Consider the following 72,089-nt stretch of genomic DNA (forward strand, 5'->3'; position numbering starts at 1 on the left):
TGGAGAACATTGGGAGTACAGTGAGAGGACAGGGTAACAGTGAGAGTGCTGTAAGAGACAGTGAGGAGAACGTTGGGAGTACAGTGAGAGGGCAGGGTAACAGTGACAGTGATGTAAGAGACAGTGAGGAGAACGTTGGGAGTACAGTGAGAGGGCAGGGTTACAGTGACAGTGCTGTAAGAGACAGTGTGGAGAACATTGGGAGTACAGTTAGAGGGCAGGGTAAGAGTGACAGTGCTGTAAGAGACAGTGTGGAGAACATTGGGAGTACAGTGAGAGGACAGGGTAACAGTGAGAGTGCTGTAAGAGACAGTGAGGAGAACGTTGGGAGTACAGTGAGAGGGCAGGGTAACAGTGACAGTGATGTAAGAGACAGTGAGGAGAACGTTGGGAGTACAGTGAGAGGGCAGGGTTACAGTGACAGTGCTGTAAGAGACAGTGTGGAGAACGTTGGGAGTACAGTGAGAGGGCAGGGTAACAGTGACAGTGCTGTAAGAGACAGTGTGGAGAACATTGGGAGTACAGTGAGAGGGCAGGGTAACAGTGACAGTGCTGTAAGAGACAGTGTGGAGAACATTGGGAGTACAGTGAGAGGACAGGGTAACAGTGAGAGTGCTGTAAGAGACAGTGAGGAGAACGTTGGGAGTACAGTGAGAGGGCAGGGTAACAGTGACAGTATTGTAAGAGACAGTGAGGAGAACATTGGGAGTACAGTGAGAGGGCAGGGTAACAGTGACAGTGCTGTAAGAGACAGTGTGGAGAACGTTGGGAGTACAGTGAGAGGGCAGGGTAACAGTGACAGTGCTGTAAGAGACAGTGTGGAGAACGTTGGGAGTACAGTGAGAGGACAGGGTAACAGTGACAGTGCTGTAAGAGACAGTGTGGAGAACGTTGGGAGTACAGTGAGAGGACAGGGTAACAGTGACAGTGCTGTAATAGACAGTGTGGAGAACGTTGGGAGTACAGTGAGAGGGCAGGGTAACAGAGACAGTGCTGTAATAGACAGTGTGGAGAACGTTGGGAGTACAGTGAGAGGGCAGGGTAACAGTGACAGTGCTGTAAGAGACAGTGTGGAGAACGTTGGGAGTACAGTGAGAGGGCAGGGTAACAGTGACAGTGCTGTAATAGACAGTGATGAGAACGTTGGGAGTGCAGTGAAAGGGCAGGGTAACAGTGACAGTGCTGTAATAGACAGTGTGGAGAACGTTGGGAGTACAGTGAGAGGGCAGGGTAACAGTGACAGTGCTGTAATAGACAGTGTGGAGAACGTTGGGAGTACAGTGAGAGGGCAGGGTAACAGTGACAGTGCTGTAATAGACAGTGTGGAGAACATTGGGAGTACAGTGAGAGGGCAGGGTAACAGTGACAGTGCTGTAATAGACAGTGTGGAGAACGTTGGGAGTACAGTGAGAGGGCAGGGTAACAGTGACAGTGCTGTAATAGACAGTGATGAGAACGTTGGGAGTACAGTGAGAGGGCAGGGTAACAGTGACAGTGCTGTAAGAGACAGTGTGGAGAACGTTGGGAGTACAGTTAGAGGGCAGGGTAAGAGTGACAGTGCTGTAAGAGACAGTGTGGAGAAAATTGGGAGTACAGTGAGAGGACAGGGTAACAGTGACAGTGCTGTAATAGACAGTGTGGAGAACATTGGGAGTACAGTGAGAGGGCCGGGTAACAGTGACAGTGCTGTAATAGACAGTGTGGAGTACAGTTAGAGGGCAGGGTAAGAGTGACAGTGCTGTAAGAGACAGTGTGGAGAACATTGGGAGTACAGTGAGAGGACAGGGTAACAGTGAGAGTGCTGTAATAGACAGTGTGGAGAACGTTGGGAGTACAGTGAGAGGGCAGGGTAAGAGTGACAGTGCTGTAAGAGACAGTGTGGAGAATGTAGGGAGTACAGTGAGAGGGCAGGGTAACAGTGACAGTGCTGTAAGAGACAGTATGGAGAACATTGGGAGTACAGTGAGAGGGCAGGGTAACAGTGACAGTGCTGTAATAGACAGTGTGGAGAATATTGGGAGTACAGTGAGAGGGCAGGGTAACAGTGACAGTGCTGTAAGAGACAGTGTGGAGAACGTTGGGAGTACAGTGAGAGGGCAGGGTAACAGAGAGTGCTGTAAGAGACAGTGTGGAGAACGTTGGGAGTACAGTGAGAGGGCAGGGTAACAGTGACAGTGCTGTAAGAGACAGTGTGGAGAATGTAGGGAGTACAGTGAGAGGGCAGGGTAACAGTGACAGTGCTGTAAGAGACAGTGTGGAGAACATTGGGAGTACAGTGAGAGGGCAGGGTAACAGTGACAGTGCTGTAAGAGACAGTGTGGAGAATGTAGGGAGTACAGTGAGAGGGCAGGGTAACAGTGACAGTGCTGTAAGAGACAGTGTGGAGAACATTGGGAGTACAGTGAGAGGGCAGGGTAACAGTGACAGTGCTGTAAGAGACAGTGTGGAGAACATTGGGAGTACAGTGAGAGGGCAGGGTAACAGTGACAGTGCTGTAAGAGACAGTGTGGAGAACATTGGGAGTACAGTGAGAGGGCAGGGTAACAGTGACAGTGCTGTAAGAGACAGTGTGGAGAACATTGGGAGTATAGTGAGAGGGCAGGGTAACAGTGACAGTGCTGTAAGAGACAGTGTGGAGAATGTTGGGAGTACAGTGAGAGGGCAGGGTAACAGTGACAGTGCTGTAAGAGACAGTGTGGAGAACGTTGGGAGTACAGTGAGAGGGCCGGGTAACAGTGACAGTGCTGTAAGAGACAGTGTGGAGAACATTGGGAGTACAGTGAGAGGGCAGGGTAACAGTGACAGTGCTGTAAGAGACAGTGTGGAGAACGTTGGGAGTACAGTGAGAGGGCCGGGTAACAGTGACAGTGCTGTAAGAGACAGTGTGGAGAACATTGGGAGTACAGTGAGAGGGCAGGGTAACAGTGACAGTGCTGTAATAGACAGTGTGCAGAACGTTGGGAGTACCGTGAGAGGGCAGGGTAACAGTGACAGTGCTGTAATAGACAGTGTGGAGAACGTTGGGAGTACCGTGAGAGGGCAGGGTAACAGTGACAGTGCTGTAATAGACAGTGATGAGAACGTTGGGAGTACAGTGAGAGGGCAGGGTAACAGTGACAGTGCTGTAATAGACAGTGATGAGAACGTTGGGAGTACAGTGAGAGGGCAGGGTAACAGTGACAGTGCTGTAATAGACAGTGATGAGAACGTTGGGAGTACAGTGAGAGGGCAGGGTAACAGTGACAGTGCTGTAATAGACAGTGATGAGAACGTTGGGAGTACAGTGAGAGGGCAGGGTAACAGTGACAGTGCTGTAATAGACAGTGATGAGAACGTTGGGAGTACAGTGAGAGGGCAGGGTAACAGTGACAGTGCTGTAAGAGACAGTGTGGAGAATGTAGGGAGTACAGTGAGAGGGCAGGGTAACAGTGACAGTGCTGTAATAGACAGTGTGGAGAACGTTGGGAGTACAGTTAGAGGGCAGGGTAACAGTGACAGTGCTGTAATAGACAGTGTGGAGAACATTGGGAGTACAGTGAGATGACAGGGTAACAGTGAGAGTGCTGTAATAGACAGTGTGGAGAACATTGGGAGTACAGTGAGATGACAGGGTAACAGTGAGAGTGCTGTAATAGACAGTGTGGAGAACGTTGGGAGTACAGTAAGAGGGCAGGGTAACGGTGACAGTGCTGTAAGAGACAGAGCGGAGAACGTTGGGAGTACAGTGAGATGACAGGGTAACAGTGAGAGTGCTGTAATAGACAGTGTGGAGAACATTGGGAGTACAGTGAGATGACAGGGTAACAGTGAGAGTGCTGTAATAGACAGTGTGGAGAACTTGGGAGTACAGTGAGAGGGCAGGGTAACGGTGACAGTGCTGTAAGAGACAGAGCGGAGAACATTGGGAGTACAGTGAGAGGGCAGGGTAACAGTGACAGTGCTGTAATAGACAGTGTGGAGAACATTGGGAGTACAGTTAGAGGGCAGGGTAACAGTGACAGTGCTGTAATAGACAGTGTGGAGAACATTGGGAGTACAGTGAGATGACAGGGTAACAGTGAGAGTGCTGTAATAGACAGTGTGGAGAACGTTGGGAGTACAGTAAGAGGGCCGGGTAACAGTGACAGTGCTGTAATAGACAGTGATGAGAACGTTGGGAGTACAGTGAGATGGCAGGGTAACAGTGACAGTGATGTAATAGACAGTGATGAGAACGTTGGGAGTACAGTGAGAGGGCAGGGTAACAGTGACAGTGATTTAATAGACAGTGTGGAGAACATTGGGAGTACAGTTAGAGGGCAGGGTAACAGTGACAGTGCTGTAAGAGACAGTGTGGAGAACATTGGGAGTACAGTGAGATGACAGGGTAACAGTGAGAGTGCTGTAATAGACAGTGTGGAGAACGTTGGGAGTACAGTGAGAGGGCCGGGTAACAGTGACAGTGCTGTAATAGACAGTGATGAGAACGTTGGGAGTACAGTGAGAGGGCAGGGTAACAGTGACAGTGCTGTAATAGACAGTGTGGAGAACATTGGGAGTACAGTTAGAGGGCAGGGTAAGAGTGACAGTGCTGTAAGAGACAGTGTGGAGAACATTGGGAGTACAGTGAGATGACAGGGTAACAGTGAGAGTGCTGTAATAGACAGTGTGGAGAATGTAGGGAGTACAGTTAGAGGGCAGGGTTACAGTGACAGTGATGTAAGAGACAGTGAGGAGAACGTTGGGAGTACAGTGAGAGGGCAGGGTAACAGTGACAGTGCTGTAAGAGACAGTGTGGAGAACGTTGGGAGTACAGTGAGAGGGCAGGGTAACAGTGACAGTGCTGTAAGAGACAGTGTGGAGAACGTTGGGAGTTCAGTGAGAGGGCCGGATATCAGTGAGAGTGCTGTAACAGACAGTGTGGAGAACATTGGGAGTACAGTGAGAGGGCCGGATATCAGTGAGAGTGCTGTAACAGACAGTGTGTAGAACATTGGGAGTACAGTGAGAGGGCAGGGTAACAGTGACAGTGCTGTAAGAGACAGTGTGGAGAACATTGGGAGTACAGTGAGAGGGCAGGGTAACAGTGAGAGTGCTGTAATAGACAGAGCGGAGAACATTGGGAGTACAGTGAGAGGGCAGGGTAACAGTGAGAGTGCTGTAATAGACAGAGCGGAGAACATTGGGAGTACAGTGAGAGGGCCGGGTAACAGTGACAGTGCTGTAATAGACAGAGCGGAGAACATTGGGAGTACAGTGAGAGGGCCGGGTAACAGTGAGAGTGCTGTAATAGACAGAGCGGAGAACTTTGGGAGTACAGTGAGAAGGCAGGGTAACAGTGACAGTGCTGTAAGAGACAGTGAGGAGAACATTGGGAGTACAGTGAGAGGGCAGGGTAACAGTGACAGTGCTGTAAGAGACAGTGTGGAGAACGTTGGGTGTACAGTGAGAGGGCAGGGTAACAGTGACAGTGCTGTAAGAGACAGTGTGGAGAACATTGGGAGTATAGTGAGAGGACAGGGTAAGAGTGAGAGTGCTGTAATAGACAGTGAGGAGAACGTTGGGAGTACAGTGAGAGGGCAGGGTAACAGTGACAGTGCTGTAAGAGACAGTGTGTAGAACATTGGGAGTATAGTGAGAGGACAGGGTAACAGTGAGAGTGCTGTAATAGACAGAGCGGAGAACATTGGGAGTACAGTGAGAGGGCAGGGTAACAGTGAGAGTGCTGTAATAGACAGAGCGGAGAACATTGGGAGTACAGTGAGAGGGCCGGGTAACAGTGACAGTGCTGTAATAGACAGAGCGGAGAACATTGGGAGTACAGTGAGAGGGCCGGGTAACAGTGAGAGTGCTGTAATAGACAGAGCGGAGAACTTTGGGAGTACAGTGAGAGGGCAGGGTAACAGTGACAGTGCTGTAAGAGACAGTGTGTAGAACATTGGGAGTATAGTGAGAGGACAGGGTAACAGTGAGAGTGCTGTAATAGACAGAGCGGAGAACTTTGGGAGTACAGTGAGAGGGCAGGGTAACGGTGACAGTGCTGTAAGAGACAGAGCGGAGAACATTGGGAGTACAGTGAGAGGGCAGGGTAACAGTGACAGTGCTGTAAGACAGTGTGGAGAACATTGGGAGTACAGTGAGAGGGCAGGGTAACAGTGACAGTGTTGTAAGAGACAGTGTGGAGAACATTGGGAGTACAGTGAGAGGGCTGGGTAACAGTGACAGTGCTGTAAGAGACAGTGAGGAGAACATTGGGAGTACAGTGAGAGGGCAGGGTAACAGTGACAGTGCTGTAAGAGACAGTGTGGAGAACGTTGGGAGTACAGTGAGAGGGCAGGGTAACAGTGACAGTGCTGTAAGAGACAGTGTGGAGAACATTGGGAGTACAGTGAGAGGGCCGGGTAACAGTGACAGTGATGTAAGAGACAGTGAGGAGAACGTTGGGAGTACAGTGAGAGGGCAGGGTAACAGTGACAGTGCTGTAATAGACAGTGTGGAGAACGTTTGGAGTACAGTGAGAGGGCAGGGTAACAGTGACAGTGCTGTAAGAGACAGTGTGGAGAACGTTGGGAGTACAGTGAGAGGGCAGGGTAACAGTGACAGTGCTGTAAGAGACAGTGTGGAGAACGTTGGGTGTACAGTGAGAGGGCAGGGTAAGAGTGAGAGTGCTGTAATAGACAGTGAGGAGAACATTGGGAGTACAGTGAGAGGGCAGGGTAACAGTGACAGTGCTGTAAGAGACAGTGTGGAGAACATTGGGAGAATAGTGAGAGGACAGGGTAACAGTGACAGTGCTGTAATAGACAGAGCGGAGAACTTTGGGAGTACAGTGAGAGGGCAGGGTAACGGTGACAGTGCTGTAAGAGACAGAGCGGAGAACATTGGGAGTACAGTGAGAGGGCCGGGTAACGGTGACAGTGCTGTAAGAGACAGTGTGGAGAACGTTGGGAGTACAGTGAGAGGGCAGGGTAACAGTGACAGTGCTGTAAGAGACAGTGTGGAGAACGTTGGGAGTACAGTGAGAGGGCAGGGTAACAGTGACAGTGCTGTAAGAGACAGTGAGGAGAACATTGGGAGTACATTGAGAGGGCAGGGTAACAGTGACAGTGCTGTAAGAGACAGTATGTAGTAACACTTAGAGCACAGTAAGAGGTTGCCTACTGTCCCTTACAGATGTGTCCTCATACACCAAGGGGGTCTATGTACTAAGCAGTGTTAGGAGATAAAGTGAACGGAGATAATGTACCAGCCAATCAGCTCCTAACTGTCATTTTTCAAACACAGGCTGTGAGATGGCAGTTAGGAGCTGATTGGCTGCTACCTTATCACCGTTCACTTTATCTACTAACACAGCTGAGGAAAAAGACCCCTTAGTGTCTATACTCCATACGGTAGAAGACGCCCAGTGCGCCTTAGACGCTTCGAGAGGAGTAGCGCCCTGTATACTTTTTTATGTTTTGCGTATTTTTCGCATTGCAGAGTCATCGATAACCTGCTCTCAGTGTACCATGGATTCCGGCCTGCGGCTTTAACTAACGGAAGTGGGCGTGAGGAAAAGCCGCATCGGATCCTTTTTGCCCAGATTCAGGCGCAGTCACACAGATGTACAAGTTTGGGATATCACAGTGGTCTGCGTTCACTAGCAAAGCAGTTTTATTTGTGCATATTGGACGCACTGTTTGAGTGATAAATCGCTGGGCACAGCCAGGTCGCCCGGGACGTAATGTGCCGAGAGGGGTTAATTGGTGCAATTTGAGCAGCAGTGTACGAGGGCACAGGAGCATTCTCAGGCTAGGAAGATTTGCCCCTTACATGTTACAGTTCTTACATCTCTCCTTCTCTCTGAGCTCTAGAACTTAGTAATCATTGCAGAGGAGGATTTTCCGAAGCAAATAGAAAATAAAAAGTTGCCAATAGCCGTGCAGAATTCGCGCGTACATCCCCCGTGCTTAGTGAAAGTCTATTTGTTGGTGCTCAGAGCCAAATCTGTTTGCATTGGTCAAGTTTAGCAGAAGATATGTCGTCAGTCTAAAGTTAGAATTTCCGTAAAATATGAAAATATCTGATGTTACAGGATTGTAAAACCTTGGAGTGTTCCCGCTCAGTCACGTCGGGATTGGATGTAGCGACAGCGACAAAGGGCCTGATTCAGAGCCACTCGTAAGCGGCCACTCCTTCGCTCCGAGCGATGTTTGCCCAACTGTGCATGCATACGGATCGTAATACGCATGTGCGAACCAGTCAGTGCGGTCGAAATTCATGTGCTTGCAAAATAGCGAATGCCTGCTAATTTGAGTGACAGGAGGAGGCGTATGTGGGTGGTATCAGGGGAAGGTGCTTGAAAACGGGGAGGGGAGATCAGAACGCAGGCGTGCTTAAAGGTCAAAACGGGCGTTTTATGGGTGTGCATAATTAATACAGCAGTGTCACTGACCACGTCACTGGGTTATTTTATAGCCAGAACTGCACGCAACATTGTGGTAGCAAAAACCAACCACAAGAATAGCGAGCAGTTCATACGCTGGTCGATCTACTCGATTAATCTAATAAATAGTGGACATGACATAGGATGCGAGCGGCCAGGGGGCGTAGTTTCCCAAAAAACGACCGCAAGTTTTGTTCGCTCGTTCAGACCTAGAGGCGTGAACAGACCGCAAACAGCGAACGGTTCATTTGAATAGCCACCCCTATTTTCAGGACGAGCGAGCGCTAATTGCGTCCGGCTCTGAATCAGGCCCAAAGTCTCTCTGTCATTTATTGTCACATATCAGCAATTTGAGTAAAGCGATAAACTTTCATTTAACCAATATTCTAGTATTATCAATAAAGTGACAATTTTGGCAACTCTATTACCCTGTTGTGTTAGTGACTTTATAGGATTCGTTGACGATATTTACATAAATCTGCATATTATTTACATAGTCCAGGACAAGTATATAGAAATTTCTACGTTCCTTATATCCAAACAACAACTCTACTGACATCACAAAATGTTTTTGTCTTTTATGTCACTGGGTGTTGGATGGAATTATCCCAGCAGCGCCGTCTGGAGAAACGCCTCGTTCACACAGACTTGCGTCTCTTGCCAAACACGTTGTTGATCAGTTTCGCCATCGACTTTGATCCGCTTGGTCTCCTTTTCTCTTTGATCTTCATATTTAAGAGAATGTTTCTAATGATGGTTGTGAACATGGCGACAATTTCTTGGCACTGTTCTGCCGCAGACATCTCATAAAACTGGCATCTATGTTCTAGTGCCACCTTCTGCCCTTCTTCCCAGGGCACTTTTCTAATGTGGCACAGGTCCTGCTTGTTACCAATTAGGAACACAACGGCCTCAATATCTCTGTAACAGGAAACAGGACAGGATTAGGTGATACCTAATGGTTGCACTTTGGGATGGGGCACTTTGGGGCAGGATAGGCTTGCACTTTTTGATGGGGGCACTTTGGGGCAGGATAGGCTTGCACTTTGGGATGGGGCACTTTGGGGCAGGATAGGCCTGCACTTTGGGATGGGGCACTTTGGGGCAGGATAGGCTTGCACTTTTTGATGGGGGCACTTTGGGGCAGGATAGGCTTGCACTTTGGGATGGGGCACTTTGGGGCAGGATAGACCTGCACTTGGGGATGGCGGCACTTTGGGGCAGGATAGGCTTGCACTTTGGGTTGGGGGCACTTTGGGGCAGGATAGGCTTGCACTTTGGGTTGGGGGCACTTTGGGGCAGGATAGTCTTGCACTTTGGGATGGGGGCACTTTGGGGCAGGATAGGCCTGCACTTGGGGATGGGGCACTTTGGGGCAGGATAGGACTGCACTTTGGGTTGGGGGCACTTTGGGGCAGGATAGTCTTGCACTTTGGGATGGGGGCACTTTGGGGCAGGATAGGCTTGCACTTTGGGATGGGAGCTCTTTGGGGCAGGATAGGCCTGGACTTTGGGTTGGGGGCACTTTGGGGCAGGATAGGCTTGCACTTTGGGATGGGAGCACTTTGGGGCAGGATAGGCTTGCACTTTTGGATGGGGCACTTTGGGGCAGGATAGGCTTGCACTTTGGGATGGGGCACTTTGGGGCAGGATAGGCCTGCACTTTGGGATGGGGCACTTTGGGGCAGGATAGGCTTGCACTTTTTGATGGGGGCACTTTGGGGCAGGATAGGCTTGCACTTTGGGATGGGGCACTTTGGGGCAGGATAGACCTGCACTTGGGGATGGCGGCACTTTGGGGCAGGATAGGCCTGCACTTTGGGTTGGGGGCACTTTGGGGCAGGATAGGTTTGCACTTTGGGTTGGGGGCACTTTGGGGCAGGATAGTCTTGCACTTTGGGATGGGGGCACTTTGGGGCAGGATAGGCCTGCACTTGGGGATGGGGCACTTTGGGGCAGGATAGGACTGCACTTTGGGTTGGGGGCACTTTGGGGCAGGATAGTCTTGCACTTTGGGATGGGGGCACTTTGGGGCAGGATAGGCTTGCACTTTGGGATGGGAGCACTTTGGGGCAGGATAGGCCTGCACTTTGGGTTGGGGGCACTTTGGGGCAGGATAGGCTTGCACTTTGGGATGGGGGCACTTTGGGGCAGGATAGGCTTGCACTTTGGGATGGGAGCACTTTGGGGCAGGATAGGCTTGCACTTTGGGATGGGGCACTTTGGGGCAGGATAGTCTTGCACTTTTGGATGGGGCACTTTGGGGCAGGATAGGCTTGCACTTTGGGATGGGGCACTTTGGGGCAGGATAGGCTTGCACTTTGGGATGGGGCACTTTGGGGCAGGATAGGCTTGCACTTTGGTATGGGGCACTTTGAGGCAGGATAGGCTTGCACTTTTGGATGGGGGCACTTTGGGGCAGGATAGGCTTGCACTTTGAGATGGTGCACTTTGGGGCAGGATAGGCCTGCACTTTGGGTTGGGGGCACTTTGGGGCAGGATAGTCTTGCACTTTGGGATGGGGGCACTTTGGGGCAGGATAGGCTTGCACTTTTGGGATGGGAGCACTTTGGGGCAGGATAGGCTTGCACTTTGGGATGGGGCACTTTGGGGCAGGATAGGCTTGCACTTTTGGATGGGGGCACTTTGGGGCAGGATAGGCTTGCACTTTGGGATGGGGCACTTTGGGGCAGGATAGGCCTGCACTTTGGGTTGGGGGCACTTAGGGGCCGGATAGGCCTGCACTTTGGGATGGGGGCACTTTGGGGCAGGATAGGCTTGCACTTTGGGATGGGGGCACTTTGGGGCAGGATAGGCCTGCACTTTGGGTTGGGGGCACTTTGGGGCAGGATAGGCTTGCACTTTGGGATGGGGGCACTTTGGGGCAGGATAGGCTTGCACTTTGGGATGGGAGCACTTTGGGGCAGGATAGGCTTGCACTTTGGGATGGGGCACTTTGGGGCAGGATAGGCTTGCACTTTTGGATGGGGCACTTTGGGGCAGGATAGGCTTGCACTTTGGGATGGGGAACTTTGGGGCAGGATAGGCCTGCACTTTGGGTTGGGGGCACTTTGGGGCAGGATAGGCTTGCACTTTGGGATGGGGGAACTTTGGGGCAGGATAGGCTTGCACTTTGGGATGGGAGCACTTTGGGGCAGGATAGGATTGCACTTTGGGATGGGGCACTTTGGGGCAGGATAGGCTTGCACTTTGGGATGGGGCACTTTGGGGCAGGATAGGCTTGCACTTTTGGATGGGGCACTTTGGGGCAGGATAGGCCTGCACTTTGGGATGGGGGCACTTTGGGGCAGGATAGGCCTGCACTTTGGGTTGGGGGCACTTTGGGGCAGGATAGGCTTGCACTTTGGGATGGGGGCACTTTGGGGCAGGATAGGCTTGCACTTTGGGATGGGAGCACTTTGGGGCAGGATAGGCTTGCACTTTGGGATGGGGCACTTTGGGGCAGGATAGGCTTGCACTTTTGGATGGGGGCACTTTGGGGCAGGATAGGCTTGCACTTTGGGATGGGGAACTTTGGGGCAGGATAGGCCTGCACTTTGGGTTGGGGGCACTTTGGGGCAGGATAGGCTTGCACTTTGGGATGGGGGCACTTTGGGATGGGAGCACTTTGGGGCAGGATAGGCTTGCACTTTGGGATGGGGCACTTTGGGGCAGGATAGGCTTGCACTTTTGGATGGGGGCACTTTGGGGCAGGATAGGCTTGCACTTTGGGATGGGGAACTTTGGGGCAGGATAGGCCTGCACTTTGGGTTGGGGGCACTTTGGGGCAGGATAGGCTTGCACTTTGGGATGGGGCACTTTGGGGCAGGATAGGCTTGCACTTTGGGATGGGAGCACTTTGGGGCAGGATAGGCTTGCACTTTGGGATGGGAGCACTTTGGGGCAGGATAGGCTTGCACTTTGGGATGGGGCACTTTGGGGCAGGATAGGCTTGCACTTTTGGATGGGGGCACTTTGGGGCAGGATAGGCTTGCACTTGGGGATGGGGGCACTTTGGGGCAGGATAGGCTTGCACTTTCTGACACATGAATTTGCGACATAGGGCCTGATTCGGCATTGCACGTAAGTGATTCAGCATTGCCTCACAAGCCACCGTCCACCAACATGACTGATGGTCGCGATGGTTATCCCAGCCTGCAATGTTGGTAGCAGTGCTGGGATCGCAAATGCAGCAGGGGGTGTCAGACAGGGGGTGTCATACGGGGGGTGTCAGATGGGGGGTGTCATACAGGGGGTGTCAGATGGGGGGTGTCATACAGGGGGTGTCATACAGTGGGTGTCAGTTGGGGGGTGTCATACAGGGGGTGTCATACGGGGGGTGTCAGACTTCTGCTGCATTGCATATTTACAAGGAAAGATTTGCTGCTTATGGCGGTGTTGCAGTTCCGTCCTGTGCTGCGTTGGGTAGGTAACGGGGTGGTTAGAGAAACGTAGCGTGTCTGACCAGTTACACGCCATTTCATGTGCATGTATAAATGAGCCGTTGCCATCTCCCTCGCAGCATGAGAGCGCTCTGCGTGTGAGAGTGACGCAGTGTGTGAGACAGGTCAGAGCTGACGTACTAGCTATGCGGCTGCCGGATCTGCGTCGATGTTCCCGATGATTACGCTGGTGCGTGGCATTGGATGCAGATGAGATGGCAGCAGTGGGCGTCCTATGCTCGGGAAAGCTTTGGAAACATTAGCATATAGTAGTTTCGCAGCCGTATTCTGCATGAAATTGCAGCTGCGATTTCATTAGTGTAAATCTCTGAATCATGCCCTGAATGTATAAAGCTGCGCAATGCGCCATCATGGCTGCCAGTACCTCTTAGCGGCCCGGAAGTGTGTCTCCCGCAGGCTGTAGACCAACGTCTTGGCAAATATAAAGGACGGTCTGTGACTGATGTCATACACCACCAGGAACCCGTCCGCTCTGCTCAGCTCCTCGCTCAGGGGCAACGTTTTATTTGGCTGAAACAGACAGTAACAGAAATAATACTCAGTATAGTAAATCTGTATATGGGTATTGGGAAAACCGTTGTTTTTATAATAAGGATCCATTTCTTGCTAGTATAGTCATGTCTAAGCACTACATTGACGAAATACTGATTGTATGGCGCGGAACGGAAGAAGATTTTTTTACATTTATGGACCAACTTACTGTGATGAATTCAATCTAAGTTTCACAGCAAACTATCAGGAACAAGAGATCGTTTTCTTGGATCTAGTGCTAGACGCCCAACAATGCTATAATAATGACAGTGGAAAAGAAATAATGACATCCCAGTACATAGTGATAACTATCCCGATTTTAAAACCGGTCATTACATTGAGTGGAAAAAGAATCTTCCGTTTGTGCAGCTTGTTTGAGACGGAAATGTAACACTTTGGAAAAGTTTGACGAACAGTCCAGTATACAGTATATATGTATCACGGTTATCCACTAACCCTTATTAATTCAGCTGCTGAAAGAGCGAGAGGTCTGAATAGACACAATATGATCTAATATAAAGTAAAGAGAAAAATAAGGATGAAGATGCTAAATATAACATGCAGGGTCCTTTGTCACTCAGTATATATATAGAGATATAGGGAAAGCCATTTCTAAGTATTGGTACGTTATTATATGGACCCAGTCTTGTCTCCATGTATTTCAGAAAGACCAGGGTTAGTGTTTAGGAGAGGAAAAACTTTCAAAAACTATTTGGCGCCCAGGACTTTACCTGTAGTTTGAGAAGATCAACAAAATAATTTTTTAAAAACTGGTAACGAGTATTTTATATGCAGAGGATGTAAAGTTTGTCCCCATGGTCTCAAGGGAAAGAAAACTTTCAGAGGAGATAAAGGAAAAGACTATAAAGTTTAAGGGTTTATAAATTGTAATAACACCCGCGTAGTTTATATACTCGCATGTGGGTGTGGGAAGAAATATATTGGACAGACTAAAAGGGCTCGTAAGATACAAATTCTAGAGCATATGAGAAATATCAAGAATGCAGAACAGCAGGGATGGGCAACCTCAGGCCCGGGGTCCGTATAAGACCCCCGGAATCATCAGTCTGGTCCTCTGAGCTTCTCTCAGCTAGCCTCATCTGGCTATCACCTAGAATGTCACCTGCAGACAGAATCTATGCAGCAGTGCCACCTGGAGAGTCCTTAGGACGCCTCAGACGGTCCCACCGCTGCCCATACAGCTCCCCGGAGCATCCTCAGGATGCTCCAGGCATTGCTGTAATCACCGGCGATTGTGGCTACGCCACGTATGACATCACATGGAGGGGGCGTGGCCTGCACCGGCCCTGCGAATGATGTTATATATATCAAAATGGCCCTCGTCAGAAAAAAGATTCCTCACCCCTACAATAGAGAATCACAGACCCCAGACATTTCTAATTGTGTCATCCTAGTAACCCTCAGACATTAAATTCATGGGACTGGAACATGTAACAACAGACCAAAAAGTTGGTGATAGACTCAATTTGTTGTTAAAAAGAGAAACATATTAGATCCTCACACTAAACACTAAATACTTTACATCCCCACAGACTAAATGAAGGATTTGCGATTACACCTCGTTTTTATAAATGTATAAATTTCTACGTTCATGTCTCTGTATTTTATATTTCATTTTTATCTTGATGTTTTATCATAGTTTTTAATATGTGTAAAACATGGTGTGATAGAAGGACTGTGTCTTTGGTTTTATGGACAGTATGCTTCATCTTTGTGTTTAGTAACAATAAATGCATTTTGCGCAGCAGTGTGGATAACAAAATGTTATAATTTTTTTCTTTTTAAATAATCTGGTCATATATTATCTGTATTAATGTAAAAACACAATTATGTCAGCAGAATTGCAACTTTCACTGCAATGTGAATAATATACAGAATATTGTGTTATTTTTTGTATACAACAGCAATTGGTATTTTGTATCAGTGTAAAGAAACAATGACTGCAGAGGGCATTAATGATGTAATTGCCTGGGGTAGAACTGCCCGATTTATACGGACACCGGTGAGCATCCAGCCAGCGCTCTTGTGAAGTCTGGATGGTGAGATGCATAGGGGCTTGGCTTGGCGCTTGGCACTTGGCGCTTGCCTTTGGTAATCAGCACCATGTTCTGTGTACCTGCGGTGGTCTGACCGCTAAACGTTAGTACGTGCTTTGTGTACCCTGTTGTATGATTGCTTTGTGTTTGATGCACGATGTTATGTGGTATATTATACAGTGTATGTACTGAGTATAGGCCTTCCTACCCCTATGTCTGTCTGTAATTACCCAGTTTTCTTCTATTAATGTCTCCAGTTGTGAAGCGCAACAGATTATGCTGCACTATATAACAAAGGAAAGCAACAACATTCAGCGGTATAAGTGCTGACCACACCCGGCGCTTAATTGGAATAATTAAAACTCAGTGTTTGCTGCAAGTAATAAGGGTTTAGTTAGAACCCTGGAGACCGCAGTCTAAACACTGTAAGTGATAACAATGAGATATATATATATAGAAATGAGGTTTGCTGTCTGTTAATAAAGAGGAAGCTACAATAAATTGAAAAAATGTTATACATACTGTATATATATATCACAAATCAGTCACTGGACATACAACGAACGACAATAAAACTGAATGGAATCAGGTTACTTAGGGCTCTATTTACTACAATCCGCATATTGAATGCGGATTGTAGTGTGATATCACCGAGTGAATTCGCATTGCCAATATCACAGGGATTTACTATAAATCCCTTGCAGGGACAGAGCTTGCGATAAAGCTCTGTCCCTGCGGATCGCATCCGCACTCTAGTTTCGGTATTTTCGGAAAAAATACCGCGACTAAGAGCTTGCACATGCGCCGACCCACCGTCGCTGCTACCCCCCACTGACGCTTATCCCCGCCCCCGTGATCGCAGACCCCCGCGACCCCCCCTCCCGCCCCCACGACCCCCCCCTCCCTTCATTACACTTACCTGCATCCTCCTGGCCTCCGGTGATCTTCTCCAGGCTTCCCGATCAGGTGATCTCCCATACTGCACTGGGGCCCGATCACCTGATGCCCGGGCCGCAGTGCACTATGGGAGACCAGCTGACTGGAGAGGAGCCATCACCGGAGGCCCGATCACCGGTCCCTGGATTCAGGTAAGTAAAAAAAAAATGTTTACTTTTTTTACAGCAATCAGCTTGCGGTCTGCTTAGACCACACAGCTGATTACTGGTACCGGCTCCCGCCTCTGCTCTCCCCATTAGAGTAGAGTGGGAGCCCAGTAACCGGGGGAGACCCTGGATAACGCCACCTCCAGGTGGCGTTATTATCACAGGGCTTCCCCCGGTATTTTTTTACAATTTATTTTTAGTAACTATGGTCGGATCACATTTCCCATTACAATTATGGGAAATGCGATCTGCTTTACTAAAAATAAGTGATACTTAGGGGTTGGAGTAGAATTTTACTAATTCTACTCCAATTGCCCTGTAATAACTATAGGTGAAACTAAAATAATGTGAAAAGGGTGTGAAAACACAAAACAGCCTTTATCACTTTATTTTAGTAAAAATAATGTTAATAAATAGATCCCTTAGTCTCAATTGAGATCTCTCTATGGGCTCTATTTATTAACATTATTTTTACTAAAAATACCTAAAAAGGTTTGCGTTTACGATTGCACAAAATGATTGACAGGTTGTCAGCATTTGGGGGTGGTAACGGGGTGGCTAAGTAAACACAGGTGTGCCAGGACCGCTTGAATGCTGTTTAAGTTTTGTGCATTAATCAGCAATTACAATCTCCTTTGTAGCATGACAGCATTTCAGGAGAGACTCAGGGGCCGATTCAGACCCGGACGCTAAGCCGCGAGACAGGTCAGACTTCACTCAGAAGCTGCGTGGCTGCCCGGTCTGCACCGATATTCCCGATGTTTACGTTGGTGCACGACGTCAGATGGAGAGGAGAAGCAGCAGTGCGTGTCCCTATGGTTGGGTAAGCTATAGAAGACATTAGCATATTTTCACTAATGCAATCAATAAGAGATCATGATTGCTGTAGCGTAAATCTCAGAATCAGGCCTAAGTGCGTCTTAGGTTTATTCTGCTCATAAGACCCTTATCCTCATAAGTTTCTTGCAGGGCTACCCAAATGTCCTTTGCGGATGCTTTCCCATTGATGGTGGAATATACTTGCTGTTCTACTGCTAAGCCAATGATTCCAGTGGCTCTATCTACCTCATCAGGATTTGGGTTGTCTCCTGGATCAATCGTGACATTCCACAGCTTCTCATACTGTAACTGCATTTCTATGATGCACAAGAGTAGTTCTCTGAGCTTTTGAATTCTATGAAGCTCATACTTGTGCTTGGAGTATACCTTTTCACCTTCAATAAGAAGTTGTAATCCTGTTGAACATGTCCTCTGCAGCCGCAGTGCTGGGTTCATAACCTATTGACAGATGCCTACACATTGGTAGGTGCATAGCGCAAGTGAGCAAGGAGGTTAGTTCACATGTTGATTGCAAACCAGAGTAGGTTTTATTGAAGATAACAGGATACATGTGATAGAAGATAAGCAGTAGTCAACATGATAAGGCAGCAATTTATATTGGGCTAAGTACTGTACAGCTGTACAGCACTGTGAGGCTCCAATAACACAGCGATAGACTTGGGCACATGCACATCCTTTTATAGAGCCAAGTAAACAAGTCTTGCACATGCAGTCTAATTAACCTGACCTTTAAGTCTGGTGACTCATGTTATTGTGGCTAATGAGTCATGGGCAATAACAGTTAAGAGACAGCTTGTAGCATTTAATCATTTAGCTACATGTCAACAGCTACTGATTGTCTGGGAGCACCTCGATCTCTCCCACTGACACTATTACTACTATTAGTGTGACTGCTGTGATCTCTTCACATCAGATATTTGCTTACAGTCCACATCAGGAAAGCAGATTCCCATTCGATATTTTTATGAATGAAATCGTTGGAATTAAAATCTGCATCATTTTTATGCCTGAGTTCCTGGCACAAACTGCATGAAGCCATTAGTGTTATACAGACAGAAGGGTATATAAATACATAGAGGACTTAAAAGAAGTGCCGCCAAGGGTTAATATGAGGACATTGATAAGACGAGTAGTATTTTTTAAGCCTGTTGGAGTCTGTACGTGCATTTGTGGTCTGGGTTGGTGTAATGTATGTTATCATGCCTGCCACAATCATATACTTCTAATGACAGGCCGGGATTTATGTGTATGTGCATAAGGATGTTGCCTTACGCATGCTTTATATAATGTATATTATACCCATATGGCAGACAGTAATGGCTCAGCCCCATCGTCCAGTTCTGCTCAATTCTTTCTACCGTGTGCTGTGGGGACTGGGAGACATTATGGGCGCGACACAGGGGCCTGGCTCAGAGCAGAACGCATCTTTTGGCGGTCACCTTTCGGTGACTTTATGCTTATGCGGCTATAATGCCCTCCCCTGGTGTATGTCCGTGTGTATAAATGTGCCAGGACTGAGATGCCCACTGCCAGCATCCATCAGAACTCGCACCAGTCCCATGGCAGCTGCAGATCTATCCATCTGTGTACGGCCCCCAATATGAATGATGAAGAGTCTGTTTCTGCAACGTGACAGCGCCACGCCCATAACATGCCCATAAAACGCCCATAAGATGAACCATCTCTGTCCGCCACCTCCCAGTCGCAGCATGGCACTTTTCCAAGACATTTCTTATACTATATGTCTCAAACTCAGCCATGCCTTTCTGCGTACACACTGTGTGGCACAGGCGGTGTAGGATTTTTGGGGTGATTTTCGCACATGTACAATACAAAAAATCTCTCACCTATGTGACATGGTCATTGCTGGTGACTCTGATTCAGGCTCACAATGTGCAGAATTCACTCCCAAGTGCTCAACATGGCAGAGATTTCACTGCCGGGGACAGCCACACATTGCCGAGTGTCGGGGACAGCCACACATTGCCGAGTGTCGGGGACAGCCACACATTGCCGAGTGCCGGGGACAGCCACACATTGCCGAGTGCCGGGGACAGCCACACATTGCCCGAGTGCCGGGGACAGCTGCACATTGCCGAGTGCCGGGGACAGCCACACATTGCCTGAGTGCCGGGGACAGCCACACATTGCCCTGAGTGCCGTGGACAGCCACACATTGCCGAGTGCCGGGGACAGCCACACATTGCCGAGTGCCGGGGACAGCCACACATTGCCCGAGTGCCGGGGACAGCCGCACATTGCCGAGTGCCGGGGACAGCCGCACATTGCTTGAGTGCCGGGGACAGCCACACATTGCCCTGAGTGCCGTGGACAGCCACACATTGCCGAGTGCCGTGGACAGCCGCACATTGCCCTGAGTGCCGGGAATAGCCGCACATTGCCCTGAGTGCCGGGGGCAGCCACACATTGCCCTGAGTGCCGGGGACAGCCACACATTGCCTGAGTGCCGGGGACAGCCGCACATTGCCCTGAGTACCGGGGACAGCCGCACATTGCTCTGAGAGCCGGAGACAGCCCCACATTGCCCTGAGTGCCAGGGACAGCCACACATTGCCTGAGTGCCGGGGACAGCCACACATTGCAGAGTGCCGGGGACAGCCACACATTGCCCTGAGTGCCGGGGACAGCCACACATTGCCCTGAGTGCCGGGGACAGCCACACATTGCCCTGAGTGCCGGGGACAGCCACACATTGCTGAGTGCCGGGGACAGCCACACATTGCCCGAGTGCCGGGGACAGCCACACATTATATTATTAGAGGTCACCTCTATGTTACCTGAGAACACGGGTCATAGATCTCCAGATTTGTTACTCTCCCATCCACAGTCATCTGCTTTGTATATATACACTCTGGTAAAGAGATGAGAATGTCAGACGTAACATAAACCTGAAACCAACTCAGCATTACATGGATTGCCATTCTGTCCCCAAGGTAAGCATGGTACATATATATATATATATATATATGTTTAAAGCACTGCGGAATATGTGTGCGCTATATAAATAACTGGTAATATATATATATATATATATATATTATATATATATATATATATATATAGCATTCCCTCAGTGTCCCGTAGTGTATGTATATAATTAGGGTGTGCAGTCCAAGCCCCCTCCCCCTTTTTAAATATAGAAACATTATAGCAAAAAATGCTACTGAGTAATAATAAGATTACAGAACATATTCTGATTAAAATTACAATCGTAATATAATATATACGTTGCATGTGTCATGTAGGGCAATATTTTATATACAGAAATATTTTATATATGTTTTTGTATACCAGTATTAAATAATGTCTGTATTGCAGGGCTGTGATGCTGTGTGTATTGCAGGGCTGTGATGCTGTGTGTATTGCAGGGCTGTGCTGCTGTGTGTATTGCAGGGCTGTGATGTGTGTACTGCAGGGCTGTGATGCTGTGTGTATTGCAGGGCTGTGATGCTGTGTGTATTGCAGGACTGTGATGCTGTGTGTATTGCAGGGCTGTGTTGCTGTGTGTATTGCAGGGCTGTGCTGCTGTGTGTATTGCAGGGCTGTGCTGCTGTGTGTATTGCAGGGCTGTGCTGCTGTGTGTATTGCAGGGCTGTGATGCTGTGTGTATTGCAGGGCTGTGATGCTGTGTGTATTGGAGGGCTGTGATGCTGTGTGTATTGCAGGGCTGTGATGCTGTGTGTATTGTAGGGCTGTGGTGCTGTGTGTATTGCGGGGCTGTGGTGCTGTGTGTATTGCGGGGCTGTGATGCTGTGTGTATTGAAGGGCTGTGATGCTCTGTGTATTGCAGGGCTGTGATGCTGTGCGTATTGCAGGGCTGTGCTGCTGTGCGTATTGCAGGGCTGTGCTGCTGTGCGTATTGCAGGGCTGTGCTGCTGTGCGTATTGCAGGGCTGTGATGCTGTGTGTATTGCGGGGCTGTGCTGCTGTGTGTATTGCAGGGCAGTGACGCTGTGTGTATTGCAGGGCAGTGACGCTGTGTGTATTGCAGGGCTGTGACGCTGTGTGTATTGCAGGGCTGTGCTGCTGTGTGTATTGCAGGGGTGTGATGTGTGTATTGTAGGGCTGTGCTGCTGTGTGTATTGCAGGGGTGTGCTGCTGTGTGTATTGCAGGGCTGTGATGCTGTATGTATTGCAGGGCTGTGATGCTGTGTGTATTGCGGGCTGTGATGCTGTGTGCATTGAGGGGCTGTGATGCTGTGTGTATTGCAGGGCTGTGCTGCGGTGTGTATTGCAGGGCTGTGATGCTGTGTGTATTGCGGGCTGTGATGCTGTGTGTATTGCAGGGCTGTGATGCTGTGTGTATTGCAGGGCTGTGATGCTGTGTGTATTGCGGGCTGTGATGCTGTGTGTATTGCAGGGCTGTGATGCTGTGTGTATTGCAGGGCTGTGCTGCGGTGTGTATTGCAGGGCTGTGATGCGGTGTGTATTGCAGGGCTGTGATGTGTGTATTGCAGGGCTGTGCTGCTGTGTGTTTTGGAGGGCTGTGATGCTGTGTGTAATGCAGGGCTGTGATGTGTGTATTGCAGGGCTGTGCTGCTGTGTGTTTTGGAGGGCTGTGATGCTGTGTGTATTGCAGGGCTGTGATGCTGTGTGTATTGCAGGGCTGTGATGTGTGTATTGCAGGGCTGTGCTGCTGTGTTGCTGTGTGTATTGCAGGGCTGTGCTGCTGTGTGTATTGTAGGGCTGTGATGCTGTGTGTATTGCAGGACTGTGATGCTGTGTGTATTGCAGGGCTGTGATGTGTGTATTGCAGGGCTGTGCTGCTGTGTGTATTGCAGGGCTGTGATGCTGTGTGTATTGCAGAGCTGTGCTGCTGTGTGTATTGCAGGGCTGTGATGCTGTGTGTATTGCAGGACTGTGATGCTGTGTGTATTGCAGGGCTGTGATGTGTGTGTTGTAGGGCTGCGCTGTTGTGTGTATTGCAGGGCTGCGCTGCTGTGTGTATTGCAGGGCTGTGATGTGTGTATTGAAGGGCTGTGCTGTGTGTATTGCAGGGGTGTGATGCTGTGTGTATTGCATGGCTGTAATGGGTGTATTGCATGGCTGTAATGTGTGTATTGCAGGGCTGTGATGCTGTGTGTATTGCAGGGCTGTGATGCTGTGTGTGTATTACAGGGCTGTGGTGCTGTGTGTATTGCAGTGCTGTGATGCTGTGTGTATTGCAGGACTGTGATGCTTTGTGTATTGCAGGGCTGTGATGCTGTGTGTATTGCAGGGCTGTGATGCTGTGTGTATTGCAGGGCTGTGCTGCTGTGTGTATTGCAGGGCTGTGATGATGTGTGTATTGCAGGACTGTGATGCTGTGTGTATTGCAGGGCTGTGATGTGTGTATTGTAGGGCTGTGCTGCTGTGTGTATTGCAGGGCTGTGATGCTGTGCGTATTGCAGGGCTGTGATCCTGTGTGTATTGCAGGACTGTGATGCTGTGTGTATTGCAGGGCTGTGATGTGTGTATTGTAGGGCTGTGCTGCTGTGCGTATTGCAAGGCTGTGATGCTGTGTGTATTGCAGGACTGTGATGCTGTGTGTATTGCAGGGCTGTGATGTGCGTATTGCAGGGCTGTGATGCTGTGCATATTGCAGGGCTGTGATGCTGTGTGTATTGCAGGGCTGTGATGCTGTGTGTATTGCAGGACTGTGATGCTGTGTGTATTGCAGGGCTGGGATGTGTGTATTGCAGGGCTGTGCTGCTGTGCATATTGCAGGGCTGTGATGCTGTGCGTATTGCAGGGCTGTGATGCTGTGTGTATTGCAGGGCTGTGGTGCTGTGTGTATTGCAGGACTGTGATGCTGTGTGTATTGCAGGGTTGTGATGCTGTGTGTATTGCAGGACTGTGATGCTGTGTGTATTGCAGGGCTGTGATGTGTGTATTGTAGGGCTGTGCTGCTGTGTGTATTGCAGGGCTGCGCTGCTGTGTGTATTGCAGGGCTGTGATGTGTGTATTGAAGGGCTGTGCTGTGTGTATTGCATGGCTGTAATGGGTGTATTGCATGGCTGTAATGGGTGTATTGCAGGGCTGTGATGCTGTGTGTATTGCATGGCTGTAATGGGTGTATTGCATGGCTGTGTGTATTGCAGGGCTGTGATGCTGTGTGTATAGCAGGGCTGTGATGCTGTGTGTATTGCAGGGTTGTGCTGCTGTGTGTATTGCAGGGTTGTGATGTGTGTATTGAAGGGCTGTGCTGTGTGTATTGCATGGCTGTAATGGGTGTATTGCATGGCTGTGATGCTGTGTGTATTGCATGGCTGTAATGGGTGTATTGCATGGCTGTGATGCTGTGTGTATTGCATGGCTGTAATGTGTGTATTGCAGTGCTGTGATGCTGTGTGTATTGCATGGCTGTAATGGGTGTATTGCATGGCTGTGTGTATTGCAGGGCTGTGATGCTCTGCGTATTGCGGTGCTGTGATGCTGTGCGTATTGCGGGGCTGTGATGCTGTGCGTATTGCGGGGCTGTGATGCTGTGCGTATTGCGGGGCTGTGCTGCTTTGCGTATTGCGGGGCTGTGATGCTCTGCGTATTGCGGGGCTGTGATGCTTTGCGTATTGCAGGGCTGTGATGCTTTGTGTATTGCAGGGCTGTGATGCTGTGCGTATTGCAGGGCTGTGATGCTGTGCGTATTGCAGGGCTGGGCTGCTGTGCGTATTGCAGGGCTGTGGTGCTGTGCGTATTGCAGGGCTGTGGTGCTGTGCGTATTGCAGGACTGTGATGCTGTGTGTATTGCAGGGCTGTGATGTGTGTATTGCAGGGCTGTGATGTGTGTATTGCAGGGCTGTGCTGCTGTGCGTATTGCAGGGCTGTGATGCTGTGTGTATTGCAGGGCTGTGGTGCTGTGTGTATTGCAGGGCTGTGATGCTGTGTGTATTGCAGGACTGTGATGCTGTGTGTATTGCAGGGCTGTGATGTGTGTATTGCAGGGCTGGGCTGCTGTGTGTATTGCAGGGCTGTGCTGCTGTGTGTATTGCAGGGCTGTGATGTGTGTATTGAAGGGCTGTGCTGTGTGTATTGCATGGCTGTAATGGGTGTATTGCATGGCTGTAATGTGTGTATTGCAGGGCTGTGATGCTGTGTGTATTGCAGGGCTGTGCTGTGTGTATTGGAGGGCTGTGATGCTTTGTGTATTGCAGGGCTGTGATGCTTTGTGTATTGCAGGGCTGTGATGCTGTGTGTATTGGAGGGCTGTGCTGCTGTGTGTATTGCAGGGCTGTGATGCTGTGTGTATTGCAGGACTGTGATGCTGTGTGTATTGCAGGGCTGTGATGTGTGTATTGCAGGGCTTTGCTGCTGTGTGTATTGCAGGGCTGTGCTGCTGTGTGTATTGCAGGGCTGTGATGCTGTGTGTATTGCAGGACTGTGATGCTGTGTGTATTGCAGGGCTGTGATGTGTGTATTGTAGGGCTGTGCTGCTGTGCGTATTGCAGGGCTGTGATGCTCTGCGCATTGCAGGGCTGTGGTGCTGTGTGTATTGCAGGGCTGTGGTGCTGTGTGCATTGCAGGGCTGTGATGCTGTGTGTATTGCAGGGCTGTGATGCTGTGTGTATTGCTGGACTGTGATGCTGTGTGTATTGCAGGGCTGTGATGTGTGTATTGCAGGGCTGCGCTGCTGTGTGTATTGCAGGGCTGTGATGCTGTGTGTATTGCAGGACTGTGATGCTGTGTGTATTGCAGGGCTGTGTTGCTGTGTGTATTGCAGGGCTGTGCTGCTGTGTGTATTGCAGGGCTGTGCTGCTGTGTGTATTGCAGGGCTGTGCTGCTGTGTGTATTGGAGGGCTGTGATGCTGTGTGTATTGGAGGGCTGTGATGCTGTGTGTATTGCAGGGCTGTGATGCTGTGTGTATTGTAGGGCTGTGGTGCTGTGCGTATTGCGGGGCTGTGGTGCTGTGTGTATTGCGGGGCTGTGATGCTGTGTGTATTGAAGGGCTGTGATGCTCTGTATTGCAGGGCTGTGATGCTGTGCGTATTGCAGGGCTGTGCTGCTGTGCGTATTGCAGGGCTGTGCTGCTGTGCGTATTGCAGGGCTGTGCTGCTGTGCGTATTGCAGGGCTGTGATGCTGTGTGTATTGCGGGGCTGTGCTGCTGTGTGTATTGCAGGGCAGTGACGCTGTGTGTATTGCAGGGCTGTGCTTTGTGTATTGCAGGGCTGTGACGCTGTGTGTATTGCAGGGCTGTGCTGCTGTGTGTATTGCAGGGGTGTGATGTGTGTATTGTAGGGCTGTGCTGCTGTGTGTATTGCAGGGGTGTGCTGCTGTGTGTATTGCAGGGCTGTGATGCTGTATGTATTGCAGGGCTGTGATGCTGTGTGTATTGCGGGCTGTGATGCTGTGTGCATTGAGGGGCTGTGCTGCTGTGTGTATTGCAGGGCTGTGCTGCGGTGTGTATTGCAGGGCTGTGATGCTGTGTGTATTGCGGGCTGTGATGCTGTGTGTATTGCAGGGCTGTGATGCTGTGTGTATTGCAGGGCTGTGATGCTGTGTGTATTGCGGGCTGTGATGCTGTGTGTATTGCAGGGCTGTGATGCTGTGTGTATTGCAGGGCTGTGCTGCGGTGTGTATTGCAGGGCTGTGATGCTGTGTGTATTGCAGGGCTGTGATGTGTGTATTGCAGGGCTGTGCTGCTGTGTGTTTTGGAGGGCTGTGATGCTGTGTGTAATGCAGGGCTGTGATGTGTGTATTGCAGGGCTGTGCTGCTGTGTGTTTTGGAGGGCTGTGATGCTGTGTGTATTGCAGGGCTGTGATGCTGTGTGTATTGCAGGGCTGTGATGTGTGTATTGCAGGGCTGTGCTGCTGTGTTGCTGTGTGTATTGCAGGGCTGTGCTGCTGTGTGTATTGTAGGGCTGTGATGCTGTGTGTATTGCAGGACTGTGATGCTGTGTGTATTGCAGGGCTGTGATGTGTGTATTGCAGGGCTGTGCTGCTGTGTGTATTGCAGGGCTGTGATGCTGTGTGTATTGCAGAGCTGTGCTGCTGTGTGTATTGCAGGGCTGTGATGCTGTGTGTATTGCAGGACTGTGATGCTGTGTGTATTGCAGGGCTGTGATGTGTGTGTTGTAGGGCTGCGCTGTTGTGTGTATTGCAGGGCTGCGCTGCTGTGTGTATTGCAGGGCTGTGATGTGTGTATTGAAGGGCTGTGCTGTGTGTATTGCAGGGGTGTGATGCTGTGTGTATTGCATGGCTGTAATGGGTGTATTGCATGGCTGTAATGTGTGTATTGCAGGGCTGTGATGCTGTGTGTATTGCAGGGCTGTAATGCTGTGTGTGTATTACAGGGCTGTGGTGCTGTGTGTATTGCAGTGCTGTGATGCTGTGTGTATTGCAGGACTGTGATGCTGTGTGTATTGCAAGGCTGTGATGCTGTGTGTATTGCAGGGCTGTGATGCTGTGTGTATTGCAGGGCTGTGCTGCTGTGTGTATTGCAGGGCTGTGATGATGTGTGTATTGCAGGACTGTGATGCTGTGTGTATTGCAGGGCTGTGATGTGTGTATTGTAGGGCTGTGCTGCTGTGTGTATTGCAGGGCTGTGATGCTGTGCGTATTGCAGGGCTGTGATGCTGTGTGTATTGCAGGACTGTGATGCTGTGTGTATTGCAGGGCTGTGATGTGTGTATTGTAGGGCTGTGCTGCTGTGCGTATTGCAAGGCTGTGATGCTGTGTGTATTGCAGGACTGTGATGCTGTGTGTATTGCAGGGCTGTGATGTGCGTATTGCAGGGCTGTGATGCTGTGCATATTGCAGGGCTGTGATGCTGTGTGTATTGCAGGGCTGTGATGCTGTGTGTATTGCAGGACTGTGATGCTGTGTGTATTGCAGGGCTGTGATGTGTGTATTGCAGGGCTGTGCTGCTGTGCATATTGCAGGGCTGTGATGCTGTGCGTATTGCAGGGCTGTGATGCTGTGTGTATTGCAGGGCTGTGGTGCTGTGTGTATTGCAGGACTGTGATGCTGTGTGTATTGCAGGGCTGTGATGCTGTGTGTATTGCAGGACTGTAATGCTGTGTGTATTGCAGGGCTGTGATGTGTGTATTGTAGGGCTGTGCTGCTGTGTGTATTGCAGGGCTGCGCTGCTGTGTGTATTGCAGGGCTGTGATGTGTGTATTGAAGGGCTGTGCTGTGTGTATTGCATGGCTGTAATGGGTGTATTGCATGGCTGTAATGGGTGTATTGCAGGGCTGTGATGCTGTGTGTATTGCATGGCTGTAATGGGTGTATTGCATGGCTGTGTGTATTGCAGGGCTGTGATGCTGTGTGTATAGCAGGGCTGTGATGCTGTGTGTATTGCAGGGTTGTGCTGCTGTGTGTATTGCAGGGTTGTGATGTGTGTATTGAAGGGCTGTGATGCTGTGTGTATTGCAGGACTGTGATGCTGTGTGTATTGCAGGGCTGTGCTGTGTGTATTGCATGGCTGTAATGGGTGTATTGCATGGCTGTGATGCTGTGTGTATTGCATGGCTGTAATGGGTGTATTGCATGGCTGTGATGCTGTGTGTATTGCATGGCTGTAATGTGTGTATTGCAGTGCTGTGATGCTGTGTGTATTGCATGGCTGTAATGGGTGTATTGCATGGCTGTGTGTATTGCAGGGCTGTGATGCTCTGCGTATTGCGGTGCTGTGATGCTGTGCGTATTGCGGGGCTGTGATGCTGTGCGTATTGCGGGGCTGTGATGCTGTGCGTATTGCGGGGCTGTGCTGCTTTGCGTATTGCGGGGCTGTGATGCTGTGCGTATTGCGGGGCTGTGATGCTTTGCGTATTGCGGGGCTGTGATGCTGTGCGTATTGCTGGACTGTGATGCTGTGCGTATTGCAGGGCTGTGCTGCTGTGCGTATTGCAGGGCTGTGCTGCTGTGCGTATTGCAGGGCTGTGGTGCTGTGCGTATTGCAGGGCTGTGGTGCTGTGCGTATTGCAGGACTGTGCTGCTGTGCGTATTGCAGGGCTGTGCTGCTGTGCGTATTGCAGGGCTGTGATGCTGTGCGTATTGCAGGGCTGTGATGCTGTGTGTATTGCAGGGCTGTGGTGCTGTGTGTATTGCAGGGCTGTGATGCTGTGTGTATTGCAGGACTGTGATGCTGTGTGTATTGCAGGGCTGTGAAGTGTGTATTGTAGGGCTGCGCTGCTGTGTGTATTGCAGGGCTGCGCTGCTGTGTGTATTGCAGGGCTGTGATGTGTGTATTGAAGGGCTGTGATGCTGTGTGTATTGCAGGGCTGTGCTGTGTGTATTGGAGGGCTGTGATGCTTTGTGTATTGCAGGGCTGTGATGCTGTGTGTATTGGAGGGATGTGATGCTTTGTGTATTGCAGGGCTGTGATGCTTTGTGTATTGCAGGGCTGTGATGCTGTGTGTATTGGAGGGCTGTGATGCTGTGTGTATTGCAGGACTGTGATGCTGTGTGTATTGCAGGGCTGTGCTGTGTGTATTGCATGGCTGTAATGGGTGTATTGCATGGCTGTGATGCTGTGTGTATTGCATGGCTGTAATGGGTGTATTGCATGGCTGTGATGCTGTGTGTTTTGCATGGCTGTAATGTGTGTATTGCATGGCTGTAATGGGTGTATTGCATGGCTGTGTGTATTGCGGGGCTTTGATGCTGTGGTTATTGCGGGGCTGTGATGCTGTGCGTATTGCAGGGCTGTGATGCTGTGCGTATTGCAGGGCTGTGATGCTGTGCGTATTGCAGGGCTGTGATGCTCTGTGTATTGCAGGGCTGTGATGCTTTGTGTATTGCAGGGCTGTGATGCTGTGCGTATTGCAGGGCTGTGATGCTGTGCGTATTGCAGGGCTGGGCTGCTGTGCGTATTGCAGGGCTGTGGTGCTGTGCGTATTGCAGGGCTGTGGTGCTGTGCGTATTGCAGGACTGTGATGCTGTGTGTATTGCAGGGCTGTGATGTGTGTATTGCAGGGCTGTGATGTGTGTATTGCAGGGCTGTGCTGCTGTGCGTATTGCAGGGCTGTGATGCTGTGTGTATTGCAGGGCTGTGGTGCTGTGTGTATTGCAGGGCTGTGATGCTGTGTGTATTGCAGGACTGTGATGCTGTGTGTATTGCAGGGCTGTGATGTGTGTATTGCAGGGCTGGGCTGCTGTGTGTATTGCAGGGCTGTGCTGCTGTGTGTATTGCAGGGCTGTGCTGCTGTGTGTATTGCAGGGCTGTGATGTGTCTATTGAAGGGCTGTGCTGTGTGTATTGCATGGCTGTAATGGGTGTATTGCATGGCTGCAATGTGTGTATTGCAGGGCTGTGATGCTGTGTATATTTCAGGGCTGTGCTGTGTGTATTGGAGGGCTGTGATGCTTTGTGTATTGCAGGGCTGTGATGCTTTGTGTATTGCAGGGCTGTGATGCTGTGTGTATTGGAGGGCTGTGCTGCTGTGTGTATTGCAGGGCTGTGATGCTGTGTGTATTGCAGGACTGTGATGCTGTGTGTATTGCAGGGCTGTGATGTGTGTATTGCAGGGCTTTGCTGCTGTGTGTATTGCAGGGCTGTGATGCTGTGTGTATTGCAGGGCTGTGATGCTGTGTGTATTGCAGGACTGTGATGCTGTGTGTATTGCAGGGCTGTGATGTGTGTATTGTAGGGCTGTGCTGCTGTGCGTATTGCAGGGCTGTGATGCTCTACGCATTGCAGGGCTGTGGTGCTGTGTGTATTGCAGGGCTGTGGTGCTGTGTGCATTGCAGGGCTGTGATGCTGTGTGTATTGCAGGGCTGTGATGCTGTGTGTATTGCAGGGCTGTGATGTGTGTATTGCAGGGCTGCGCTGCTGTGTGTATTGCAGGGCTGCGCTGCTGTGTGTATTGCAGGACTGTGATGTGTGTATTGAAGGGCTGTGATGCTGTGTGTATTGCAGGGCTGTGCTGTGTGTATTGGAGGGCTGTGATGCTTTGTGTATTGCAGGGCTGTGATGCTGTGTGTATTGCAGGGCTGTGCTGTGTGTATTGGAGGGCTGTGATGCTTTGTGTATTGCAGGGCTGTGATGCTTTGTGTATTGCAGGGCTGTGATGCTGTGTGTATTGGAGGGCTGTGCTGCTGTGTGTATTGCAGGGCTGTGATGCTGTGTGTATTGCAGGACTGTGATGCTGTGTGTATTGCAGGGCTGTGATGTGTGTATTGTAGGGCTGTGCTGCTGTGCGTATTGCAGGGCTGTGATGCTGTGCGTATTGCAGGGCTGTGATGCTGTGTGTATTGCAGGGCTGTGATGCTGTTTGTATTGCTGGACTGTGATGCTGTGTGTATTGCAGGGCTGCGCTGCTGTGTGTATTGCAGGGCTGCGCTGCTGTGTGTATTGCAGGGCTGCGCTGCTGTGTGTATTGCAGGGCTGTGATGTGTGTATTGAAGGGCTGTGCTGTGTGTATTGCATGGCTGTAATGGGTGTATTGCACGGCTGTAATGTGTGTATTGCAGGGCTGTGATGCTGTGTGTATTGCAGGGCTGTGATGCTGTGTGTATTGCAGGGCTGTGGTGCTGTGTGTATTGCAGGGCTGTGCTGTGTGTATTGCAGGGCTGTGATGCTGTGTGTATTGCAGGGCTGTGCTGCTGTGTGTATTGCAGGGCTGTGATGTGTGTATTGCAGGACTGCGCTGCTGTGTGTATTGCAGGGCTGTGATGTGTGTATTTCAGGGCTGTGCTGTTATGCTGTGTGTATTGCATGGCTGTAATGTCTGTATTGCAGGGCTTTGATGCTCTGTGTATTGCAGGGCTGTGGTGATGTGTGTATTGCAGGCCTGTGCTTTGTGTATTGCAGGGCTTTGGTGCTGTGTGTATTGCAGAGCTGTGCTGCTGTGTGTATTGCAGGGCTGTGATGCTGTGTGTATTGCAGGGCTGTGATGCTGTGTGTATTGCAGGGCTGTGATGCTGTGTCTATTGCAGGGCTGTGATGCTGTGTGTATTGCAGGGCTGTGATGCTGTGTGTATTGCTGGACTGTGATGCTGTATGTATTGCAGGGCTGTGATGTGTGTATTGCAGGGCTGCGCTGCTGTGTGTATTGCAGGGCTGTGATGTGTGTATTGAAGGGCTGTGCTGTGTGTATTGCATGGCTGTAATGGGTGTATTGCATGGCTGTAATGTGTGTATTGCAGGGCTGTGATGCTGTGTTTATTGCAGGGCTGTGATGCTCTGTGTATTGCAGGGCTGTGGTGCTGTGTGTATTGCAGGTCTGTGATGTGTGTATTGCAGGGCTGTGCTGTGTGTATTGAAGGGCTGTGATGCTGTGTGTATTGCAGGGCTGTGATGCTGTGTGTATTGCAGGGCTGTGCTGCTGTGTGTATTGCAGGGCTGTGATGTGTGTATTGCATGACTGCGCTGCTGTGTGTATTGCAGGGCTGTGATGTGTGTATTTCAGGGCTGTGCTGTTATGCTGTGTGTATTGCATGGCTGTAATGTCTGTATTGCAGGGCTTTGATGCTCTGTGTATTGCAGGGCTGTGGTGATGTGTGTATTGCAGGCCTGTGCTTTGTGTATTGCAGGGCTTTGGTGCTGTGTGTATTGCAGAGCTGTTCTGCTGTGTGTATTGCAGGGCTGTGATGCTGTGTGTATTGCAGGGCTGTGATGCTGTGTGTATTGCAGGGCTGTGATGCTGTGCGTATTGCAGGGCTGTGATGCTGTGTGTATTGCAGGGCTGTGATGCTTTGTGTATTGCAGGGCTGTGATGCTTTGTGTATTGCAGGGCTGTGATGCTGTGTGTATTGCAGGACTGTGATGCTGTGTGTATTGCAGGGCTGTGATGTGTGTATTGTAGGGCTGTGCTGCTGTGCGTATTGCAGGGCTGTGATGCTGTGCGTATTGCAGGGCTGTGATGCTGTGTGTATTGCAGGACTGTGATGCTGTGTGTATTGTAGGGCTGTGCTGCTGTGCGTATTGCAGGGCTGTGATGCTGTGCGTATTGCAGGGCTGTGATGCTGTGTGCATTGCAGGGCTGTGATGCTGTGTGTATTGCTGGACTGTGATGCTGTGTGTATTGCAGGGCTGCGCTGCTGTGTGTATTGCAAGGCTGCGCTGCTGTGTGTATTGCAGGGCTGCGCTGCTGTGTGTATTTCAGAGCTGTGCTGTTATGCTGTGTGTATTGCATGGCTGTAATGTCTGTATTGCAGGGCTTTGATGCTCTGTGTATTGCAGGGCTGTGGTGATGTGTGTATTGCAGGCCTGTGCTTTGTGTATTGCAGGGCTTTGGTGCTGTGTGTATTGCAGAGCAGTGCTGCTGTGTGTATTGCAGGGCTGTGCTGCTGTGTGTATTGCAGGGCTGTGATGCTGTGTGTATTGCAGGGCTGTGATGTGTGTATTGGAGGACTGCACTGCTGTGTATATTGCAGGGCTGTGATGTGTGTATTTCAGGGCTGTGCTGTGATGCTGTGTGTATTGCATGGCTGTAATGTCTGTATTGCAGGGCTGTGATGCTCTGTGTATTGCAGGGCTGTGGTGCTGTGTGTATTGCAGGCCTGTGCTTTGTGTATTGCAGGGCTTTGCTGCTGTGTGTATTGCAGAGCTGTGCTGCTGTGTGTATTGCAGGGCTGTGATGTGTGTATTGCAGGGCTGTGATGCTCTGTGTATTACATCGCTGTGGCGCTGTGTGTATTGCAGGGCTGTGATGCTGTGTGTATTGCAGGGCTATGATGCTGTGTGTATTGCAGGGCTGTGATGCTGTGTGTATTGCAGGGCTGTGATGCTGTATGTATTGCAGGGCTGTGATGTGTGTATTGCAGGGCTGTGATGCTGTGCGTATTGCAGGGCTGTGATGTGTGTATTGCAGGGCTGTGATGTGTGTATTGCAGGGCTGTGATGTGTGTATTGCAGGGCTGTGATGCTGTGTGTATTGCATGGCTGTGATGTGTGTATTGCAGGGCTGTGATTCTGTGTGTATTGCAGGGCTGTGCGTATTGCAGGGCTGTGATGCTGTGTGCATGGCGGGGCTGTGATGCTGTGTGTATTGCAGGGCTGTGATGTGTGTATTGCAGGGCGATGATGCTGTGTGCATTGCGGGGCTGTGATGCTGTGTGTATTGCAGGGCTGTGGTGCTGTATGTATTGCAGGGCTGTGATGCTGTGTGTATTGCAGGGCTGTGATGCTGTGTGTATTGTGGGGCTGTGGTGTGTGTAATGCAGGGCTGTGATGCTGTGTGTATTGCAGGGCTGTGGTGCTGTGTGTATTGCAGGTCTGTGATGTGTGTATTGCAGGGCTGTGCTGTGTGTATTGAAGGGCTGTGATGCTGTGTGTATTGCAGGGCTGTGCTGCTGTGTGTATTGCAGGGCTGTGATGTGTGTATTGCAGGGCTGTGCTGCTGTGTGTATTGCAGGGCTGTGATGTGTGTATTGCAGGACTGCGCTGCTGTGTGTATTGCAGGGCTGTGATGTGTGTATTGCAGGACTGCGCTGCTGTGTGTATTGCAGGGCTGTGCTGCTGTGTGTATTGCAGGGCTGTGATGTGTGTATTGGAGGACTGCGCTGCTGTGTATATTGCAGGGCTGTGATGTGTGTATTTCAGGGCTGTGCTGTGATGCTGTGTGTATTGCATGGCTGTAATGTCTGTATTGCAGGGCTGTGATGCTCTGTGTATTGCAGGGCTGTGGTGCTGTGTGTATTGCAGGCCTGTGCTTTGTGTATTGCAGGGCTTTGCTGCTGTGTGTATTGCAGAGCTGTGCTGCTGTGTGTATTGCAGGGCTGTGATGTGTGTATTGCAGGGCTGTGATGCTCTGTGTATTACATCGCTGTGGCGCTGTGTGTATTGCAGGGCTGTGATGCTGTGTGTATTGCAGGGCTATGATGCTGTGTGTATTGCAGGGCTGCGCTGCTGTGTGTATTGCTGGACTGTGATGCTGTGTGTATTGCAGGGCTGTGCTGCTGTGTGTATTGCAGGGCTGCGCTGCTGTGTGTATTGCAGGGCTGCGCTGCTGTGTGTATTGCAGGGCTGCGCTGCTGTGTGTATTTCAGGGCTGTGCTGTTTTGCTGTGTGTATTGCATGGCTGTAATGTCTGTATTGCAGGGCTTTGATGCTCTGTGTATTGCAGGGCTGTGGTGCTGTGTGTATTGCAGGCCTGTGCTTTGTGTATTGCAGGGCTTTGCTGCTGTGTGTATTGCAGAGCTGTGCTGCTGTGTGTATTGCAGGGCTGTGATGTGTGTATTGCAGGGCTGTGATGCTCTGTGTATTACATCGCTGTGGCGCTGTGTGTATTGCAGGGCTGTGATGCTGTGTGTATTGCAGGGCTATGATGCTGTGTGTATTGCAGGGCTGTGATGCTGTGTGTATTGCTGGACTGTGATGCTGTGTGTATTGCAGGGCTGTGATGTGTGTATTGCAGGGCTGCGCTGCTGTGTGTATTGCAGGGCTGCGCTGCTGTGTGTATTGCAGGGCTGCGCTGCTGTGTGTATTTCAGGGCTGTGCTGTTATGCTGTGTGTATTGCATGGCTGTAATGTCTGTATTGCAGGGCTTTGATGCTCTGTGTATTGCAGGGCTGTGGTGATGTGTGTATTGCAGGCCTGTGCTTTGTGTATTGCAGGGCTTTGGTGCTGTGTGTATTGCAGAGCAGTGCTGCTGTGTGTATTGCAGGGCTGTTCTGCTGTGTGTATTGCAGGGCTGTGATGCTGTGTGTATTGCAGGGCTGTGATGCTGTGTGTATTGCAGGGCTGTGCTGCTGTGTGTATTGCAGGGCTGTGATGTGTGTATTGGAGGACTGCGCTGCTGTGTATATTGCAGGGCTGTGATGTGTGTATTTCAGGGCTGTGCTGTGATGCTGTGTGTATTGCATGGCTGTAATGTCTGTATTGCAGGGCTGTGATGCTCTGTGTATTGCAGGGCTGTGGTGCTGTGTGTATTGCAGGCCTGTGCTTTGTGTATTGCAGGGCTTTGCTGCTGTGTGTATTGCAGAGCTGTGCTGCTGTGTGTATTGCAGGGCTGTGATGTGTGTATTGCAGGGCTGTGATGCTCTGTGTATTACATCGCTGTGGCGCTGTGTGTATTGCAGGGCTGTGATGCTGTGTGTATTGCAGGGCTATGATGCTGTGTGTATTGCAGGGCTGTGATGCTGTGTGTATTGCAGGGCTGTGATGCTGTATGTATTGCAGGGCTGTGATGTGTGTATTGCAGGGCTGTGATGCTGTGCGTATTGCATTGCTGTGATGTGTGTATTGCAGGGCTGTGATGTGTGTATTGGAGGACTGCGCTGCTGTGTATATTGCAGGGCTGTGATGTGTGTATTTCAGGGCTGTGCTGTGATGCTGTGTGTATTGCATGGCTGTAATGTCTGTATTGCAGGGCTGTGATGCTCTGTGTATTGCAGGGCTGTGGTGCTGTGTGTATTGCAGGCCTGTGCTTTGTGTATTGCAGGGCTTTGCTGCTGTGTGTATTGCAGAGCTGTGCTGCTGTGTGTATTGCAGGGCTGTGATGTGTGTATTGCAGGGCTGTGATGCTCTGTGTATTACATCGCTGTGGCGCTGTGTGTATTGCAGGGCTGTGATGCTGTGTGTATTGCAGGGCTATGATGCTGTGTGTATTGCAGGGCTGCGCTGCTGTGTGTATTGCTGGACTGTGATGCTGTGTGTATTGCAGGGCTGTGCTGCTGTGTGTATTGCAGGGCTGCGCTGCTGTGTGTATTGCAGGGCTGCGCTGCTGTGTGTATTGCAGGGCTGCGCTGCTGTGTGTATTTCAGGGCTGTGCTGTTTTGCTGTGTGTATTGCATGGCTGTAATGTCTGTATTGCAGGGCTTTGATGCTCTGTGTATTGCAGGGCTGTGGTGCTGTGTGTATTGCAGGCCTGTGCTTTGTGTATTGCAGGGCTTTGCTGCTGTGTGTATTGCAGAGCTGTGCTGCTGTGTGTATTGCAGGGCTGTGATGTGTGTATTGCAGGGCTGTGATGCTCTGTGTATTACATCGCTGTGGCGCTGTGTGTATTGCAGGGCTGTGATGCTGTGTGTATTGCAGGGCTATGATGCTGTGTGTATTGCAGGGCTGTGATGCTGTGTGTATTGCTGGACTGTGATGCTGTGTGTATTGCAGGGCTGTGATGTGTGTATTGCAGGGCTGCGCTGCTGTGTGTATTGCAGGGCTGCGCTGCTGTGTGTATTGCAGGGCTGCGCTGCTGTGTGTATTTCAGGGCTGTGCTGTTATGCTGTGTGTATTGCATGGCTGTAATGTCTGTATTGCAGGGCTTTGATGCTCTGTGTATTGCAGGGCTGTGGTGATGTGTGTATTGCAGGCCTGTGCTTTGTGTATTGCAGGGCTTTGGTGCTGTGTGTATTGCAGAGCAGTGCTGCTGTGTGTATTGCAGGGCTGTGCTGCTGTGTGTATTGCAGGGCTGTGATGCTGTGTGTATTGCAGGGCTGTGATGCTGTGTGTATTGCAGGGCTGTGCTGCTGTGTGTATTGCAGGGCTGTGATGTGTGTATTGGAGGACTGCGCTGCTGTGTATATTGCAGGGCTGTGATGTGTGTATTTCAGGGCTGTGCTGTGATGCTGTGTGTATTGCATGGCTGTAATGTCTGTATTGCAGGGCTGTGATGCTCTGTGTATTGCAGGGCTGTGGTGCTGTGTGTATTGCAGGCCTGTGCTTTGTGTATTGCAGGGCTTTGCTGCTGTGTGTATTGCAGAGCTGTGCTGCTGTGTGTATTGCAGGGCTGTGATGTGTGTATTGCAGGGCTGTGATGCTCTGTGTATTACATCGCTGTGGCGCTGTGTGTATTGCAGGGCTGTGATGCTGTGTGTATTGCAGGGCTATGATGCTGTGTGTATTGCAGGGCTGTGATGCTGTGTGTATTGCAGGGCTGTGATGCTGTATGTATTGCAGGGCTGTGATGTGTGTATTGCAGGGCTGTGATGCTGTGCGTATTGCATTGCTGTGATGTGTGTATTGCAGGGCTGTGATGTGTGTATTGCAGGGCTGTGATGTGTGTATTGCAGGGCTGTGATGCTGTGTGTATTGCATGGCTGTGATGTGTGTATTGCAGGGCTGTGATGCTGTGTGTATTGCAGGGCTGTGCGTATTGCAGGGCTGTGCTGCTGTGCGTATTGCAGGGCTGTGATGCTGTGTGCATGGCGGGGCTGTGATGCTGTGTGTATTGCAGGGCTGTGATGTGTGTATTGCAGGGCGATGATGCTGTGTGCATTGCGGGGCTGTGATGCTGTGTGTATTGCAGGGCTGTGGTGCTGTATGTATTGCAGGGCTGTGATGCTGTGTGTATTGCTGGACTGTGATGCTGTGTGTATTGCAGGGCTGTGCTGCTGTGTGTATTGCAGGGCTGCGCTGCTGTGTGTATTGCAGGGCTGCGCTGCTGTGTGTATTGCAGGGCTGCGCTGCTGTGTGTATTTCAGGGCTGTGCTGTTTTGCTGTGTGTATTGCATGGCTGTAATGTCTGTATTGCAGGGCTGTGATGCTCTGTGTATTGCAGGGCTGTGGTGCTGTGTGTATTGCAGGCCTGTGCTTTGTGTATTGCAGGGCTTTGCTGCTGTGTGTATTGCAGAGCAGTGCTGCTGTGTGTATTGCAGGGCTGTGCTGCTGTGTGTATTGCAGGGCTGTGATGCTGTGTGTATTGCAGGGCTGTGATGCTGTGTGTATTGCAGGGCTGTGCTGCTGTGTGTATTGCAGGGCTGTGATGTGTGTATTGGAGGACTGCGCTGCTGTGTATATTGCAGGGCTGTGATGTGTGTATTTCAGGGCTGTGCTGTGATGCTGTGTGTATTGCATGGCTGTAATGTCTGTATTGCAGGGCTGTGATGCTCTGTGTATTGCAGGGCTGTGGTGCTGTGTGTATTGCAGGCCTGTGCTTTGTGTATTGCAGGGCTTTGCTGCTGTGTGTATTGCAGAGCTGTGCTGCTGTGTGTATTGCAGGGCTGTGATGTGTGTATTGCAGGGCTGTGATGCTCTGTGTATTACATCGCTGTGGCGCTGTGTGTATTGCAGGGCTGTGATGCTGTGTGTATTGCAGGGCTATGATGCTGTGTGTATTGCAGGGCTGTGATGCTGTGTGTATTGCAGGGCTGTGATGCTGTATGTATTGCAGGGCTGTGATGTGTGTATTGCAGGGCTGTGATGCTGTGCGTATTGCATTGCTGTGATGTGTGTATTGCAGGGCTGTGATGTGTGTATTGCAGGGCTGTGATGTGTGTATTGCAGGGCTGTGATGCTGTGTGTATTGCATGGCTGTGATGTGTGTATTGCAGGGCTGTGATGCTGTGTGTATTGCAGGGCTGTGCGTATTGCAGGGCTGTGCTGCTGTGCGTATTGCAGGGCTGTGATGCTGTGTGCATGGCGGGGCTGTGATGCTGTGTGTATTGCAGGGCTGTGATGTGTGTATTGCAGGGCGATGATGCTGTGTGCATTGCGGGGCTGTGATGCTGTGTGTATTGCAGGGCTGTGGTGCTGTATGTATTGCAGGGCTGTGATGCTGTGTGTATTGCAGGGCTGTGATGCTGTGTGTATTGTGGGGCTGTGGTGTGTGTAATGCAGGGCTGTGATGCTGTGTGTATTGCAGGGCTGTGATGCTCTGTGTATTGCAGGGCTGTGGTGCTGTGTGTATTGCAGGTCTGTGATGTGTGTATTGCAGGGCTGTGCTGTGTGTATTGAAGGGCTGTGATGCTGTGTGTATTGCAGGGCTGTGGTGCTGTATGTATTGCAGGGCTGTGATGCTGTGTGTATTGCAGGGCTGTGATGCTGTGTGTATTGTGGGGCTGTGGTGTGTGTAATGCAGGGCTGTGATGCTGTGTGTATTGCAGGGCTGTGATGCTCTGTGTATTGCAGGGCTGTGGTGCTGTGTGTATTGCAGGTCTGTGATGTGTGTATTGCAGGGCTGTGCTGTGTGTATTGAAGGGCTGTGATGCTGTGTGTATTGCAGGGCTGTGCTGCTGTGTGTATTGCAGGGCTGTGCTGCTGTGTGTATTGCAGGGCTGTGATGTGTGTATTGCAGGACTGCGCTGCTGTGTGTATTGCAGGGCTGTGATGTGTGTATTTCAGGGCTGTGCTGTTATGCTGTGTGTATTGCATGGCTGTAATGTCTGTATTGCAGGGCTTTGATGCTCTGTGTATTGCAGGGCTGTGGTGATGTGTGTATTGCAGGCCTGTGCTTTGTGTATTGCAAGGCTTTGGTGCTGTGTGTATTGCAGAGCTGTGCTGCTGTGTGTATTGCAGGGCTATGATGCTGTGTGTATTGCAGGGCTGTGATGCTGTGTGTATTGCAGGGCTGTGATGCTGTGTGTTTTGCAGGGTTGTGATGCTGTGTGTATTGCAGGGCTGTGATGCTTTGTGTATTGCAGGGCTGTGCTGCTGTGTGTATTGCAGGGCTGTGATGTGTGTATTGGGGGACTAGGCTGCTGTGTGTATTGCAGGGCTGTGATGTGTGTATTTCAGGGCTGTGCTGTGATGCTGTGTGTATTGCATGGCTGTAATGTCTGTATTGCAGGGCTGTGATGCTCTGTGTATTGCAGGGCTGTGGTGCTGTGTGTATTGCAGGCCTGTGCTTTGTGTATTGCAGGGCTTTGGTGCTGTGTGTATTGCAGAGCTGTGCTGCTGTGTGTATTGCAGGGCTGTGATGTGTTTATTGCAGGGCTGTGATGCTCTGTGTATTACATCGCTGTGGCGCTGTGTGTATTGCAGGGCTGTGATGCTGTGTGTATTGCAGGGCTATGATGCTGTGTGTATTGCAGGGCTGTGATGCTGTGTGTATTGCAGGGCTGTGATGCTGTGTGTATTGCAGGGCTGTGGTGCTGTTTGTATTGCAGGGCTGTGATGCTGTGTGTATTGCAGGGCTGTGATGCTGTGTGTATTGTGGGGCTGTGGTGAGTGTAATGCGGGGCTGTGATGCTGTGTGTATTGCAGGGCTGTGATGCTGTGTGTATTGCGGGGCTGTGGTGTGTGTAATTCAGGGCTGTTATGCTGTGTGTATTGCAGGGCTGTGATGCTGTGTGTATTGCGGGGCTGTGGTGCTGTGTATTGCGGGGCTGTGGTGCTGTGTGTATTGCGGGGCTGTGATGCTGTGTATATTGCAGGGCTGTGATGCTGTGTGTATTGCGGGGCTGTGGTGCTGTGTGTATTGCGGGGCTGTGGTGCTGTGTGTATTGCGGTGTTGTGGTGCTGTGTGTATTGCGCGGCTGTGGTGCTGTGTGTATTGCGGGGCTGTGGTGCTGTGTGTATTGCGGGGCTGTGGTGCTGTGTGTATTGCGGGGCTTTGATGCTGTGTGTATTGCGGGGCTGTGGTGCTGTGTGTATTGCAAGTGACATAAAATGAATACAGCATTGCACCAACCAGGAGATCTAGAAAACATTCATTGTTAGAGGTCCCTGTGGACGGGAGTTGGGGAATACTGGTTACTGGTTTAGGCAATGAAGGGACATGTGAAACGCCCCCGTCCCCTCCTGTTATCACCAGTGTGATGGGAATGTGAGATTATAGAATATAATGATATTTCTCTATGTGATTATAGTCCCGTCTGTTGCTTAGTCCTGGGGGAGTTACAACGTTCTCCTGCTATTTACTATCACGTCTTCTCTGCAGATAAACCAGATAAAATCCTCAGAGATCTCATTCTGAGAGAATATTGCAGCCGGCCGGTGACTGCTCCATGCCCTATGGGTTACCCACCTTATTATGTACCCGCTGCTCTCTGTATATCACACCGCACCCTATGGCCGTTCTCAGGGCGGTGCCACCACTAGGCGACTCAGGTGGTTACCTAGTGTGCCAGGGGGGAGACGGCAGCAGCCACTGGCATGGTCTGTGGGATGCTGGTAATAGGGATTTGGCGCTGGGCTATGAGGCCACACTCCCAGCCTGTGAGGTAAGAGGTGGAAGGGGGGTGCTGAAGGAGGGGGGTGGGTGTGTGGAGGGCCGGGGGCTCAACCGAATTCCTCTAACCCACTTGTACAGTAACGGTGTCTGAGACACGTCTGCACCCAATCCGCTGTCTTAAGCTGGGCACATACTGGGCAACATATTGACCGTTAAACCGGAGGGCCGATACATAGCGAGCACGTTGCCAGGTGTGACATCGTTCACAGACATATTGCGTTGGTTGCGCAGCACAGATATTTATTGGCACATCTGGCTGTGTATATTGGCGGTAACCTTGCTGCCAGCGCAGACATATTGGCAGAATGATTGGTATGTACAGTATGGAATTACCCATAATCACGTATTGCCGGACATGTGACCAGGACAGCTGGGGAATCTGATTGGATGACGTCTGCATACACAGTGAGATGTGATGAGCAATTTGATCTTTTGCATTTGTCACACCGGAATCCGCCATCTCGCAGCCGCTGTATGGCGACACTAATCGTCGTTCTGTTTATATATTCACCTGAAATGGAATAAAATTATCTCCATCCCTCCACCCAGAACAATGGACGAGCGCCTTCTTCACATCATTATACAACTGAAAACAGGAGCAGAACATTATATTTATGGGCCCCGTAATAAAATCATTGGGGGCCACAGCGGTGCCGCCCTTCCTCCTGCGTCCCCCTCTCTGTTCTTCTGAGTGTTCTCTAAGATCATAGTGGGCAGACAATGGCAGAACTACCTGCACCCACTAGCCCTTACTACCCCCATTGCAGGATGGGCATTGGGGCAAGACCCCCCCTCACCTCAGGGCACGCTCTGTAACGGCAGCAGTCCCGACTCTGCTCCCGAATGTGGTCCCAATATCAATGCAGCAGCAGCATCCTCGCAATGCTCTTAGTGTAGTCCTGTTACTGGTGCTGTTTGCGCTGTGTATAGTGACCGAGGCGATTTATACATCTGTATCAGTCCGTGTACAATGATGTCAGCAAGTCCTGCAAAATGCGTCGGGTGCGGAATAATAAGTATGTTGTCAGTCTATGAAGTATGTTCTCAATCTATGAAGTCTGTTCTCAATCTATGAAGTCTGTTCTCAATCTATGAAGTATGTTCTCAGTCTATGAAGTATGTTCTCAGTCTATGAAGTATGTTCTCAATCTATGAAGTATGTTCTCAATCTATGAAGTATGTTCTCAGTCTATGAAGTATGTTCTCAATCTATGAAGTATGTTCTCAATCTATGAAGTCTGTTCTCAATCTATGAAGTATGTTCTCAATCTATGAAGTATGTTCTCAGTCTATGAAGTATGTTCTCAATCTATGAAGTCTGTTCTCAATCTATGAAGTATGTTCTCAGTCTATGAAGTATGTTCTCAATCTATGAAGTATGTTCTCAATCTATGAAGTATGTTCTCAATCTATGAAGTCTGTTGTCAGTCTATGAAGTATGTTGTCAGTCTATGAAGTATGTTGTCAATCTATGAAGTATGTTCTCAGTCTATGAAGTCTGTTCTCAGTCTATGAAGTATGTTGTCAGTCTATGAAGTATGTTCTCAGTCTATGAAGTATGTTCTCAGTCTATGAAGTATGTTGTCAATCTATGAAGTCTGTTGTCAGTCTATGAAGTATGTTGTCAATCTATGAAGTATGTTCTCAGTCTATGAAGTATGTTGTCAGTCTATGAAGTCTGTTCTCAGTCTATGAAGTATGTTGTCAGTCTATGAAGTATGTTCTCAGTCTATGAAGTCTGTTGACAGTCTATGAAGTATGTTGTCAATCTATGAAGTCTGTTGGCAGTCTATGAAGTCTGTTGTCAGTCTATGAAGTATGTTGTCAGTCTATGAAGTATGTTGTCAGTCTATGAAGTATGTTGTCAGTCTATGAAGTCTGTTGTCAGTCTATGAAGTATGTTCTCAGTCTATGAAGTATGTTCTCAGTCTATGAAGTATGTTCTCAGTCTATGAAGTCTGTTGTCAGTCTATGAAATATGTTCTCAGTCTATGAAGTATGTTCTCAGTCTATGAAGTATGTTCTCAGTCTATGAAGTCTGTTGTCAGTCTATGAAATATGTTCTCAGTCTATGAAGTCTGTTGAAAACTCTTATTAAATTGATTTAACTTATTATTAATCACTTACCGGAATTTGAGGCGTATTCACCGATGTAGCGGCTGGTGAGGAAGCGTACGATGAGCGCTACAAATGATAAAAGCAGAGACTAATGAGAGAATAAAGGATATAACCACATATAGTCATTCCTTCCATGGGAGCTGCTATAGATTATCTCTCTCCCTGGCTTAGTACATAGACCCCTGTAAGTGACATATAGTCATTCCTTCCATGGGACTCTAGCAGACTGTGTCCCAGCTAATGAAGCTGCTATAGATTATCTCTCTCCCTGGCTTAGTACATAGACCCCTGTAAGTGACATATAGTCATTCCTTCCATGGGACTCTAGCAGACTGTGTCCCAGCTAATGAAGCTGCTATAGATTATCTCTCTCCCTGGCTTAGTACATAGACCCCTGTAAGTAACATATAGTCATTCCTTCCATGGGACTCTAGCAGACTGTGTCCCAGCTAATGAAGCTGCTATAGATTATCTCTCTCCCTGGCTTAGTACATAGACCCCTGTAAGTGACATATAGTCATTCCTTCCATGGGACTCTAGCAGACTGTGTCCCAGCTAATGAAGCTGCTATAGATTATCTCTCTCCCTGGCTTAGTACATAGACCCCTGTAAGTGACATATAGTCATTCCTTCCATGGGACTCTAGCAGACTGTGTCCCAGCTAATGAAGCTGCTATAGATTATCTCTCTCCCTGGCTTAGTACATAGACCCCTGTAAGTAACATATAGTCATTCCTTCCATGGGACTCTAGCAGACTGTGTCCCAGCTAATGAAGCTGCTATAGATTATCTCTCTCCCTGGCTTAGTACATAGACCCCTGTAAGTAACATATAGTCATTCCTTCCATGGGACTCTAGCAGACTGTGTCCCAGCTAATGAAGCTGCTATAGATTATCTCTCTCCCTGGCTTAGTACATAGACCCCTGTAAGTGACATATGTGACAATTACCAGATTTCCCGGCTCCCTCGCTGCCCAGTACCGCCAGCTTAATGTTGTTCATGATTTAGTCCAGACTAGTTGTCCTCTGTGCTCCATACCCAGCGCATTGTACCGGGGGTCTCCTGGTGGTCTATAGGGGTCTCTATCCGATTCCCGCACAGAATCCTTTCTCATATGTACAGATATTTCCCAGGGACAGGTGGACTCTCTCCTCACATCATAATCTGCTTTCTGTGGAATTTCCTGCATCGGGAGATGTATAAATAGAGTGGGTGACATCAGAGGGTCCCGTCCGCCCCCTTTCTGCCCAAACACCAAACTTTCTCCTGAAGAAATAGGGTAATTATTGTGAGACGTGTAACCCTGTAAGGGCCAGATCAGCCGCTCAATTCTCTCCTATTAAAGATTTGTCTCCGCGTCTGCAGATTAATATAATGCCGAAATTCTAGGAAAAGGAGCCGATGTTCTGTCCCAATTCTTTGCTTTTGCTGCAGATAATTTGATTTTTTTTTTAAATTTGCTGAATTTAGACAAATGAGCTCAGTGCGAAACGACTGGAGAAGGAGATATCTAAGGAATGTTTTATAAATGAGTTTTCTCTGTTGTGGTAAATTAGAATCAGTTAGATTTAAACCTTTGCAGCAGCGTCACAAGGGTTATGTGGATGAAACCAAGGCGCCATTGGTGTAGACTACAGACATGCGCAGCTCTAGATATAGACACTGAGGACGAGAAATGTATCTGCCACGTTTTTTACCATAGTGCAATGAGCCCCCATAGAGGCAGAACTCTATAACATGCACCAAGGCGTGTACTGATACAGGAACATGTACATAACATACCTGTGACATGAGAACAGAACAGGGACTGGAGACATTGTAGAGCGCTGCGGAATACTGGTGATAATAAATCACATATATTAGCATGGTGACCGCAGATTGGTGAGATAACATATTGCAGAACGTTACTGATCATATTGGCAAAATACAGGTTTTATCTGACAGTAGAATCTGGTGAAAAAACTCTTTACTTCTTTTTCACATATGATGGACTGGAATCATTGTATCGAAGAGCCCTATTTACTATAATCTGAACTCTTCTGCGTCTCTTCACCACTTTCAACTCCCTTCTCTGCCCTCCCCCTCCTCGCCTTCCCTCCTCGCTCTCTGCCCTCCACCTCCTCGCCTTCCCACCTCGCTCCCTGCCCTCCCCCTCCTCGCCTTCCCTCCTCGCTCTCTGCCCTTGACTTTGCTCCCTACTTTACATCTAAAATTTACTCCATACGTCAGGACATCCACCTCCTCCTTTCCTGGACCACCCCTCCCCATCCATTTTACCAACTCTGACATCCTTCTCCCCTGTATCTGGAGAGGAAATCATGTCCCTCATCCGGTGCCCCACCCCTCCACCTCCCCCCTTGACCCTATCCCTTCCCGCCTCCTCCACTACCTCTCTCCTTCTGCCTGCTCCCATCTTGCCCACCTCCTTAATCTCTCACTATTATCAGGCACTGTTCCTTCTGCATTCAAACATGACCTTGTCTCCCCCATTCTTAAAAACCTACCTTTAATCCTAACACTCTCTCTAACTACCGACCCATCTCTCTCCTCCCTTTTTGTCTCCAAACTCCTTGAGCGTATTGTCTACAACCGCCTTACCGATTTTCTTTCCTCCCACTCCCTCCTTGACCCTTTTCAATCTGGCTTCCGTTCTCGCCACTTCACTGAAACTGCCCTCACAAAAGTCAGCAATGACCTCCTTGCTGCCAAATCCCAAGGCCACTGCTCTCTTCTCATTCTCCATGACCTCTCTGCTGCTCTCAACACTGTGTACCACCCTCTCCTGATGCAGATCCTTCACTCCCTTGGTCTATGCGACACTGCTCTCTCCTGGCTGTCCTCCTACCTCTGACCGGTCCTTCTCTGTCTTTTCTCATGATTCCTCCCCCCCCCACAGACAGTAGGTGTTCCCCAAGGTTCTGTTCTTAAACCTCTCCTATTTTCCCTCTATACATCCTCTCTAGGTGAGCTCATCAGCTCCTTTGACCTCCATTATCATCTCTATGCTGATGACACTCAGATCTACCTTTCCTCCCCTGACCTCTCCCCCTCGCTCCTCACTCGTATCTCCAACTGTCTCTCTGCTGTCTCTTCCTGGATGTCCCAGCGATTTCTTACACTTAATATGTCTAAGACTGAGCTGATAGTCTTCCCACCCTCCCACATCACCTCAACTCTCACTATTTCTTTATCTATTGATAGCACAACAATCTCCTCTAGCCCCAAAGTGCGCTGGCTTGGAGTTATCCTGGACTCATCCCTCTCCTTCAAACCACACATTCAGTACCTCTCACAGCCCTGCCACGTCCAGCTCAAAAATTTTTCCAGGATCAGACCCTTTCTCACCCTGGATGTTACTACAACCCTTGTACATTCACTGGTCATCTCCAGATTGGACTACTGTAACCTCCTCCTATCTGGCCTCTCCCATTTACATCTCTGACCTTATCTCACTTCACTTTCCTGTACGCCCTCTTCACTCAACAAATGCCGCCTCTCCTGCCAACTGATTACTTCCTCCCACTCTCGATCCAAGATTTTGCCTGTGCTACTCCCTACCTTTGGAACTCTCTCCCTATCAGACTCTGCACCTCTCTGCAAATCTTCAAATGGGCTTTCAAGACCCCACTACTTCATCATAGCCTCCCAGCTCTCATCCTAACTCCCTGCTACATACTCCTCTCTCCCTGCCCATCCCATCTGTGTCACGCCTGTCTGTCTGCCCCTCCCCTTTAGATTGTTAGCTCTCACGGGCAGAGCCTCTACCCTCTTGTGCTTCTCCTTACTTATACTGTCATCTATTCCTCACTCGGGCACATAACACCTGGTTGCTTACGTCCTGTTGCTCATGTGAGTATTATAATCACTAATGCAGCAATGTGTATAAACCGTGTCCTTGTCCTGCATTGTATTGTACTGAAAGTCACTTGTTACTTGTTCACTTATTTACGTACTTTGTAAGGCGCTGCGGAACACTTGTGATGCCATATAAATAATCGGATGATAATAATAATAATTAAGTGCGGATGTGATAAAATGTAAATTCGCAGAGTGAATATGAACATTTTTACGCTAATTTAGGAAGAAGCTCTTGTGGGCACATGGGTTCCGATAAGAGCCCATCCTGGTGAGGAGCTGGAGGCAGAAATCATTGCATTTGTGTCCATCTCTACAGGAGTCCCAGAATATCTAAATGTTTATCATAGTGCAGTATAAAGTGTTATAATATAGAGCGTTGGCATGAGGTGACCATAGAACCCTAAAATCAGCTTAGATCACAATTACATCCATGAATCCTGACGGGACATAGCTGATAATATATGCAGATGTAACCACAACGTTATCCGTGCATAGAGACGCCCACTGCTGCCCTCTCTTCTACCAGCGCACAAGCAGACCAGCGTACACATCGGCCACCATCAACCACTTGCGGCCAGTCTGACCCGACTCTAATTCTGCGAGTCTCTGCACACGCGGAGAGCTCTTGTGCTGCAGAGGTGATCGCACTGGCTAAATTATGGACGCTAATTAAACCGCATTCAAACGGAGACACACCGTCATTTTTGAGACCACCCCCCTATCACCTACCCCAAATACTTGCCAGCTGTCAAACATTTCTGCATGTTCACGATGGCACACATGCGCTATTATGCATATGCGCATGTGCACAGGATAAAAATCGCTGGGCTGCGTTGATGTTTTCAATTGCGATCCAAGCTGAATCAGACCCTAAGAGTCCAGGGAACTACGCTGCCTAACCTATGAAACCATTTCACTGCACACTAAGGAACCTCTTCCAACTGTACACTGAACGAACCTCTCCCCTCTTCCCACTGCACAGCATAGGAGCCTCTCCCCTCTTTCCACTGCACAGCATAGATGCCTCTCCCCTCTTTCCACTGCACAGCATAGGAGCCTGTCCCCTCTTTCCACTGCACAGCATAGATGCCTCTCCCCTCTTTCCACTGCACAGCATAGGAGCCTCTCCCCTCTTTCCACTGCACAGCATAGATGCCTCTCCCCTCTTTCCACTGCACAGCATCGGAGCCTCTCCCCTCTTTCCACTACACAGCACAGGAGCCTGTCCCCTCTTTCCACTGCACAGCATAGGAACCTCTCCCCTCTTTCCACTGCACAGCATAGGAGTATCTCCCCTCTTTCCACTGCACAGCATAGGAACTTCTCCCCTCTTTCCACTGCACAGCATAGGAGCCTCTCCCCTCTTTCCACTGCACAGCATAGGAGCCTCTCCCCTCTTCCCACTGCACAGCATAGTAGTCTCTCCCCTCTTTCCACTGCACAGCATAGTAGTCTCTTTCCACTGCACAGCATAGGTCTCTCCACTCTTTCCACTGCACAGCATAGGAGTCTCTCCCCTCTTCCCACTGCACAGCATAGGAGCCTCTCCCCTCTTTCCACTGCAGCGCATAGGAGTCTCTCCCCTCTTCCCACTGCACAGCATAGGAGTCTCTCCCCTCTTTCCACTGCACAGCATAGTAGTCTCTCCCCTCTTTCCACTGCACAGCATAGGAGCCTCTCCCCTCTTCCCACTACACAGCATAGGAGCCTCTCCCCTCTTCCCACTGCACAGCATAGGAGCCTCTCCCCTCTTTCCACTGCACAGCATAGGAGCCTCTCCCCTCTTCCCACTGCACAGCATAGTAGTCTCTCCCCTCTTTCCACTGCACAGCATAGGAGCCTCTTCCCACTGCACAGCATAGGAGTCTCTCCCCTCTTTCCACTGCACAGCATAGGAGTCTCTCCCCTCTTTCCACTGCACAGCATAGGAGTCTCTCCCCTCTTTCCACTGCACAGCATAGGAGCCTCTCCCCTCTTCCCACTGCACAGCATAGGAGCATCTCCCCTCTTCCCACTGCACAGCATAGGAGCCTCTCCCCTCTTTCCAGTGCACAGCCTAGGAACTTCTCCCCTTTTTCCACTGCACAGCATAGGAACCTCTCCCCTCTTTCCACTGCACAGCATAGGAGCCTCTCCCCTCTTCCCACTACACAGTGAAGGAGTCTCTCCCCTCTTCCCACTACACAGCATCGGAGCTTCTCCCCTCTTCCCACTGCACAGCATAGGAGCCTCTCCCCTCTTTCCACTGCAGTGAAGGACCCTCTCCCCTCTTCCCACTGCACAGCATAGGAGTCTCTTTCCACTGCACAGCATAGGAGTCTCTCCCCTCTTCCCACTGCACAGCATAGGAGTCTCTCCCCTCTTTCCACTACACAGCATAGGAGCCTCTCCCCTCTTTCCACTGCAGTGCATAGGAGTCTCTCGCCTCTTCCCACTGCACAGCATAGTTGTCTCTCCCCTCTTTCCACTGCACAGCATAGGAGCCTCTCCCCTCTTCCCACTGCACAGCATAGGAGCCTCTCCCCTCTTTCCACTGCACAGCATAGTAGTCTCTCCCCTCTTTCCACTGCACAGCATAGGAGCCTCTCCCCTCTTTCCACTGCACAGCATAGGAGCCTCTCCCCTCTTTCCACTGCACAGCATAGGAGCCTCTCCCCTCTTTCCACTGCACAGCATAGGAGCCTCTCCCCTCTTCCCACTGCACAGCATAGGAGTCTCTCCCCTCTTTCCACTGCACAGCATAGGAGTCTCTCCCCTCTTTCCACTGCACAGCATAGTAGTCTCTCCCCTCTTTCCACTGCACAGCATAGGAGCCTCTCCCCTCTTCCCACTGCACAGCATAGGAGCCTCTCCCCTCTTTCCACTGCACAGCATAGGAGCCTCTCCCCTCTTCCCACTACACAGCATAGGAGCCTCTCCCCTCTTCCCACTGCACAGCACAGGAGCCTCTCCCCTCTTCCCACTGCACAGCACAGGAGCCTCTCCCCTCTTTCCAGTGCACAGCATAGGAGCCTCTCCCCTCTTCCCACTACCCAGTGAAGGAGTCTCTCCCCTCTTCCCACTACACAGCATAGGAGCATCTCCCCTCTTTCCACTGCACAGCATAGGAGCCTCTCCCCTCTTTCCACTGCACAGCATAGGAGCCTCTCCCCTCTTTACACTGCACAGCATAGGAGCCTCTCCCCTCTTTACACTGCACAGCATAGGAGCCTCTCCCCTCTTTCCACTGCAGCGAAGGAGCCTCTCCCCTCTTCCCACTACACAGTGAAGGAGCCTCTCCCCTCTTCCCACTACACAGTGAAAAAGCCTCTCCCCTCTTCCCACTACACAGTGAAAAAGCCTCTCCCCTCTTCTCTGCACAGTGAAGGAGCCTCTCCCCTCTTCTCTGCACAGTGAAGGAGCCTCTCCCCTCTTCTCTGCACAGTGAAGGAGCCTCTCCACTCACTGCATAGCATAGGAGCCTCTTCCCATTGCATAATGAGGGAGCCTCTAAGCTCTTCCCACTACACAGTGAAGAAGCCTCTCCCACTTTCTTAGTGGGGCTGCTTTGGGGCCTAATTAGTTGTATACACAAGTTTGTATGGCTGATTGGTGCTAGGACATCTGATTGGTGGAGAATGTCTGATTGGTGCTAGGACATCTGATTGGTGGAGAATGTCTGATTTGTGCTAGGACATCTGATTGGTGGAGAATGTCTGGTGCTAGGACATCTGATTGGTGGAGAATGTCTGATTGGTGCTAGGACATCTGATTGGTGGAGAATGTCTTGTGCTAGGACATCTGATTGGTGAAGAATGTCTGGTGCTAGGACATCTGATTGGTGGAGAATGTCTGATTGGTGCTAGGACTTCTGATTGGTGGAGAATGTCTGATTGGTGCTAGGACATCTGATTGGTGGAGAATGTCTTGTGCTAGGACATCTGATTGGTGGAGAATGATTGGTGCTAGGACTTCTGATTGGTGGAGAATGTCTGGTGCTAGGACATCTGATTGGTGGAGAATGTCTGATTGGTGTTAGGACATCTGGTTGGTGGAGAAGGTCTGGTGCTAGGACATTTGATTGGTGGAGAATGATTAGTGCTAGGACATCTGATTGGTGGAGAATGTCTGATTGGTGCTAGGACATCTGATTGGTGGAGAATGTCTTGTGCTAGGACATCTGATTGGTGGAGAATGATTGGTGCTAGGACATCTGATTGGTGGAGAATGTCTGGTGCTAGGACATCTGATTGGTGGAGAATGTCTGATTGGTGCTAGGACATCTGATTGGTGGAGAATGTCTGATTGGTGCTAGGACATCTGGTTGGTGGAGAATGTCTGGTGCTAGGACATCTGATTGGTGGAGAATGTCTGATTGGTGTTAGGACATCTGGTTGGTGGAGAATGTCTGGTGCTAGGACATCTGATTGGTGGAGAATGTCTGGTGCTAGGACATCTGATTGGTGGAGAATGTCTGATTGGTGCTAGGACATCTGATTGGTGGAGAATGTCTGGTGCTAGGACATCTGATTGGTGGAGAATGTCTGATTGGTGCTAGGACATCTGATTGGTGGAGAATGTCTGGTGCTAGGACATCTGATTGGTGGAGAATGATTGGTGCTAGGACATCTGATTGGTGGAGAATGTCTGGTGCTAGGACATCTGATTGGTGGAGAATGTCTGATTGGTGCTAGGACATCTGATTGGTGGAGAATGTCTGGTGCTAGGACATCTGATTGGTGGAGAATGATTGGTGCTAGGACATCTGATTGGTGGAGAATGTCTGGTGCTAGGACATCTGATTGGTGGAGAATGTCTGGTGCTAGGACATCTGATTGGTGGAGAATGTCTGGTGCTAGGACATCTGATTGGTGGAGAATGATTGGTGCTAGGACATCTGATTGGTGGAGAATGTCTGGTGCTAGGACATCTGATTGGTGGAGAATGTCTGGTGCTAGGACATCTGATTGGTGGAGAATGTCTGATTGGTGCTAGGACATTTGATTGGTGGAGAATGTCTGGTGCTAGGACATCTGATTGGTGGAGAATGTCTGGTGCCAGATTCATCAAAGGATAAATGGGCCTATTCATCATCCATGTGATGAGAGTAATAAGGGACAATAATGCTGAGCTAATGACATCCCTCTAGCACTATACAGTACCTTAGTGCTGTTATATTTATGTGTATATTGCACAGTTCTTATATGTCACCTGGTAGGTTCATTAGGCAGCACTAGAGTCCTAAAGTGCATATTGCCACTTAAAGGCCACCAGGGTACCCAGGCGACTGGAGGCACCCTGACGGTTACTGCCAACCGCTAGTATAGACTTCACTGTCTAGTAGTCATCCATATTGTGCTGTACAGGCCAGCGAATCACAGAACAATATGGCATAGGATTAATTTATGGCATAGGATTAGTTTGGGGCATAGGATTTGTTTATGGCATAGGATTAGTTTATGGCATAGGATTAGTTTGGGGCATAGGATTAGTTTGGGGTATAGGATTAGTTTATGGCATAGGATTAGTTTGGGGCATAGGATTAGTTTATGGCATAGGATTAGTTTATGGCATAGGATTAGTTTGGTGCATAGGATTAGTTTATGGCATAGGATTAGTTTATGGCAAAGGATTAGTTTGGGGCATAGGATTAGTTTGGGGCATAGGATTAGTTTATGGCATAGGATTAGTTTATGGCATAGGATTAGTTTATGGCATAGGATTAGTTTGGGGCATAGGATTAGTTTATGGCATAGGATTAGTTTATGGCATAGGATTAGTTTATGGCATAGGATTAGTTTGGGGTATAGGATTAGTTTATGGCATAGGATTAGTTTGGGGCATAGGATTAGTTTATGGCATAGGATTAGTTTATGGCATAGGATTAGTTTGGTGCATAGGATTAGTTTATGGCATAGGATTAGTTTATGGCATAGGATTAGTTTGGGGCATAGGATTAGTTTGGGGTATAGGATTAGTTTATGGCATAGGATTAGTTTATGGCATAGGATTAGTTTGGGGCATAGGATTAGTTTATGGCATAGGATTAGTTTGGGGCATAGGATTAGTTTATGGCATAGGATTAGTTTGGGGCATAGGATTAGTTTATGGCATAGGATTAGTTTATGGCATAGGATTAGTTTGGGGCATAGGATTAGTTTGGGGCATAGGATTAGTTTGGGGCATAGGATTAGTTTATGGCATAGGATTAGTTTGGGGCATAGGATTAGTTGATGGCATAGGATTAGTTTGGGGCATGGTTGAATTTGCCCAGGGATTAATGTGATTATGCCCGCCTTGGTATATTAGGTGCCCATTGCACAACGTCATGTCCAGCTGCGATGCCCTCATCCGTGTGCTGCTGCTACCCAAGGACATAAAGTAGTTTAGTCTACAAAACCCTTGAATAAGCAGGTACCAGTCCAGGGCAGGACTACCCTGCTGAAGCCAGACTCCCACCAATGGGCATCTGCTGCTTAGGCCATTGTAACTATGTGTTACATTGTGCACTGAATATTAGGGTAGGAGAACTGAGGTATGATAGACCAGATCCTGCTACTGTAATACCATATGTACGCATGGCGCATCAATGTCACAGCTAATAGACTCTGCCCTGTGCCACTCAATCAGTATTTTACATGCCCACTAATCCCTGGCATCATAGGCAACCTCCTTGGTTTGCTCAGTGGAAGTGCCGGTCCTGTGTCCTAGTATGTGACAAATATTTATATTTCCCTTTACTGAACTACATATATTGGGGTCTATTCACTAAGCTTTGGAGAAAGATAAAGTGGAGATAGATAAAGTACCAACCAATCAGCTCCTGTCACGTTACAGGCTGTGTTCGAAAAATGAGTTAGGAGCTGATTGGTTGGTACTTTATCTCTCCCTAAGGCTTAGTGAATGTGGTACTACCATTAATAAACTATCCAAGTGGACCTCTACTTCTATCCTGTACATAAATCTGGTATATTTGCTTAATCCACAGGTTCCCAAAGTCCGCCATTACAGTCCACGCTTTAGGGATATCCAAGCTTGAGTCCAGATGGTCAAATCAAATGGATTGAGGTAATAATTAAGTCACCTGTGCTCAAGCATGGATATCCCTAAAACGTGGACTGTAATGGCGGACTTTGGGAACCTCTGGCTTAATCGATTGTCTAGCCAGCGCCTCCATGTTGTTACATTATAACAGCGCACTAATATCCATGTATTGAATTCAATTCAAGCTGAAGGTGACTGTAATAATCTGCACAACTAGAAGAAATAATAGCAGCAATGGCAGAATAAAAGTGTCTCCTCGGCTCCGATAATGTAATGTAACACTATTATTTACCATAATAAGACGGAGTATAGACGGCTCGGTGGCACGCGCTCTCTATAGGCCCCTAATCCCTGAGCAGATGGAGACTTTTCTTATGTCACAGTTACTTGGAATAAATGAACATTATTGTCAGCAATTCTTTATATAAGGAGGAAATAGATATATACGTAGGAAACCATTGCTTTCTCTGGTATATGTGCACACTAGCAGCAGACGTGCGCTGAGCATATTCATACCGGCAGGGCGATGGTGACATCAGATAGAGGCGCTGAGAGCGCTCAGCGCTAATCTTAGGGTTAATAGGCTGCTATGTATGTTATGGAACCTGGAACAGGGAAACATTTATCTTACAGGGAACATTACAGTATATTCTGAGCCCTGTGGGTGGTTTTCTCCTGCGTCATTGTCTCAGATCGTGACAGGGAAATATTTTCATTTTCAGACCTTTTATGTGTAAAATACTTGAGGTAAAAAGAAAAAACTAAATATACAAAGTTCAGCTAATAAAACATACGATATAAGAAGAATTCAGCGACAGGAGAGAAGAACCAGGTCAGCGAGGCGGAGTAGATTATACTGTATATATAATCGTTCCAAAGGTATCAGGAATATTATACACAGGATCAGGAATATTATGCACAGGATCAGGGATATTATACACAGGATCAGGAATATTATACACAGGATCAGGGATATTATACACAGGATCAGGAATATTATACACAGGATCAGGAATATTATACACAGGATCAGGAATATTATACACAGGATCAGGAATATTATACACAGGATCAGGGATATTATACACAGGATCAGGGATATTATACACAGGATCAGGAATATTATACACAGGATCAGGAATATTATACACAGGATCAGGAATATTATACACAGGATCAGGAATATTATACACAGGATCAGGAATATTATACACAGGATCAGGAATATTATACACAGGATCAGGAATATTATACACAGGATCAGGAATATTATACACAGGATCAGGGGTATCACACACAGGATCAGGAATATTATACACAGGATCAGGAATATTATACACAGGATCAGGAATATTATACACAGTATCAGGAATATTATACACAGTATCAGGAATATTATACACAGGATCAGGAATATTATACACAGGATCAGGAATATACACAGGATCAGGAATATTATACACAGGATCAGGGGTATCACACAGGATCAGGAATATTATACACAGGATCAGGGATATTATACACAGGATCAGGAATATTATACACAGGATCAGGAATATTATACACAGGATCAGGAATATTATACACAGGATCAGGAATATTATACACAGGATCAGGAATATTATACACAGGATCAGGAATATTATACACAGGATCAGGAATATTATACACAGGATCAGGGGTATCACACACAGGATCAGGAATATTATACACAGGATCAGGAATATTATACACAGGATCAGGAATATTATACACAGTATCAGGAATATTATACACAGTATCAGGAATATTATACACAGGATCAGGAATATTATACACAGGATCAGGAATATACACAGGATCAGGAATATTATACACAGGATCAGGGGTATCACACAGGATCAGGAATATTATACACAGGATCAGGGATATTATACACAGGATCAGGAATATTATACACAGGATCAGGAATATTATACACAGGATCAGGAATATTATACACAGGATCAGGAATATTATACACAGGATCAGGAATATTATACACAGGATCAGGAATATTATACACAGGATCAGGAATATTATACACAGGATCAGGAATATTATACACAGGATCAGGAATATTATACACAGGATCAGGGGTATCACACACAGGATCAGGAATATTATACACAGGATCAGGAATATTATACACAGTATCAGGAATATTATACACAGGATCAGGAATATTATACACAGGATCAGGAATATTATACACAGGATCAGGAATATTATACACAGGATCAGGAATATTATACACAGGATCAGGGATATTATACACAGGATCAGGAATATTATACACAGGATCAGGAATATTATACACAGGATCAGGAATATTATACACAGGATCAGGAATATTATACACAGGATCAGGAATATTATACACAGGATCAGGGGTATCACACACAGGATCAGGAATATTATACACAGGATCAGGAATATTATACACAGGATCAGGAATATTATACACAGGATCAGGAATATTATACACAGGATCAGGAATATTATACACAGTATCAGGGGTATCACACACAGGATCAGGAATATTATACACAGGATCAGGAATATTATGCACAGTATCAGGGGTATCACACACAGGATCAGGAATATTATACACAGGATCAGGAATATTATACACAGGATCAGGAATATTATACACAGGATCAGGGGTATTATACACAGGATCAGGAATATTATACACAGGATCAGGAATATTATACACAGGATCAGGAATATTATACACAGGATCAGGAATATTATACACAGGATCAGGAATATTATACACAGGATCAGGAATATTATACACAGGATCAGGAATATTATACACAGGATCAGGAATATACACAGGATCAGGAATATTATACACAGGATCAGGGGTATCACACAGGATCAGGAATATTATACACAGGATCAGGGATATTATACACAGGATCAGGAATATTATACACAGGATCAGGAATATTATACACAGGATCAGGAATATTATACACAGGATCAGGAATATTATACACAGGATCAGGAATATTATACACAGGATCAGGAATATTATACACAGTATCAGGAATATTATACACAGTATCAGGAATATTATACACAGGATCAGGAATATTATACACAGGATCAGGAATATACACAGGATCAGGAATATTATACACAGGATCAGGGGTATCACACACAGGATCAGGAATATTATACACAGGATCAGGAATATTATACACAGGATCAGGAATATTATACACAGGATCAGGAATATTATACACAGGATCAGGAATATTATACACAGGATCAGGAATATTATACACAGGATCAGGAATATTATACACAGGATCAGGAATATTATACACAGTATCAGGGGTATTACACACAGGATCAGGAATATTATACACAGGATCAGGAATATTATACACAGTATCAGGAATATTATACACAGGATCAGGAATATTATACACAGGATCAGGAATATTATACACAGGATCAGGAATATTATACACAGGATCAGGAATATTATACACAGGATCAGGAATATTACACACAGGATCAGGAATATTACACACAGTATCAGGGGTATTACACACAGGATCAGGAGTATTATACACAGGATCAGGAATATTATACACAGGATCAGGAATATTATACACAGGATCAGGAATATTATACACAGGATCAGGAATATTATACACAGGATCAGGAATATTATACACAGGATCAGGAATATTATACACAGGATCAGGAATATTATACACAGTATCAGGGGTATTATACACAGGATCAGGGGTATTATACACAGGATCAGGAATATTATACACAGGATCAGGAATATTATACACAGGATCAGGGGTATCACACACAGGATCAGGAATATTATACACAGTATCAGGAATATTATACACAGGATCAGGAATATTATACACAGGATCAGGAATATTATGCACAGTATCAGGGGTATCACACACAGGATCAGGAATATTATACACAGGATCAGGAATATTATACACAGGATCAGGAATATTATACACAGGATCAGGAATATTATACACAGGATCAGGAATATTATACACAGGATCAGGAATATTACACACAGGATCAGGAATATTACACACAGGATCAGGAATATTACACACAGGATCAGGAATATTACACACAGGATCAGGAATATTATACACAGGATCAGGAATATTATACACAGTATCAGGAATATTATACACAGTATCAGGAATATTATACACAGGATCAGGAATATTATACACAGTATCAGGAATATTATACACAGGATCAGGAATATTATACACAGGATCAGGAATATTATACACAGGATCAGGAATATTATACACAGGATCAGGAATATTACACACAGGATCAGGAATATTATACACAGTATCAGGAATATTATACACAGGATCAGGAATATTATACACAGGATCAGGAATATTACACACAGGATCAGGAATATTACACACAGGATCAGGAATATTACACACAGGATCAGGAATATTATACACAGGATCAGGAATATTATACACAGGATCAGGAATATTATACACAGGATCAGGGGTATCACACACAGTATCAGGAATATTATACACAGGATCAGGAATATTAAACACAGGATCAGGAATATTATACACAGGATCAGGAATATTATACACAGGATCAGGAATATTATACACAGGATCAGGAATATTATACACAGGATCAGGAATATTACACACAGGATCAGGAATATTATACACAGGATCAGGGGTATCACACACAGTATCAGGAATATTATACACAGGATCAGGAATATTATACACAGGATCAGGAATATTATACACAGGATCAGGAATATTATACACAGGATCAGGAATATTATACACAGGATCAGGGATATTATACACAGGATCAGGAATATTATACACAGGATCAGGGATATTATACACAGGATCAGGGATATTATACACAGGATCAGGAATATTATACACAGGATCAGGAATATTATACACAGGATCAGGAATATTATACACAGGATCAGGGATATTATACACAGGATCAGGAATATTATACACAGGATCAGGAATATTATACACAGGATCAGGGATATTATACACAGGATCAGGAATATTATACACAGGATCAGGAATATTATACACAGGATCAGGAATATTATACACAGGATCAGGGATATTATACACAGGATCAGGAATATTATACACAGGATCAGGAATATTATACACAGTATCAGGAATATTACACACAGGATCAGGGGTATCACACACAGGATCAGGAATATTATACACAGTATCAGGAATATTATACACAGGATCAGGAATATTATACACAGGATCAGGAATATTATACACAGGATCAGGAATATTATACACAGGATCAGGAATATTATACACAGGATCAGGAATATTATACACAGGATCAGGAATATCACACACAGTATCAGGAATATTATACACAGTATCAGGAATATTATACACAGGATCAGGAATATTATACACAGGATCAGGAATATTATACACAGTATCAGGAATATTATACACAGGATCAGGAATATTATACACAGTATCAGGAATATTATACACAGGATCAGGAATATTACACACAGGATCAGGGGTATCACACACAGGATCAGGAATATTATACACAGGATCAGGAATATTATACACAGGATCAGGAATATTATACACAGGATCAGGAATATTATACACAGGATCAGGAATATTATGCACAGTATCAGGGGTATCACACAGTATCAGGAATATTATACACAGGATCAGGAATATTATACACAGGATCAGGAATATTATACACAGGATCAGGAATATTATACACAGGATCAGGAATATTACACACAGGATCAGGAATATTACACACAGTATCAGGAATATTATACACAGGATCAGGAATATTATACACAGGATCAGGAATATTATACACAGTATCAGGAATATTATACACAGGATCAGGAATATTATGCACAGTATCAGGAATATTATACACAGTATCAGGGGTATCACACAGTATCAGGAATATTATGCACAGTATCAGGAATATTATACACAGTATCAGGAATATTATACACAGTATCAGGAATATTATACACAGTATCAGGGGTATCACACAGTATCAGGAATATTATGCACAGTATCAGGGGTATCACACAGTATCAGGGCTATCACACAGTATCAGGGGTATTATACACAGTATCAGGGGTATCACACAGTATCAGGGGTATTATACACAGTATCAGGGGTATCACACAGTATCAGGAATATTATACACAGTATCAGGGGTATCACACAGTATCAGGGGTATTATACACAGTATCAGGGGTATTATACACAGTATCAGGAATATTATACACAGTATCAGGGGTATTATACACAGGATCAGGAATATTACACACAGTATTTGGAATATTATACAGAGTATCAGGAATATTATACAAAGTTTCAGGAATATTACACACAGTATCAGGAATATTACAGACAGTGGGCCTAATTCAGACCCGCTCGCGAGCGGGTATTAGGGATATCACACAGTATCAAGGGTATTACACACAGGAATATTATACAGAGTATCAGGAATATTATACATAGTATCAAGGGCATCACACAGTATCAGGGGCATCACAGATTATCAGGGATATCACACAGTATCAGGGATATCACACAGTATCAGGGGTATCACACAGTATCAGGGGTATCACACAGTATCAGGGGCATCACACAGTATCAGGGGTACTACACAGTATCAGGGGTATTACACAGTATCAGGGGTATCACACAGTATCAGGGGTATCACACAATATCAGAAGTACTACACAGTATCAGGGGTACTACACAGTATCAGGGGTATTACACAGTATCAGGGGTATCACACAATATCAGGGGTACTACACAGTATCAGGGGTATTACACAGTATCAGGGGTATTACACAGTATCAGGGACAACACACAGTATCAGGGGCATCACACAATATCAGGGGCATCACACAGTATCAGAGATATCACACAGTATCAGGGATATCACACAGTATCAGGGGTATCACACAGTATCAGGGGCATCACACAGTATCAGGGGCACTACACAGTATAAGGGGTATTACACAGTATCAGGGATATCACACAGTATCAGGGGCATCACACAGTATCAGGGGCATCACACAGTATCAGGGATATCACACAGTATCAGGGATATCACACAGTATCAGGGATATCACACAGTATCAGGGGTATCACACAGTATCAGGGGCATCACACAGTATCAGGGGTATTACACAGTATCAGGGGCATCACACAGTATCAGGGGCATCACACAGTATCAGGGATATCACACAGTATCAGGGATATCAAACAGTATCAGGGGTATCACACAGTATCAGGGGCATCACACAGTATCAGGGGTACTACACAGTATCAGGGGTATTACACAGTATCAGGGATATCACACAGTATCAGGGGCATCACTCAGTATCAGGGGCATCACACACTATCAGGGGTATCACACAGTATCAGGGGTATCACACAATATCAGGGGTACTACACAGTATCAGGGGTATCACACAGTATCAGGGGCATCACACAGTATCAGGGGCATCACACAGTATCAGGGATATCACACAGTATCAGGGGTATAACAAAGTATCAGGGGTATCACACAGTATCAGGGGTACTACACAGTATCAGGGGTACTACACAGTATCAGGGGTATCACACAGTATCAGGGGTACTACACAGTATCAGGGGTATTACACAGAATCAGGGGTATCACACACAGGAATATTATACAGAGTATCAGGAATATTATACAGAGTATCAGGGATATCACACAGTATCAGGGATATCACAGATTATCAGGGATATCACACAGTATCAAGGATATCACAGTATCAGGGGCATCACACAGTATCAGGGGCATCACACAGTATCAGGGGTATCACACAGTAACAGGGGCATCACAAAGTATCAGGGATATCACACAGTATCAGGGGCATCACACAGTATCAGGGATATCACACAGTATCAGGGGTATCACACAGTATCAGGGGTATCACACAGTATCAGGGGTACTACACAGTATCAGAGGTATACACAGTATCAGGGGCATCACGCAGTATCAGGGGTATTACACAGTATCAGGGGTATTACACAGTATCAGGGGCATCACACAGTATCAGGGGTATCACACAATATCAGGGGTACTACACAGTATCAGGGGTATTACACAGTATCAGGGGTATCACACAGTATCAGGGGCATCACACAGTATCAGGGGCATCACACAGTATCAGGGATATCACACAGTATCAGGGGTATAACAAAGTATCAGGGGTATCACACAGTATCAGGGGTACTACACAGTATCAGGGGTACTACACAGTATCAGGGGCATCACACAGTATCAGGGGTACTACACAGTATCAGGGGTATCACACAGTATCAGGGGTACTACACAGTATCAGGGGTATTACACAGAATCAGGGGTATCACACACAGGAATATTATACAGAGTATCAGGAATATTATACAGAGTATCAGGGATATCACACAGTATCAGGGATATCACAGATTATCAGGGATATCACACAGTATCAAGGATATCACACTATCAGGGGCATCACACAGTATCAGGGGCATCTCACAGTATCAGGGGTATCACACAGTAACAGGGGCATCACAAAGTATCAGGGATATCACACAGTATCAGGGGCATCACACAGTATCAGGGATATCACACAGTATCAGGGGTATCACACAGTATCAGGGGTATCACACAGTATCAGGGGTACTACACAATATCAGAGGTATTACACAGTATCAGGGGCATCACGCAGTATCAGGGGTATTACACAGTATCAGGGGTATTACACAGTATCAGGGGCATCACACAGTATCAGGGGCATCACACAGTATCAGGGATATCACAGTATCAGGGGCATTACACAGTATCAGGGGCATTACACAGTATCAGGGGTATTACACAGTATCAGGGGTATCACACAGTATCAGGGGCATCACACAGTATCAGGGGCATCACACAGTATCAGGGATATCACACAGTATCAGGGATATCACAGTATCAGGGGTATCACACAGTATCAGGGGCATCACACAGTATCAGGGGTACTACACAGTATCAGGGGTACTACACAGTATCAGGGGCATCACACAGTATCAGGGGTACTACACAGTATCAGGGGTATCACACAGTATCAGGGGTATCACACAGTATCAGGGGTACTACACAGTATCAGGGGTATTACACAGAATCAGGGGTATCACACACAGGAATATTATACAGTGTATCAGGAATATTATACAGAGTATCAGGGATATCACAGATTATCAGGGATATCACACAGTATCATGTGTATCACACAGTATCAGGGGCATCACACAGTATCAGGGGCATCACACAGTATCAGGGGTACCACACAGTATCAGGGGTATTAAACAGTATCAGGGATATCACATAGTATCATAGGTATTACACAGTATCAGGGATATCACACACTATCAGGGGTATCACACAGTATCAGGGGCATCACACAGTATCAGGGGTAATACACAGTATCAGGGGTACTACACAGTATCAGGGGCATCACACAGTATCAGGGGTACTACACAGTATCAGGGGTATCACACAGTATCAGGGGTACTACACAGTATCAGGGGTATTACACAGAATCAGGGGTATCACACACAGGAATATTATACAGAGTATCAGGAATATTATACAGAGTATCAGGGATATCACAGATTATCAGGGATATCACACAGTATCAAGGATATCACACAGTATCAGGGGCATCACACAGTATCAGGGGTTTCACACAGTATCAGGGGTACTACACAGTATCAGGGGTATTACACAGTATCAGGGATATCACAAGGTATCAGGGGCATCACACAGTATCAGGGGCATCACACAGTATCAGGGGTATCACACAGTATCAGGGGTACCACACAGTATCAGGGATAACAAACAGTATCAGGGATATCACAAAGTATCAGGGGTATCACACAGTATCAGGGGTATCACTCAGTATCAGGGTTATCACACAGTATCAGGGATATCACACAGTATCAGGGGTATCACACAGTATCAGGGGTATTACACAGTATCAGGGGTATTACACAGTATCAGGGATATCACACAGTATCAGGGGCATCACACAGTATCAGGGGCATCACACAGTATCAGGGATATCACACAGTATCAGGGGTATCACACAGTATCAGGGGCATCACACAGTATCAGGGGCATCACACAGCATCAGGGGTATTACACAGTATCAGGGATATCACACAGTATCAGGGGTATTACACAGTATCAGGGATATCACATGGTATCAGGGATATCACATAGTATCATAGGTATTACACACTATCAGGGGTATCACACAGTATCAGGGATATCACACAGTATCAGGGATATCACACAGTATCAGGGGTATTACACAGTATCAGGGGTATTACACAGTATCTGGGATATCACACAGTATCAGGGGTATTACACAGTATCAGGGATATCACATATTATCATAGGTATTACACAGTATCAGGGATATCACACACTATAAGGGGTATTACACAGTATCAGGGATATCACATAGTATCATAGGTATTACACAGTATCAGGGATATCATACACTATAAGGGGTATTACACAGTATCAGGGATATCACATAGTATCTGGGATATCACATAGTATCTGGGATATCACATAGTATCAGGGGTATTACACAGTATCAGGGGTACTACACAGTATCAGGGGTATTACACAGTATCAGGGATATCACACACTATCAGGGGTATTACACAGTATCAGGGATATCACATAGTATCAGGGATATCACATAGTATCAGAGGTATTACACAGTATTCAGGGTATTACACAGTATCAGGGGTACTACACAGTATCAGGGGTATTACACAGTATCAGGGATATCACATGGTATCAGGGATATCACATAGTATCAGGGGTATTACACAGTATTCAGGGTATTACACAGTATCGGGGGTACTACACAGTATCAGGGGTATTACACAGTATCAGGGATATCACATGGTATCAGGGATATCACATAGTATCATAGGTATTACACAGTATCAGGGATATCACACACTATCAGGGGTATTATACAGTATGATGGATATCACACAGTATCAGGGGTATCACACAGTATCAGGGGTATTACACACTATCGGGTATTACACAGTATCAGGGATATTACACAGTATTAGGGGTATCACACAGTATCAGGGATATCACACAGTATCAGGGGTATCACACAGTATCAGGGGTATTACACACTATCAGGGGTATTACACAGTATCAGGGATATCACACAGTATCAGGGATATCACACAGTATCAGGGGTATTACACTTTATCAGGGGTATTACCCAGTATCAGATATATCACAGTATCAGGGGTATTACACAGTATCAGGGGTATCACACAGTATCAGGGATATCTTACAGTATCAGGGGTATCACACAGTATCAGGGGTATTACACACTATCAGGGGTATTACACAGTATCAGGGATATCACATGGTATCAGGGATATCACATAGTATCATAGGTATTACACAGTATCAGGGATATCACACACTATCAGGGGTATCACACAGTATCAGGGATATCACACAGTATCAGCGGTATTACACATTATCAGGGGTATTACACAGTATCTGGGATATCACACAGTATCAGGGGTACCACACAGTCTCAGGGGTATTACACAGTATCAGGGATATCACATAGTATCAGGGATATCACACACTATAAGGGGTATTACACAGTATCAGGGATATCACATAGTATCATAGGTATTACACAGTATCAGGGATATCACACACTATAAGGGGTATTACACAGTATCAGGGATATCACATAGTATCTGGGATATCACATAGTATAAGGGGTATTACACAGTATTCAGGGTATTACACAGTATCAGGGGTACTACACAGTATCAGGGGTATTACACAGTATCAGGGATATCACATGGTATCAGGGATATCACATAGTATCAGGGGTATTACACAGTATTCAGGGTATTACACAGTATCAGGGGTACTACACAGTATCGGGTATTACACAGTATCAGGGATATCACATGGTATCAGGGATATCACATAGTATCATAGGTATTACACAGTATCAGGGATATCACACACTATCAGGGGTATTATACAGTATGATGGATATCACACAGTATCAGTGGTATCACACAGTATCAGGGGTATTACACACTATCAGGGATATTACACAGTATCAGGGATATCACACAGTATTAGGGGTATCACACAGTATCAGGGATATCACAGTATCAGGGGTATCACACAGTATCGGGTATTACACACTATCAGGGGTATTACACAGTATCAGGGATATCACACAGTATCAGGGATATCACACAGTATCAGGGGTATTACACTTTATCAGGGGTATTACCCAGTATCAGATATATCACAGTATCAGGGGTATTACACAGTATCAGGGGTATCACACAGTATCAGGGATATCAAACAGTATCAGGGGTATCACACAGTATCAGGGGTATTACACACTATCAGGGGTATTACACAGTATCAGGGATATTACACAGTATCAGGGGTATCACACAGTATTCAGGGTATTACACAGTATCAGGGGTATTACACAGTATCAGGGATATTACACAGTATCAGGGGTATCACACAGTATCAGGGGTATTACACAGTATCAGGGGTATTACACAGTATCAGGGGTATTGTCAGGTCTGGATTATTTTTTGAAGACGGGGTGGATGCAGGAGAAGATACATGAACGGGTTTGCAGTATTGAAATGCAGCAGGTTTAACTGGATTATTAATATTCATGAAATGGTAATAAACAAGTCTGAGTGATGTGAGGTAGAAACAAAGAGGGGTTTTCAATATGGGAGCGAAAAGTCTTTGGTGGATTTAGCCTGCAAATGAAAGTCAGGGATTTAAATAGCCGCAGCAGGTGTTTTTTCCCGACATTGAAGAAGTGATGCAGAAGAGCACTTAGGTTATTTTTTTCGTTTTTTTAAGTAGTCCCATCAAATTTGGGGTATATAAAAATGGGTACTAGCATATTTTTATGTCCCTAAAATAAGTTTAAAAAAATTCTGCAACTATGCACCTGTCACTAATAGCCTATTCTAGAATACAGCTGCTGCTAATAATCTATTCTAGAATACACCTGCCGCTAATAGCCTACTCTAGAAAACAGCTGCCGCTAATAACCTATTCTGTAATACACCTGCCGCTAATAGCCTATTCTAGAAAACACCTGCCGCTAATAATCTATTCTAGAATACACCTGCCGCTAATAATCTATTCTAGAATACACATGCCGCTAATAGCCTACTCTAGAAAACAGCTGCCGCTAATAACCTATTCTAGAATACACATGCCGCTAATAGCCTACTCTAGAAAACAGCTGCTGCTAATAATCTATTCTAGAATACACCTGCCGCTAATAGCCTACTCTAGAAAACAGCTGCCGCTAATAACCTATTCTGTAATACACCTGCCGCTAATAGCCTATTCTAGAAAACACCTGCCGCTAATAATCTATTCTAGAATACACCTGCCGCTAATAATCTATTCTAGAATACACCTGCCGCTAATAATCTATTCTAGAATACACCTGCCGCTAATAGCCTACTCTAGAAAACAGCTGCCGCTAATAATCTATTCTATAATACACCTGCCGCTAATAGCCTATTCTAGAATACACCTGCCGCTAATAGCCTATTCTAGAAAACACCTGCCGCTAATAGCCTATTCTGTAATACACCTGCCGCTAATAGCCTATTCTAGAAAACACTTGCCGCTAATAGCCTATTCTAGAATACACCTGCCGCTAATAGCCTATTCTAGAAAACACCTGCCGCTAATAGCCTATTCTGTAATACACCTGCCGCTAATAGCCTATTCTAGAAAACACTTGCCGCTAATAGCCTATTCTAGAATACACCTGCCGCTAATAGCCTATTCTAGAAAACACCTGCCGCTAATAGCCTATTCTGTAATACACCTGCCGCTAATAGCCTATTCTAGAAAACACTTGCCGCTAATAGCCTATTCTAGAATACACCTGCCGCTAATAGCCTATTCTAGAAAACACTTGCCGCTAATAGCCTATTCTAGAATACACCTGCCGCTAATAGCCTATTCTAGAAAACACTTGCCGCTAATAGCCTATTCTAGAATACACCTGCCGCTAATAGCCTATTCTAGAAAACACTTGCCGCTAATAGCCTATTCTAGAATACACCTGCCGCTAATAGCCTATTCTAGAAAACTGCTGCTGCTAATAGCCTATTCTAGACTACACCTGCCGCTAATAGCCTATTCTAGAAAACAGCTGCCGCTAATAGCCTATTCTATAATACACCTGCAGCTAATAGCCTATTCTAGAAAACACCTGCCGCTAATAGCCTATTCTAGAAAACAGCTGCCGCTAATAACCTATTCTGTAATACACCTGCCGCTAATAGCCTATTCTAGAAAACACCTGCCGCTAATAGCCTATTGTAGAATACACCTGCCGCTAATAGCCTATTCTAGAAAACAGCTGCTGCTAATAGCCTATTCTAGAATACACCTGCCGCTAATAGCCTATTCTAGAAAACAGCTGCCGCTAATAACCTATTCTGTAATACACCTGCCGCTAATAGCCTATTCTAGAAAACACCTGCCGCTAATAGCCTATTCTAGAATAAACCTGCCGCTAATAGCCTATTCTAGAATACACCTGCCGCTAATAGCCTATTCTAGAATACACCTGCAGCTAATAGCCTATTCTAGAAAACAGCTGCCGCTAATAATCTATTCTATAATACACCTGCCGCTAATAATCTATTCTAGAAAGCACCTGCCGCTAATAGCCTATTCTGTAATACACCAGCCGCTAATAGCCTATTCTAGAATACACCTGCCGCTAATAGCCTATTCTTGAAAACACCTGCCGCTTATAGCCTATTCTGTAATACACCTGCCGCTAATAGCCTATTCTAGAAAACACCTGCCGCTAATAGCCTATTCTTGAAAACACCTGCCGCTTATAGCCTATTCTGTAATACACCTGCCGCTAATAGCCTATTCTAGAAAACACCTGCCACTAATAGCCTATTCTGGAAAACACCTGTCGCTAATAGCCTATTCTAGAAAACACCTGCCGCTAATAGCCTATTCTAAAATACACCTGCCGCTAATAACCTATTCTGTAATACAACTGCCGCTAATAGCCTATTCTGGAAAACACCTGCCGCTAATAGCCTATTCTAAAATACACCTGCCGCTAATAACCTATTCTGTAATACAACTGCCGCTAATAGCCTATTCTAGAATACACCTGCCGCTAATAGCCTATTCTAGAAAACAGCTGCCGCTAATAGCCTATTCTTGTAAACACCTGCCGCTAATAGCCTATTCTAGAATACACCTGCCGCTAATAGCCAATTCTAGAATACAGCTGCCGCTAATAGCCTATTCTAGAATACACCTGCCGCTAATAGCCTATTCTAGAATACAGCTGCCGCTAATAGCCTATTCTAGAAAACACCTGCCGCTAATAGCCTATTCTAGAATACACCTGCCGCTAATAGCCTATTCTAGAAAACACCTGCCGCTAATAGCCTATTCTAGAAAACACCTGCCGCTAATAGCCTATTCTAGAAAACACCTGCCGCTAATAGCCTATTCTAGAATACACCTGCCGCTAATAGCCTATTCTAGAATACACCTGCCGCTAATAGCCTATTCTAGAATACAGCTGCCGCTAATAGCCTATTCTAGAAAACACCTGCCGCTAATAGCCTATTCTAGAAAACATCTGCCGCTAATAGCCTATTCTAGAAAACACCTGCCGCTAATAGCCTATTCTAGAAAACACCTGCCGCTAATAGCCTATTCTAGAAAACACCTGCCGCTAATAACCTATTCTAGAAAACACCTGCCGCTAATAATCTATTCTAGAATACACCTGACGCTAATAATCTATTCTAGAATACACCTGCCGCTAATAGCCTATTCTAGAATACACCTGCCGCTAATAGCCTATTCTGTAATACACCTGCCGCTAATAGCCTATTCTAGAATACACCTGCCGCTAATAGCCTATTCTAGAAAACAGCTGCCGCTAATAGCCTATTCTTGAAAACACCTGCCGCTAATAGCCTATTCTGTAATACACCTGCCGCGAATAGCCTATTCTAGAAAACACCTGCCGCTAATAGCCTATTCTAGAAAACACCTGCTGCTAATAGCCTATTCTAGAATACACCTGCCGCTAATAATCTATTCTAGAATACACCTGCCGCTAATAGCCTATTCTAGAATACACCTGCCGCTAATAGCCTATTCTGGAAACCACCTGCCGCTAATAGCCTATTCTAGAATACACTTGCCGCTAATAGCCTATTCTAGAATACACCTGCCATTAATTGCCTATTCTAGAATACACCTGCCGCTAATAGCCTATTCTAGAATACACCTGCCGCTAATAGCCTATTCTAGAATACACCTGCCGCTAATAATCTATTCTAGAATACACCTGCCGCTAATAACCTATTCTAGAATACACTTGCCGCTAATAGCCTATTCTAGAATACACCTGCCATTAATTGCCTATTCTAGAATACACCTGCTGCTAATAGCCTATTCTAGAAAACACCTTCCGCTAATAGCTAATTCTAGAATACACCTTCCGCTAATAGCCTATTCTGTAATACACCTGCCGCTAATAGCCTATTCTAGAATACACCTGCCGCTAATAGCCTATTCTAGAATACACCTGCCGCTAATAGCCTATTCTAGAATACACCTGCCGCTAATAATCTATTCTAGAAAACACCTGCCGCTAATAATCTATTCTATAATACACCTGCCGCTAATAATCTATTCTAGAATACACCTACCGCTAATAGCCTATTCTAGAATACACCTACCGCTAATAGCCTATTCTAGAATACACCTACCGCTAATAGCCTATTCTAGAATACACCTGCCGCTAATAGCCTATTCTAGAATACACCTGCCGCTAATAGCCTATTCTAGAATACACCTGCCGCTAATAGCCTATTCTAGAATACACCTGCCGCTAATAATCTATTCTAGAAAACACCTGCCGCTAATAATCTATTCTAGAATACACCTACCGCTAATAATCTATTCTAGAATACACCTACCGCTAATAGCCTATTCTAGAATACACCTGCCGCTAATAGCCTATTCTAGAATACACCTACCGCTAATAGCCTATTCTAGAATACACCTGCCGCTAATAGCCTATTCTAGAATACACCTGCCGCTAATAATCTATTCTATAATACACCTGCCGCTAATAATCTATTCTAGAATACACCTTCCGCTAATAATCTATTCTAGAATACACCTGGCGCTAATAATCTATTCTAGAATACACCTTCCGCTAATAATCTATTCTATAATACACCTGGCGCTAATAATCTATTCTAGAATACACCTTCCGCTAATAGCCTATTCTAGAATACACCTGCCGCTAATAGCCTATTCTAGAATACACCTGCCGCTAATAGCCTATTCTAGAATACACCTGCCGCTAATAATCTATTCTAGAAAACACCTGCCGCTAATAATCTATTCTAGAATACACCTACCGCTAATAATCTATTCTAGAATACACCTACCGCTAATAGCCTATTCTAGAATACACCTGCCGCTAATAGCCTATTCTAGAATACACCTACCGCTAATAGCCTATTCTAGAATACACCTGCCGCTAATAGCCTATTCTAGAATACACCTGCCGCTAATAATCTATTCTATAATACACCTGCCGCTAATAATCTATTCTAGAATACACCTTCCGCTAATAATCTATTCTAGAATACACCTGGCGCTAATAATCTAT

At 47.1% G+C, this 72,089-nt stretch overlaps 1 protein-coding gene across 1 annotated transcript; it reads right to left on the minus strand.

The window, feature by feature from the left end:
* Positions 1-9,042: 9,042 nt before the first annotated feature.
* RERGL (RERG like) lies at positions 9,043-44,327 on the minus strand. Its single transcript, XM_088462350.1, has 5 exons — positions 44,238-44,327; positions 43,297-43,353; positions 20,197-20,270; positions 13,232-13,377; positions 9,043-9,325 (listed from the first exon to the last, which is right to left on the minus strand). The coding sequence occupies exons 1-5, from the start codon at positions 44,287-44,289 to the stop codon at positions 9,043-9,045; spliced, it is 612 nt and encodes a 203-aa protein (XP_088318476.1). The 5' UTR covers positions 44,290-44,327.
* Positions 44,328-72,089: the final 27,762 nt, after the last annotated feature.

Source organism: Taudactylus pleione, unplaced genomic scaffold (genome assembly GCF_031769625.1).
Source record: "Taudactylus pleione unplaced genomic scaffold, aTauple2 ptg001198l, whole genome shotgun sequence".
Lineage (NCBI taxonomy): Eukaryota > Metazoa > Chordata > Amphibia > Anura > Myobatrachidae > Taudactylus > Taudactylus pleione.

Excerpts from the sequence above, each read along its gene's own strand:
- RERGL (XM_088462350.1), bottom strand. The coding sequence starts at position 44,289 with ATGAACAACATTAAGCTGGCGGTACTGGGCAGCGAGGGAGCCGGGAAA. Across the intron at positions 43,354-44,237 it reads CGAGGGAGCCGGGAAATCTG|CGCTCATCGTACGCTTCCTC; the intron begins GTAATTGTCACA and ends TATCATTTGTAG. Across the intron at positions 20,271-43,296 it reads TGAATACGCCTCAAATTCCG|AGTGTATATATACAAAGCAG; the intron begins GTAAGTGATTAA and ends TCTCTTTACCAG.